General features: G+C 43.3%; 1 long non-coding RNA gene across 1 annotated transcript; it reads right to left on the reverse strand.

Annotated features, from left to right (window-relative positions):
- Nucleotides 1-20,530: 20,530 nt before the first annotated feature.
- On the reverse strand, nucleotides 20,531-23,022 carry LOC128533952 (uncharacterized). Its single transcript, XR_008361431.1, has 3 exons — nucleotides 21,702-23,022; nucleotides 21,347-21,435; nucleotides 20,531-20,845 (listed from the first exon to the last, which is right to left on the reverse strand). It is a non-coding gene; the product is annotated as an uncharacterized LOC128533952 (long non-coding RNA).
- Nucleotides 23,023-72,089: the final 49,067 nt, after the last annotated feature.

The following is a 72,089-nucleotide window of genomic DNA, read 5'->3' on the forward strand; positions in this document are numbered from 1 at the left end:
GATTTTTTGCTTAATAGAACAGTTCAGGTAAGGGTTGGATCATCATATTCTAGAATATACAAAATAGATAATGGTACTCCGCAAGGATGCGTATGCAGTCCTTTATTGTTTAACATAATGATAAATGATGTTTTTCAAAATGTCAAAATAGATATTGGAAGATCTCTTTATGCTGATGATGGGGCGATATGGAAAAGAGGACGTAATGTTTCACATGTAACCAAAATTATACAAACAGCGGTCAATGAAGTAGAAAAGTGGGCAAATAAGTGGAGTTTCCGATTGTCAGTTGCTAAAACTCAACTAGTCTGTTTTGCAAAGAGAAATAGTATCCCTGAAATTAAAGTGAAACTATATGGACAAGTACTGGAACAAGTAAAAGTTATAAAATATTTAGGAATATGGATGGATAGTAGGCTGACTTTTAGGACACATATAGAGAAAGTAATAGAAAAATGTAAAAGAAGTAATAATATATTAAGATGTTTAACAGGGATGGAATGGGGAGCTTGTCGAAAATCTTTACAAAGAATATACTGTGCTCTGATCAGATCAGTAATTGATTACGGATATATTATTTATGGATCTGCATCAGAATCCTGGATTAAGAAAGTTGAAACAGTACAGGCACAATCAATAAGAATTTGTTGTGGGGCTTTTAGATCCTCTCCCTTGTCGGCATTACAGGTGGAGGTAGGAGAATTGCCAATAGGTTTGCGTAAATTGAAATTAGCAATGAATTATTGGGTTAATATAAAAGGACATACTGAGACACATCCGGTTAAGGAAATACTAAAAGAATGTTGGGAATATGGAAATGATGACATCAGAAGTTTTGGATGGACAGCAAATAAGGATGCAATGAATCTGGGTATTACTGATATTCCAGTTAGTCCCTCTGTCGTAATGCCAAATGTTCGTCCTTGGTTGCTTCCTATGCCTCAAGTTGATTTTCATCTTCAATATAAGTTTAAGAACGAAAAAACTATACATAAGGAGGTCGTAGTACAGCAGTATTTGGACCAAGCATATTCCTCAATGCTTCATATATTCACTGATGGATCAAAGGATCCAGCTTCTGGGCATACGGCTGCAGCTGTATACATTCAAAGATATCAAGTCAAAATTCAGAAAAGGATAACTAATTATGCATCTGTTTTTACAACTGAGCTGATAGCAATTTTGTTGGCTATTCAATGGGTAGAGGAAGTTAAGCCAACAAGGGCAGTTATTTGCTCAGACTCTATATCATCTCTAAATAGTTTGTCAGGTGGGACATCAACAGTAAGGCAAGAATTGATTTATGAAATACTTATAAATCTGCTTAGAATACAAAATATGGGTTTAATACTGAAGTTCATATGGGTACCTGCTCACGTAGGAGTACAGGGGAATGAAACAGTTGATAAATTGGCTAAACAGGCATTGAAACATATGATTGTTGAAGTGCAAATTCCATTAAGTAAAGCAGAAATAAAAGGAATAATCAAAACTCAAATCAATAAAAAGTGGCAAGAAATGTGGGACAGGGAAATAAAGGGTAGGCACCTATATAGCATTCAAAAACAAGTTGGTAAAGGGAGACTGTGCCTCAACGACAGAAGAGAAGATATCATTATCACACGGCTGCGGATAGGACATTCTGGTTTAAATCAGACATTATACATAATAGGGAAACATCAAACTGGATTGTGTATACGCTGTAGTAAAGTAGAGACAATTGAACATGTACTGCTACATTGTACAGCATATAATAGAGAAAGAGGCGAGTTGACTAAGAAATTGAAGGAACTAAGTATAACTAATTTCAGTTTAACAAATCTATTGAGCTGTGCTTTAGAACAGTCAAGAGTGCAAAAAGAATTACTTTATTACCTCAAAGTGACAGGATTGGAAGGAAGAATTTAGTTTTTTTTTTTTTTTTTTTTGTAACCCCCGTCGAAGCTTCACACTCCAGTCCAGTTGGTGGCGGTAATACACCATAAGTTGGCATGTCAACCGCCAATAAACGATACAAGAAGAAGAAGAAGAAGAAACTGGGTCGAGCATTTTTGGTATCACCACTGTCACTTGTGTGGGCATTTAGTTTTAGTTTATTTCTGTTCTTTGTTTAGTTTATTTTGATTTTAGTTGTGTTGACTTGGGCTCTCTTATATTGGCAATGTTTTGTGTGTCTGTGTTAGTGGAGCTGATCTCGTCATGTCATCTGTGTATGTACTGTATGTACTGTGGTTGTTGTCCTCTTGTTTTCTTGTGTTTAGCTAGAGCAGATAAGTAGATAGGTGTGTGTTTGTTTGGCTAGGAGTGTGTGGAGCTAAAATCTATGTTGAGTTACTGTAACCAGCATGCTTCTAGCCATAGCCCCTATGTGTCTCTAGCTTTTCTGTGTTTCCTGCCTCCCTAGATCCCAGTGAGCCTAGCCTTTGAGTGTCCCCTAGCCTAGCCACTGGGTATCCCTCGTCTGTGTTTCTGTGCCCCCATTCCCTAGTGTGTGTTAAGCTATTAGGTAAGTGTAGCTTAGTGCATGTTGGGGCTAAAGACATGCTTAGCTAGGTGTATGTGTAGCTAACAGCCATGGTTAAGCTCAGCTTAACCATGTTTAGCTAAAAGCCATGCCTAGCTGATTGCCATGTCTTTTAGCCCTCGTCCCGTCTCTCGTCTCTACGTGTCTCCCTCTAGTCTCTCTACGTGTCTCCCTCTAGTGTCCAGTCTCAGCTTCACGCATAGTCTGTGTGTCCTGTTATGTTTGTCCTCCTCCTGCCTGTGTCTCGCCACAGGGCGTGTTATGTTTGTCCTCCCCCTGCCTGTGTCTCGCCACAGGGCGTGTTATGTTTGTCCTCACCCTGCCTGTGTCTCGCCACAGGGCGTGTTATGTTTGTCCTCCCCCTGCCTGTGTCTCGCCACAGGGCGTTATGTTTGTCTCCCCCTGCCTGTGTCTCGCCACAGGGCGTGTTATGTGTCTCCCTCTGCCTGTGTCTCGCCACAGGGCGTGTGTTTGTTCCCCAGTCTGTGTCTTGCCAGAGAGCCCCTGTTAGCACAGAGTTAAGTATTGTTTGAGTTTGTTTGTTCCTTTGTTTGTGTCTTTATTTATACTTTGTGTTTAACTATTATTAAAACTCTTTTTTGATTACACAACCTCTATGCCTGCTCCTTCCGCCCACGGCGTTCAACAGCTGCCACAACACCCCGTTCATGACACATATAAGGCACAACTTCTCGATGGGTCTTTTCAGTGTACTGGTTTTAGTTTTGACCAGCACACACCTCACAAGTCCTTTTTTATCAGGGAACACTTTCATGATTCATCCGACGACCCATGACTTTCTTGGAGAAGACCGTTGATTATTAAAACTACATCTCCAATTGAAAGATTTTTTTCTCACTTGAAACCATTTTTGACCCTCCTGAAGCAAGGGCAAATATTCACGCACCCATCACTTCCAGAATAAGTCAGCAAGGTATTAAATTTGCTTCCACTTGCGACGTGCATAAATGTCCTCTTTTTTTGAAAAATCCAGGAGGCAAGTTTGGCTGTTTTTTTTTTTTTATCAACAGCAGGTGGTTGGGTGTCAGGGGCTCCAGGTCTGTGGGATCATCCGTAGCAGTGGTAAGGGGTCGGTCATTCATTATTGCCTCCACTTCACACAGAAATGTATGCAAGCTCTCATCGTTTAGTTTGTTCTTTTAGTACAAATCTTAGAGTTTTTCTGACTGATCTTATCTGCCTTTCCCATATTCCACCGAAATGAGACCCAGAAGGAGGATTGAATTTCCACTGTATCCCCTTTTGCATGAGGACGCCTTCAATTTTTGACTGATTCCACTGATAGCTTTACGCAATTCAATCTCAGCACCTATAAAGTTTCTTCCATTGTCACTTCTCATGACTGACACTTGGCCTCTTCTGCACACAAAGCATCAAATAGCATTTAAGCAGGAGTCTGTATTTAGAGACTGTGCAACTTCAATGTGCACGGCTCTTGTTGATAGACAGGTAAACAATACGCCATATCTTTTAACATTACTTCTACCTCGTTGGACCTCGAAGGGTCCAAAATAGTCTACTCCTACATTAGTGAATGGTTGGTGATCTGGTGTTATTCTATAACGTGGCAGTTCTGGCATTTTTGTTTACTAGTCTTTGCTTTGATCTTTCTGCATGTCACACAACTGGACAGAAACTTTCTCACAAGGGAATTAGCAGTCGGAATCCAGTATTTCTGCCTCAATTTTAAAAGCATAAAATTCCTTCCACAATGTCCAACCTTTTCATGAATGTCGAAACGAACTTAATTTCGTTTTCTGCCTTTGTTAAGTCCTGAGTTGTCAGAAACTTGTGGTTTTCTGTTATTGAGTCATTTACATGTCCTTTAATCTTTTTGTTCTCTGTTTAAGCATGTCCTTAACATAAAGAATCCAGACAACGAATCTTTTCAACTTGTACCAGTCAGAGTGATAGTTATTCAGTCCGAGCTCCGCCAGACTGACCAATTTTTCGACTTTTTCGTCCCCTTACGAAGAGTAACATATAACAGACAAGTATTTCATACTACCTTATAATATATTCACTCAAAACGCGTGTTATATCGTTTTCGTATAAGTTTATATCGTATAAGTTTAAATTGTTTTGCAGCACACCGCTTCTAGCTGGCTTTCCATTAGCATCGCTAGCCCATTAGCCCGGCTATCACAAGTTTGTTTACACTCTTTCACACCGGTTATTTCTATTTTTAGACACCATGTCGGTTGTGTCTCTGCCTCTGTGTGCAGGTGAGGATACATTGGAGCTGCACTCGGTGGACTTGGAGATGGAGGCCGTGGAGAAGCTGATCCGCGACCTACAGGTGAAGCTGGCCCGGCTACAGCAGCGGAAAGCCACGCTTCTCCGCCACCACCCGTCTTCGAGATCTCGACCCGAAACCGCTTCGCTCCTCTCCGCGAGACGGTACACGACGCACTGGTCATCGGAGACTCCATCGTCCGGCACGTGCGTGCTACCACAACTAAAGGTAAGGCATACACGCGCTGTTTACCTGGTGCACGTGTTCTTGATGTTGCTGCACAGGTGCCTGCAGCCCTGAAGAAGAACATTCGAGTTGTGGTTCTTCATGCTGGCACGAACGACATCAGGCTGAGGCAGACGGAAATCCTAAAGAAGGACTTCAGGAGCCTGGTTGAGAAGGTCCGCAGCACATCACCCACGACAAAGATCGTCGTATCTGGACCGCTTCCGACATTTCAGCGAGGAATCGAGAGATTCAGTAGATTATTTGCCTTTAATAAATGGTTACAATCTTGGTGTCAACAACAGAGATTACCCTTTGTTGATAACTGGAATGTTTTCTGGGAGCGTCCTAGGCTCTACCACACAGATGGCCTGCACCCTAGCAGAGCTGGAGCAGCGGTCCTCTCTCACAACATCTCCAGGACATTACGAACCATCTGACTGGCGGTAAGTCATACCTTAGATTCTTTAGATATTAGCCACAATACAACCCACCATACTAATAGACGCACACACATAGCTTGTACTATAGAAACTGTGTCTGTTCCCCAAATAGTGAGAAAAATGAATAAATTCATTAAATCCAGCTGAAACAATCTGGTAACCATTAAACCAGAAAAAGGCCAAGTAATCGAAATCTACCTCCAAAGTTTGGACTTCTCAACATTAGATCCCTTGCGCCTAAAGCACTTTTTGTTAATGAAATGATATCAGATTATTGCCTTGACACACTCTGCCTCACCGAAACCTGGCTTAAACCAAATGAATATATTAGTCTGAATGAGTCTACTCCGTCAGGATATTTCTATAAGCACGAGCCCCGTCTAACCGGTCGCGGTGGTGGTGTCGCCACTATCTACAATGATGTACTCACCGTTACTCAGAAAATGAGGCCCAGGTTTAACTCATTTGAAGTGCTCGTCATTAATGTTGCACTTAATGAAATACATAATAAACCCGCGCTATATTTTACAATGGCCACCGTGTACAGACCCCCAGGGCCATATGCCGATTTTCTTAAAGAATTTGGACATCTGCTATCAGACCTAATTGTTAACTCTAACAAAGTGTTAATAGTAGGAGACTTTAACATTCATGTAGATGATGCTAACAACACTTTAGCCCTCGCATTTATGGACTTACTAAATTCTTTTGGGGTTAAACAAAATATAAATGGATCAACTAACCGCTGTAATCATACGCTAGATTTAATTATATCCCATGGTATAGATGTCTCTAATATAGAGATTTTACCTCAAAGTAATGATATAACAGATCATCACCTCCTGATATATACTCTACCCGTAGAACAGATTAGCTGTGTCTCCCCACGTTATCGATTTGTTAGAAATATGAAGCCGACTACTAAAGACAGATTCACAAGTAATCTGCCGGATCTGTCCCAAATTCTTATTAGACCCCTAAATGCAGACGATCTAGACGAAGTGACCAGCAGCATGGGTACTATTTTTACCAGAACATTAGACACTGTTGCTTCCATCAGATTAAAAAAAGTCAGAGATAAAACACTTGCTCCTTGGTACAATAGTTATACTCACGCCCTAAAGAGAGCAACCCGTAACCTTGAGCGAAAATGGAGAAAAACTAAATTAGAAGTTTTTCAAATTGCGTTTAAAGACAGTATGTGCAGCTATAGACAGGCTCTAAAAACTGCTAGGACCGAGCATCTTAGCCAACTGATAGCAAGAAACCAAAACAATCCCAAGTTTTTATTTAGTACAGTAGCCCACCTAACAAAACCTAAGATGCCTGCAAAGAGTACTCCACAACATTTTAGTAGTGAAGATTTTATGGACTTCTTTAATGAAAAAATCGATAGCATAAGGATGAAAATAACGGAAGTTTAACCTCTAATAGCATCTCATGATCTAGTTCAGCCTAAAGTTTCACATTTAGTTTTTCAGTGCTTTACAGGTGTAGGACAGGAAGAGCTGTATAAACTTATCACCTCAGCTAAATCAACAACGTGCCTGTTAGACCCAATCCCAACGAGATTTTTGAAAGAAGTGATGCATACGGTTGGAGAGCCACTTTTAAACATTATTAATTCTTCATTATATCTAGGTCACGTCCCTAAACCTTTCAAGTTGGCAGTTATTAAGCCGCTTCTTAAAAAATCTAATTTGGACGCAAATGAAATAACAAATTATAGACCGATTTCAAACCTCCCTTTTATATCAAAAATATTAGAAAAAGTAGTATCAGCTCAAATATGCACATTTTTGCAGGAAAACAACATCCTTGAAGAATTTCAATCAGGGTTCAGGCCCCATCATAGTACAGAAACTGCACTAGTTAAGATTGCAAATGACCTATTTTTAGCTTCGGACCAAGGCTGCGCCTCAATTCTAGTCTTGCTTAATCTTAGTGCTGCATTCGACACTATAGATCATAACATTCTCATAGATCGCTTACAAAATCACATAGGTATTTAGGGACAGGCATTAAAATGGTTTAGATCATACCTGTCTGATCGATACCGTTTTGTAGATCTAAATGGAGAACTGTCTGGTGTAATGCCAATGAAATATGGGGTCCCACAAGGGTCAGTTTTTTAGGATCTCTGCTGTTCTCAATATACATGCTTCCCTTGGGTAACGTCATTAGAAGACATGGGATTAGTTTCCATTGTTATGCTGATGATACCCAATTATATATCTCAACAAAACCAGACAAAATACCTAAATTGTCTAGATTAACCGAGTGTGTCCAGGGCATAAAAGATTGGATGACCAATAACTTTCTTTTACTAAACTCAGACAAGACAGAGATATTACTCATCGGCCCAAAAACCAGCACACAACAGCTTTCACAATTTAGCCTGAGTTTAGAAGGATGTACTGTTACTACTAGCTCAACAGTAAAAGACCTGGGCGTAATATTAGACAGTAGCTTGTCCTTTGAAAATCATATTTCGAATATCACAAAAACAGCCTTTTTCCGTCTTAGAAATATCGCCAAACTTAGGAGCATCTTATCCGTATCTGATGCAGAAAAGCTACAGTAGTTAATCAATTGGAATGGTTATTACCGTCGCACTCACCGCCGTGTAAAAACATCAGCGGCCAAAATAAATCAGTTGCATTTTAAAGTCATTCGTAAAATGGCCGCCAGGTGGCGCAAAGTGACATTTTCGCACGTTGCAGTAAATACAATAGTGGCTGTTATATAACGTATCTCTGTATCGGTTTATTGTTATTTAAGTTCTGGATTATTTCAGGTACTTTAAACACATTGTTGGGTTGCTCATGTTGGCTCATATGAGATGTGGTTTACAAATGAACACCTGGTTGGGTTATTTTGACCTAACAACTGGTTTATTCATTATTCTTTCCTTTCTCCAAATATCAGCCTGTAGAATGTTTGAAATATTACTGTTTATTGTGTCACAGGTGTAGTTTTAAGAGTTGTTTAGGCAGGAATGCGTGTGTATACAGCTCAAAACCTCCATCAGTTATTAAAGATAGCGTCTATTTAGAAAACATGCCCAGCGATTTCGGAGCTTCAGGAAATCTCCCGGCGCTCTGCGCATAACACCGGGCCAACTCATGTCGGAAAGAATTTATAAACGGTTTCTAAACATGGGCTATTGTTTTTTTACTTATAATATTTGTTAATTTAATTTAAATGAGGTTTGGGCTCAGGATTTCGATTCGGCATCGTGATTCTCCTCTTTAATTTACTCCATAGTTTTAATCAGTGCTCAGCCGCATGCATTAAGTTTTCCAGAGCGCACCGGCAGAAGTAGACTAATGATTATAAACGCGTCGGGAAAACAGCAAGCAGACTGACTCTGACCATTAAAAAAAACGTTTGCGTTCATTTTCTGATGCGCTCAAGTTCACCAAAAACAATACAGAACAGCGCAGCTTACAACACTTACAAAATCACAACACTTGCAAAATCACAACGTTTTTTCGTTATTGTGAGTGCGCTTAAATAAAAGTTAAGTCTTATAAAGGCATGTAGTCTTATATAGTTTTATTATATAGTTTTTGCACATTAATCTGACAACAGTTTTTTCAGCCTGTCACGGCGTGCGCCCAAATCAATATCGCTCCTTACTCACTAGTTAGGCGTCCTCCCCTTCAGACATGCGAAGCAGCGGGACTGCAGAATTACACATGACTGGTGAGCTATCGTTGCTATCGTTGCCCGGATTTTAATACGCGCTGTGTATGCAACGCGCGTGCAACAACGCGGAAGTGCGGCATGCAAGCAGGGCAAATGGAACGCGCCCCAGGGACTTCAAAGGAGCGAGAGGTGGGAGGGGGCGGTACGGCCATCCGCGGAGAGCAGAGTCAGCGCGAGCGGACGGATGGCCATTGCACTCACACCGCGTAGTAAAATCCACTGTAACCCAACAAACCCCAATCATCACCAGTCGTGCCTTATTCCATCATGTCATGTGGGCATTATAAGATTTGTATTGAAAACTTCTAACTAAAAAGTGGCAGCTGGCAGGCCAAAAAATACACGCAGGTTATTTGTTTTATAGTCTAAATAAAAACCCTCCGCTTTAATTTCCTAAAGTCTAATCAGCGCTCAACCGCACGCATAGTTTTTCCGAGCGCGAGGGATTTTTTGTGCTAAATAATGTTTATGCAGTATAATAATTCCTATTAATCCTGGGTTGTTCTTTTAGTGTCACTATAGTGCTTTACAATGCCAGACAACATTCAAATACAAATTATTCACCCTCCCCAGGTGTGAATCGGCTGTTCTCACCTATACATTCAAAAGGAACTGAAATGCACTTCTCCCCACTTTAAAAACCTCTTGAATCTGAGGCTCTTCTGGAGACTTTCAGTGATTTCAATTTGTGTAATTTTAATCTCCTGGATTCTAGATTCTAAAGTTGACATTGTTACCTTTTTTAATCCTTGGAATGGAAGAACTTGAGATTTTCCTTATGATAGCGTAAATTGCATTGTTTTTAATCAGTCTATACACAATAATATTCTTTGGTATTTTTTTTTTTTAAACGGGTATGGGGGCTATCTTGGTTTATTAATCTCCGTGCCTGGTTTAGGTTTAGTATTCAGTGCGCATCTGTTATATTACAACTATCATAACACTCAAATACCTTTTATCGGGGGTTAAGTGACTGATGTGCCTAACATTTTTCAGCTGAGCCTTTGTTTCATTGAAAACGACCGTGACACCCCTCTCTCTCTCACACACACACAGAGCCGACCAAATCATTAGCACGTCCCTTCCCCAAACAGCACAGACATTTACTTTCTATCCATTTACTTACACCTGAACTGAGTTGTTTGAGTAACATGGGTCGAACCCGTTACAGATCATAACAGTCTACTGCATTTAATTCTTATAATAACGCAAAAACACAAGCGGGGCTGAATGACGCAGTAGAACTTCCTAACACTGTTTTAATTTTATGGTAATTTATTTCAGTTAATAAATTTAAAGAACACAAGAAATATGATGACACAAATCCATACACGCTTTTTTTCTAATTACAAATGATAAAATATAAAGGCTCACTGTGTTAACATTTATTGTGCTTAAATTTGATCCTAATAAGATTTGATTTAATTTGAATTCTAGAACAGTGGCAGCTGGAACACCTAAAACAGATGCAGAAACTATTGTTATTTACTTGCAATATTTGTTCATTTAATTTAAATGGGGTTTGGTCTCCGGAATGTTGAGCATCATGATCCTCTTCTTTACTTTCCTACGTAGAATCAGCGCTTAATTGCACGCATAAAGTTTTGTAAATTCGTTTAATGTTTAATAGTAATTAATGACCCCCGTTGCGCTGTACCTTCGCTGGGAAAACCTTATGAAATACAAGTTTAGGACAATTATGATGATCTGCCACGGCGTGCGCGTGTGATGGGTGTACGCCCAAATCTATTATCACTACTCCCTTACTCCGTAGGCTCCCTGAATAGGCGGCAAAGGGACGGAGCCGCCTATTCGTGCCGGCTGGCGATAATTAACGTTAATATGATCTCGGGCTTGCTCCGCATTGTAAAAGCAAGGCGCGGAGTTTTGTCCGAGGTCTGGGAAGTATGTGATGTAATGGAGAATATGAAAGAAGCATGTCAGTGGGGCGATGTGACGCGCCCCAGGGACTTTAAACAAGGATACTATAATTCCGCCCTTTGAGCTGCGCGAGCTCCCACGGCATCTTCACTCCCGCACCGTGCCCGCCTTCACAGTTCTGCCACTCCGCGCACCAACACTTATCGTCAGCTGTGTGCCCGCATGCCAGTGTGGCACAGCCCCCGGAACTGCACATGCACAACCTTTATCCCTTTCTTTCCATTCTCCCTCCTTCAACACTTTCCTTCCCCATTTTACCTAAATAAATTAGCCTTTTCCCCGTAAGACCTTGCCTCGTGTCCGTGCTTTATGGTGCCGACTGTGCAACATGGGTCGAACCCGTTTACAGATCATAACAGTCTACTGCATTTCATTCTTATAATAACGCACAAACACAAGCGGGGCTGAATGACCAACATCAGCTGACGCAGTAGAACGTCCTGACAATGTTATAATTTTATGGTCATTTATTTTAGTTTAAAAATCTGCTATAAATTTAAAGAAAACAAGATTTAAGAAGACACAAAACCCTACACGCGTCTTTTCTAATCACACGTGATAAAATCTAAAGGCTCACTGTGTTAACATTTATTTTGTTTAAATTTGATCCTAATAAAATTTAATTTAATTTGAATTCTACATTTGTACTGTCATTTTGGTTCTGTGATTATGAATTTGTTTAACTACAATGTTTTACTTGATTTTATCCGCTACTACGTGCAGTTCTAAAACTCCGTGTCTCATTAATCCAGCAGAGAATGAACTAAGGCATGAGGCGTCAGTCTGTAGTTATATAGCGCCACTCAGCGGTAAAAGCCAGCAAACGCACAAAGCCAAACGGTACCGCCGAGCGCGGCGACGGTAGAACCTAAATTCCGATTGAGTAACCACTGTAGTTCATGCATTCATGACCTCCAGACTGGACTATTGTAATGCATTACTAGGTGGTTGTCCAGCATCCTCAATAAACAAGCTTCAGTTAGTCCAAAATGCAGCCGCCAGGGTTCTCACCAGATCCAGAAAATATGATTAAATAACCCCAATATTATCATCAATGCACTGGCTACCTGTTCAGTTTAGAATCAATTACAAAATAGTATTACTTACATACAAGGCTTTAAATGGTTTAGCTCCCACATACCTAACCAGTCTTCTGAAAGGCTATAATCCGCCACGCTCCTTAAGATCACAAAACTCTGGACTTCTTGTAATTCCCAGAACTACAAAATCTACAAAAGGGGGCAGGGCTTTTTCATATTTAACTCCAAAACTTTAGAATAGCCTTCCAGACAGTATTCGGGGCTCAGACACAGTTTAAAAGTAGACTTAAGACGCATCTCTTTAATCTGGCATACGCGTAACTCATCCCATAACTTCATACTTTAGTACATCTATCCTGAATGGCGACTACGCTAGTTCTCTCCATCTGTTCTGTACTTTTCTACCCATCCCGAGGCATCTGGAGATTGTACCAGCTTCAGTAGACAAAGGCCAACCCTGTGAGGATCCTAAGGCATCCAGAGAAGGACCAGCTCCAGCTGAATTCTGCCTTATTATGATTGGAGCTACACATCCTGCTCCTGTGCTCCCAGTGATCCAGACCCCATCTGCCCTCTGCACCTACTGACTCATCCCTATGTTGAACTGGACTTCATGTTAATTTAAAGAATTTCTGTTATATTGTACTTTCAGCTGCATAACACACATGGTGTTATATCATCTCTATCTGTTATCACCCAAATGAGGATGGGTTCCCTGTTGAGTCTGGTTCCTCTCAAGTTTTCTTCCTATTACCATCTCAGGGAGTTTTTCCTTGCCACTGTCGCCGTCACCCTTGGCTTGCTCATCAGAGAAATTTCATTCATTCATCTCGTTATTATCTAGACACATTTTTCTCACACATACACAATTTATTATTATTATTATTATTATTATTATTATTATTATTTATTTTATTATTATTTTATTATATATATATATATATATATATATATATATATATATATATATATAATATTTATAATTTTTTTTTTTTATGAATTTCTTTTAACTTTGTGAAGCTGCTTTGAGACCATGACCATTGTTAAAAGCGCTATATAAATAAAATTGAATTGAATTAATCAGTTTACTTTCGGCATCTGTGCTCTTTGTAGTCCTTACGAGATTCACTGAAACTGAATGTTTAATCTCAATGTCATGTCTCTTTTATTGACAGATCGTGGGTGTTCTCAGGTCATTTACACTCAGGTTCTTTGAGAAAGGAGGGACCATGGATCCAATTGGCGTTTTTCATGAATTTTTTCACAAGAAGCTCCCCTGGATGCAGAATCAGCTGGGTTTTTTGAGGTGTTGACATACCTCCACTGCTGTGGCTTGGTTGACTCTTTTACAATGGCAATTCTGTTGGCAACAAAGGATTTAAAGCGAATTTTTTCATTGTCAATGTATTTCAAGACAGTTGTATTGTCGGCCCAAAACATTCGGCTGGTTTAAATAGTGACGCACAAGGAAGAGACACAGTTGAAACTAATTTGACATTCCTGGGAAACATACCAACGCAGACACACTAGGGGGAGACAAAGCGGTGGCTCAGTAATCCGGAGAACTTGACCTTAGTCCCCGGGGCCGTAGTGGCACAGGTGTGACACCTATAATCAAGTTATTTATTTTTTTATTTTATATTGTATTAATATATATATATATATATATATATTTAAAAAAATCATGGTAGCCATAGCCTATCCACCTTATTCCTATCTTACAAAAGAACCGACAGCTGCAAAAAAGTCAAGGACAGACAGCACTCTATCAAGCTAGGCAAAGAGTAGCCTAAGACAATATAGGTTCTTCAAGGAGGATTTAAAAACCCAGTCAGCATAACTCTGATTGGCTGAAACAAGCACATCATCATAAACGCCACTATGATTGGCTGAGGCAACACGGGGCATTTGGTGGCTTGGCGCGAGTCAGAGTAGTGTTCTGGACGGCACAGCTTTTCAGATCGCTAATGAACCCGTTTCCTCAAGTTTTAAGGTAAGTTCGGTCAGCATTTATTTTAATGTTCATGTGTAGGTATAGTCTTTGGCGTTATTGTCTTACAATAAAGCTGCAAATAGTCAAGGGTCACAGCACACATTTTTTTCATTTTACATTAGCTTGCTGCTTATGGTTCATGTTCAGTTTCGATGTTATTTTAGCTGTACACAAGATAACATGTCTATTTGAACAATTTGGGACACTAAACTGCCTGTATACGTTACCGATAGCAGCATGGAGTTCTGACTGACATAGCTTTTTGCTACCGTAACTAATGGCGTCTTTATAGCTGCTAGCTACGGGGTTTACAGATGATGCAAGGTTGGTTGATGTTAACGTCTCTTAGTCACTTTATTCGTTCATGAAATTAATATTATACATTTTATTGTAAACCATTAAAGGTGTTTTGTCTCTGATACCACAGAAACGAACTATATGTTAATGTTACACGTTGTTATCTGGCTGCTAGTTAGCTGCTACCTTAAAATCAAGCTAACTCGTTTTGGCTTTTTTAGGGGCTTTTTCCATAACATTCACATTTCTAATGTTGTCAGATTATGAAAAAAAAAATGTTTTACCACGGAACAGGGTCATACAAACTCCTAATGTTGTATAACGTTATGTTATAACTTACTACCTTATAATTCACTCACCCCCATGTCAACCAAGATGTCCATGTACAGTGGCTTGCAAAAGTATTCGTCCCCCTTGAACTTTTCCACATTTTGTCACATTACAGCCACAAATATGAATCAATTTCATTGGAATTCCACGTGAAAGACAAATACATAGTGGTGTACATTTGAGAAGTGAAAGGAAAATCATACATGATTCCAAACATTTTCTTTTTTTACAAATAAATAACTGCAAAGTGGGTGTGCGTAATTATTCAGCCCCCTTTGGTCTGAGTGCAGTCAGTTGCCCATAGACATTGCCTGATGGGTGCTAATGACTAAATAGAGTGCACCTGTGTGTAATCTAATGTCAGTACTAATACAGCTGCTCTGTGACGGCCTCAGAGGTTGTCTAAGAGAATATTGGGAGCAACAACACCATGAAGTCCAAAGAACACCCCAGACAGGTCAGGGATAAAGTTATTGAGAAATTTAAATCAGGCTTAGGCTACAAAAAGATTTCCAAAGCCTTAAACATCCCACGGAGCACCGTTCAAGCGATCATTCAGAAATGGAAGGAGTATGGCACAACTGTAAACCTACCAAAACTAACACTGCACATCACTCTGAACACACCATCCCCACTGTCAAATATGGTGGTGGCAGCATCATGCTCTGGGGGAGCTTCTCTTCAGCAGGGACAGGGAAGCTGGTTAGAGTTCACCTTCCAACAGGACAACAACCCTAAACATAAAGCCAGGGCAACAATGGAATGGTTTAAAACAAAACACATCCATGTGTTAGAATGGCCCAGTCAAAGTCCAGATCTAAATCCAATCGAAAAACTGTGGCAAGATCTGAAAACTGCTGTTCACAAACGCTGTCCATCTAATCTGACTGAGCTGGAGCTGTTTTGCAAAGAAGAATGGGCAAGGATTTCAGTCTATAGATGTGCAAGACTGGTAGAGACATACCCCAAGACTGGCAGCTGTAATTGCAGCAAAAGGTGGTTCTACAAAGTATTGACTCAGGGGGCTGAATAATTACGCACACCCCACTTTTTAGTTATTTATTTGTAAAAATGTTTGGAATCATGAGTTTCGTTCCATTTCTCAAGTGTACACCACTTTGTATTGGTCTTTCATGTGGAATTCTAATAAAATTGATTCATGTTTGTGGCTGTAATGTGACAAAATGTGGAAAAGTTCAAGGGGGCCGAATACTTTTGCAAGCCACTGTATGTCTTTCTTCAGTCTAAAAAGAAATGAAGGTTTTTCAGGAAAACTTTCTAGATTTTTTATTCATTTAATGGACTTCAATGACAACCAACTATTAAAATGTTCAATAAAGGTTCAAACGTCTGTTTCAATGTAGCTCTCTACAAAGTCTCTACATGATCCCAGTCGAGAAATAATGGTCCTATCTAGCTAAACAATTTGCCATTTTCTAAAAAAAAAATAATATATTTATACTTATTAAGCACAGATGCCTGTCTTTTACCATCTCAGAGATGTGTCACGCATTACATCATGTTTAAAAGGTTATGAAAAAAATAATAATAATATATTAAAACAACGATGGTAAATAATTTTGAAGTTGGAGAAAAAAATGAGTTGGCATATTTCACAGACAAATAACTTAGATGATGTAACGCCTGACCTTTCCAACGTGATGACGCAATGCATGGCGCATCTCTGAGATGTACAAGACAGGCATTGGTGGTTAAAAAGTGTTTTTTGTGTGAAAATGACGCTGAATAAGACCTTTATTTCTCGACTGGGATCGTGTAGAGACTTTGAAGCTGTATTTGAACCTTCATTGAACATTTCAATAGTTGGTTGTCATTGAAGTCCATTAAATGGATAAAAATTCTGGAACGTTTTCCTAAAAAACCTTTATTTCTTTTTTGACTGAAGAAAGACATACATGGACATACCTGCCAAATTTCGTACCTTTTTTGTTTCATTTCGATAATTGTACATCTTTTAATATTCTTTGTTTTCTTCGCTCTCAATATGCAAGCACAGCACTTCGAAGCAGAGACCTGTCAATACCCAGTAAATATTCATTGCATCACACTTTAAACAGTCACTTTTGTATTTTGTCAGGCCTTGTAGAATATTCTGTATTTTTCAGGATCTCGCCATGCGAGGGATGGCTATCACTCCAGGTAAAGAAGCAGGACAGGGCACAGTGTCAGTAGTGGCTGGCTTCTACTGGTTGGCCTCTAGCCTTTATTTATTGTCAACCAGTAGGGGTTTGTCTGTATCAGTGTTAAAACATGGCATGTTATTGTCAGTTATAAATGTATGGCCAAGTGATGAAATGTTAATGTTACTAGGTCCAGCAGTGGATCCACCATAAGGTCCTGGCACAGTTTTTTTGAGAGGCCGAACTTCAGGTCCAGAGATTATGGGTCCAGGCACAGTGATGGTGCGAGTCACACAGTCTTCATATCTTGTACAGTCAGGTCCCGACATGATGGGTCACGGCAGAGGTCAAGACATGATCGATCCGGTAGTGATGCCCCCAGTCCCCCAGCCAGGTCCAGACATGATAAAAGAGCACAGCAATGTGATGACCGATCCCATAGCAATGCCCCCAGTCCTTTGGCCAGGTCCAGACATGATAAAAGAGCACAGCATTTTGATAAGTCCTGTAGTGATGCCCCCAGTCTCCCGGCCTGGTCCACACTTGATGAAAGAGCACAGCGCAGTGATCTCCGCCCCCCCCCCCCTATAACAGGCTAGGTTAGTTGTCAGCTGTGTTTATACTGCACACAGTTATGATTATTTTGCTTTTCAGGTGGTGATCCTATCACCCTGGCTGCCTGTTACAGTGCACACATTGCTTTGATTTTTTTTTTCTTACAATTAAGGAAGCAGTTTTCATCTAAGTACTTTGCAGTTCAGTTTTATAAATGTTTCTCTAATCATTATAATATTGCAGATTTGTTATTTCTAATTTAAATTCCATTATTTGATAAATTCTAAATAAATGCGCCACAGAGAATAGGAGGTAGAGGATTTTCAATGCCCGATGAGCCTACGCCATGGTGAGAATTAAAATAGGTTAAAGTAGTCCAATAAATTGTCTTTATGTTTGATGCCATTCAGGGCATATTGTTTTTTTTTTTGTTTTTTTTTAATAAAGTTTGAAAAAGCAACTATTGAATTGTGATTTATTTGAATGTGTATAACTATACTGTTGTATGTATGTAGTCCCATGTTTCCCAGAGGGTGAAGGACATGTTTTCTGTGCCAGTTAATTTTCCTGTAGCTTAGTTTGACTCAGCAGCTAGTTTAAACTGGAAATGCATTACACCTTTGTATGTATCTCAAGTTATCACCTGCTGCTGCGACAATCAAAGGGAGTTTTTGGAAATGATCTTGAACAGTATGCCACCTTCTGAAATCATTTGACTAGATCATTTCCCAAAAACTCCATTTGATTGTCTTAGCAGCAGGTGATAAGCATACAAAGGTGAAATGCATTATCAAAGCTACAGGAAAATGAATACATAATACAGAAAACATGTCATCCACCCTCTTGAAACATAGGACTACATAGAAGTTGTATAAAAATGAAGTGTTAAGTCAATTTTATCTTAAAAAGATGTAACAATATAACTTTCACTCAGTTTGTGTGAAAGCCAAAATGCAAAAAAAAAAAAATAATAATGAAAACATTTGTTGCATTCCTGTTCTTTCATTTCACTTGGCCAGCGATTCGAAAATCTTGGTTGGGCAATGTAGCAGCTACCATGAATGTACTTATGTGTTCACTGAACTTTTGGAGACTGCTGAAGGCAAAAAAAAAAAAAAAAAAAATTTGTCCATTACTGCCATTGCAATTTTTAAAGAAGTCAAGAACTACTATACTGGTTGCATTCTGATGCCCCACTTCTGGTTGGAGTTCTCATTCAATGCAGGCCTCTGACTGCTGCTGAGGATGGCCCTGTGTGGCAGTTTCTTGAAGTCATCTATCTATCTATCTATCTATCTATCTATCTATCTATCTATCTATCTATCTATCTATCTATCTATCTGCAGATGATGCCATCTCTCACCTCCTCCACACATCACTTACCTGGACAATAGAAGGGGGAATTATGTTAAAGTGCTCTTTAATGAGTCGCTGCTAGGCTATAGTCGCATGTAGTTGCATAAAGTCAAGTGAACCATTGTAATTAAACGAATTCATAGTTACAGTATTAACATTACAGTACAAATTTATAATTACAATTATTTTTAAAATATTTTTGGGATTGAATTTAAGCAACGTAAACGTTAACACACTGAGCCTTTAGATTTTATGTGTCAATAGAAAAGCTACACGTGTAGGGTCTTGCGCCATCATTTATTTTGTGTTCTTTAAATTTGTAGTAGATTTATTAACTGAAATAAATGAAAATAAACACCCATAAAATTAAAACACTGTCAGATTAATGTGCAAAAACTATATAGTAAAACTATATAAGCTACACAGCCTTTATAAGACTGTAATTTTATTTAGGTGCGCTCACATAGACGAAAAAACTATGATTTTGTTAAATAAAGAAAGTAAACAGGGTGCGCTATTCTGTATTGTTTTCAGTGAACTTAAGCGCGTCAGAAAATGAGCCGAAACTCTGTGTATACTCGCCTCACAGACGTGAAAAATATATACTTATAGAAACCGAAATGTCTGCTTTTATATAAACTAATGAAAAACTAATTATTAGATTATGTAATTCGTATGTAAAGTTAATTGTAGGCGCGTCCACTTGTGCGCAGATGACGAGATGATATTATCACCATCAGCACAGCCAAAACCAAAGAAATCACTAATTTATTAATTAATTATTAAAATGATCAGAGTGAGTTTCATTGCTGTTTTTCCAGAAGCATTCATAATCATTGCTCTACTTCTGCCGGTGTGTTCTGGAAAACTTTATGCTCGCTGATGCAGGATTACATACACATACATACACACACATACATACACATACAGGTACGTCTGTATGAATAAATTGTTTATGTATCTCATTGCTGTGCTGTTTGGGGAGGGACGTGCGTGAGAGTGAGTGTGTGTTTGTGTGTGTCAACTTATCAATGAATTATTAAAATGGCCAGTCAGTTTCCTTGCTGTTTTCCCCGACGCATTCATAATCATTAGTCTACTTCTGCCGGTGCGGTGTTTTCTTATCCCCGCCCCGTTAAAACGTCGTATTCAGACGCTCGCCACACTGAAAAAAATATAACACTGGTTCAATTTAAAAAAATTGAAGTAATCTGTCACATCTAATTTTTTAGCATTGATGTAATGTAAATAAACCATTTACATGTAACTTAAAAATTTTAAGTTCATGTAAACAGATTTCTGAAGGTATATCAAATTAAAAAATTTTAATTGTTCTAAATTAAAATAAATTAGTTGGCTATATTACTTAATCTAAATATTCTGCTAAATCTAACCTGAAATTATAAACTTGATATAAACCACTTTTTGAATGTTTGAGAAAATTAACTATTTTAAGTTGCATCAAATAAAGATTTAAGGCATTCATTATTTAAATATATAAAAAAAGATACTTTGGATCAACTTAAAAAAATTGCAGTTGTAGAGAAGTTACATTTATAAATGAAGACAATAAACAAAAACATTTATTACCATCCTTGAAACCATACCATGTTGTACTATTAAATTATTTCTCCAATAAAAGACAGAAAACGAAAATAAAATCAATAAAACAATGCATTTTTAATAACTTAAGCTTAAAAACTGTATAATCCTATTTGCTAACCATGTGAAAATCTGACAATTGTTTGACAAATAGTGTGACCAAAATTTAATATTTTAATGTCAATATAGAATACGTTCCCTAAATATTTTCTGCCGGGCCACAAATGTGTGTTTGAGCTCACCAGGATAGCTCAAGTTTAACGCATAGATAAGGCCAAACATGGAACATTCATGTGCGACTGATGGAAACTCAATAAGTCACAATCCTGATTTCCTGTGGTGGCTGAAGACAGTCCTCTTCCTCCCTGAGGGCAAACAGGGCCATCGTGCACCTCTCAAGTTCAGCCTGAGCTTCACCTTTCTGAACAACCTAATAAAAGAAAGCACATTTGTTAGACAAGTTGCTCTATTGGGCAAAAGTGTCTGATGTATGAATGTAAAAATCACTTAATGCTCCCTATGAGTGCAAAAAAACACCTAGGATTATGGTGCATCAAGTTAAATTTAATTATGTCAATGAATAGGCCAAAACAACAAACATACATATATACACACACACATTATATATTACATTATATTGCCAAAAGTATTGGCTCGCCTGCCTTCACATGCATATGAACTTGAGTAACATCCACTTCTTAATCCATAGGATATGATATGATGTTGGACATTTGCAGCTATAACAGCTTCAGCTTTTCTGTAAAGTCTTTTTACAAGTTCAAGGAGCATGTATGTAACTAATGTAAATACATACTATGATTGAAAAAAAAATAATGGCCCTGTGTGAAGGTTGTGCTGCAGCTGATAATGCCACTGACCTCGTAACATTTTTCAGTCCTAAGGTTGAAATGCTTCATGAACAAATGCTTACCAGTGTTTAAACAGTTGGTCCACATCTTCCACTAAATACACCATAAGACATTTCAGGAGATACTCTCTTCATACATTCACCTCCAGGCTCTAGGCATGTAAAAACAAACATAGTATTATGTTAGGCTTTTAAAGCGTAATAAAATGAACATGGCAAACATTGAAACCTGTATTCAGACAGCATTCACTAACCTGTGAACAAGTTAAACTAAAATGTTTTATTCTGCTAGTTTTGTTTTAATTTAGTGCGTCACAGCCAACTTGATTTGAATGCCTTGCTCAGCTCCTGTGGCTTCCATTCACAATATTACATTTGACACCAAGCTAATTTCTGCTTTTTTTGAGGGAGTACATACCAGATCAAGAACTTGAAGATGAAGATTATATCTCTGGTCTTCTCTCAATGAGTTTGTAGTGTTGCTTGTCCAAGGAAACCAGCAATCTTGCTTGAAGTGGAGCAGTTGTAATTCTCAGAAACTCATAATTGATCTTAAAAAAAAAAAAAGTAAAAACAAAAATTGGACTGGCTCAAGTTCTTAGCAAATCTTAATTACAGTATGTATAGAAAGAATCACCACCCCACACACACCTTTAAAATAACTGCATTCTGTTGCTTTGTAAGTGCTCACTACTGATAATACAATAAACCAATAAACATAATTCAGTTTTGCAGGATAACTAAAATTATTCTCTGATATTATCAGATAATTCAACTACTAATTTTTAGTGCTGTCATTTCGAGAGAGTTTATTTTAGGATATTTAGATTACACTGACATTTAATAAATTCACGGCAATTCTATTGTATCATTTCCATTTCAAAATTAATCCACATAGGGTTTTTATTTGTGGATTCTGGGACTTATCAATGTCTGCAGTATGGGTAAAATAATGCCCTTTCAGAAAAGCTAACAGAACTTTAAACACAAAAGTGAATAAAGAGTTCATGTTTGCTTTTAAACTTCATAGTAATGGCTAACCTCAGCTTGTTGGTCTAAGTGACCACTAGCTCAAAGTGGGACAGTGCTCCGCCCATTTATCCAATGGCGGTGGAGCAGGACAGAGTGGCATGCGAGCGGGGCAATGTGACGCGGTCCAGGGACTTCAAACAGGACACTGAAATTCAGCCCTTTGATCCTCGCACTCTCGCGGCGCCTTCACTCCGTGCAGGCGGGCTGCCTCCGCGTGCTCCGTTCTGCCACTCTGCCCACTGCCACCAAATTAAATTAACAAATATTGTAAGTAAACAACAATAGCCCACGTTTAGAAATTCTTTACAAGGCTGCGTTGGACTGGTGTTATGCGCAGAGCGCCGGGGAATGTAGCATACTGAAGCTCAAATTTCCGAAAACTACACCTGTGACACAATAACAGTAATATTTCGATTATTTTGCAGGCTGACGTTTGGAGAAACCAGAAAATAAAGAATAAACCAGTGGTTGGGTCAAAATAACCCAACCAGGTGTTCATTTGTAAATGACTCACTACATCTCATATGACCCAACATGAGCAACACAACAATGTGTTTAAAGTACCCGAAATAACCCAGAATTTTGACCCAGCATAAACCACCCAACGATGTGTTTACAGAAACAACACAGCATTTTTAGTGCGTCTTTTTTGAGTTATTGTAATGTTTTATTCTGAAAGTCTATTTTACCAGTTATTTCTATACTGTATTTAAAGTTTGATGTATTTTTGAATATATTTTTTAACATAACAATAAACAGATACAAACAGAGATATAACAGTTCATTCTTTGTACAAATAAAATTATCAGCTAGTGAACTTGATCGTCTGTCAAAACAACATTTAACCAATTTTTTGACTCGTTATTATACAATAAATATCAATATATCTGGTTCAGATTTTTCATTTTTGTTGTATAAAGTTCTCAGATGTGGAAATTACAATCACTGTAGTATTTCTTCTATACAACATATTGTTAAGACTTTTTTATTGACTTAATTATATTTTAAACTGCGTAGAGTAAAAAATGTCACTTTGCGCCACCTGGCGATCTTCACGAATGACTTTAAAATGCAACTGATTTATTTTGGCTGCTGCCGTTTTCCCACGGCGGTGAGCGCGACGGTAATAGGCATTCTGGTTGTCCACCTACTGTACCACATCACCCTCCGAATCAACCCTGTCACCTATCAGCTCCAAATGCCTGCGGCGCTCCGGATCCACCTGGTGTCCCACAGCTCACAACTGAAACCCTTCACTACCATGGTTACACCCACCCCCCAGCTCCTCGTCCCCAGATTATAAACGGTGGTCCTGCCTACACCGTACGACAGATCGTCGTGGAGCGGTCTTGGATTCCAGCCCGGTTTATCCTCGATCGTGAGCTCATCCGGGACTACCGTCATCGGATATCCTCCACCCCAGGACCTGGAAAGGTAGGTTCTGTCATGCACACTTGCTCCGCGACCGGCACTAGGACCCGAAAGTAGAACAGTCTGAATTCTGCAAATTGAATTCTGTAGCCTCTCTCTACAGTCCTCTGAACCCATGGAGATATATTTGGCAGTAACTTCCACGCTGCCAGTTTCTCTGAAAGAGGCACAAGTTTGGACTCTTCAGCTAGATGGGGAGATGTTAGGTGTTTGACGCCCTGAAACGTGGTTGAAGGCGACTGAACACTTAACATTTTGCTGGAGAACACTGCTCCTCGAAACACCAGTGGTGGCGGAGATTGGATCACAGCCTCCTGAGGGTGCCAGGAAGGAGTTCTTATTCTCTGTTGGAATTTTGCGTGTCCCTCTCCGGTCCTGGGCGCACCAGCCTTAGGACTTCTTTTTAGAGGAAATGATGCTCCTCAGGTCCAGTCTCCTTGAGGCAGACTGTGAAGTGCAGCGAGCCGCACCCCAGTCCCTATGAGGGGGTGCTTGACTCACCAAACTCTCTTGTTGTGCTTCACGCCTCAAAGGAACTGGACCTGGTCGGGACTGGGTGGCCGACAGAAGAAACCTCAAAAACGCTTCTTTGTAGCGCTTCGCACCCCAAAACCTGCTGGCGATGGTGTTGATGGCGTCGCCAAATAGGCCGGAAGGCAAGATGGGGGCATCAAGGAGGTTGAGCCACAGATGTCTCGCCGTAGCTCTGAAAACGCCCCTTCGTCAATGGACCCACCAGTGCTCAAGTCCTTCAGCAGGTGCAGAACCGTCATGGTGTGCATGGCAGCACCAGCCTGTTTGGGAAGCCTTCCTCACTAGCAAAGATGTTAGTCTGCACGGTTTAGTGGGGAAAGAAAAAGTGGGCTTTTTTAATGATTATGAACTCCCAGGAGAGAGATAGCCAGCAAGTGTCTTTTCAATCTGGGACATCATCATATTACCCCGTGCCCTTGCATCAACGATGGTCTATGAAATTGACGTTGATGGCATAAAGATTTAAAAATATAACGAAAACAAGCCCGAACAAAAGATACATTTTAAGCTTTACTTTGCAGCAAAATATTATCTACCAGGGTATTAAATGGAACTAGATAAAATACGGTGTAATGTAAAATACATAGCCTGCATTTGGTATTCCGTACAGTACCTACAACGATCAGTATAGATTTTTACAAATTACAAATGTTACCGTGTCTTTAGGGATTATTAGGGATGTCTTGAAAAATATTTCAATAACTAGTTTTATTAATTCATTAATTAATTTTAAATAGCATACGCATCATGAGTTGTGTATTGAATGATTAAAAAAATCAGTTTTATTAATCTTTTCTTTTTTTTTTTTTACCATGTCATCTATTTATAAAACTATGTTGATAATACAAGAACTGCCTGTGTATTGAACATTCTGTATAAGGCTGCCTGGACACTGCAGTTAACAATGATCCACCTGGCGGGATTATACAGCATTGCAATCTTCTTATTAGGAAGCGCATGGGGGCGTTTTGGGGGCGGGACATAATTAACTGCATCATCGCGGGGGGCGGGGGGGGTAATTCTCTTCTGGGGAAGAGAAATCTCTTATATTATGAGAAATTTCTCATACTGGCGCATGCGTTCATCTACATATCACAAATATATACTTTATAATGTAAGCTGAATAAACGCTGCACAATGTGTGCTTTATTTCAGTCATTTCACTTTTCGCTGAAAAAAGGCACAAGTTTCGACTCTTCAGCTAGATTGGGAGATGTTAGGTGTTTGATGTCCTGAAACATGGTAGGAGGTGACTGAACACTTAACATTTTGCTGGAGAACACTGCTCCCCAAAACACTAGTGGTGGAGATTAGATCACAGCCTCCTGAGAGTCCCAGGAAGGAGTTCCTATTCTTTGTTGGAATTTTGCGTGTCCCTCCCCGGTCCTGGGCGCACCAGCCTTAGGACTTCTTTTTAGAGGAGATGATGCTCCTCAGGTCCGGTCTCCTTGAGGCAGACTGTGAAGTGCGGTGAGCCAGACCACAGTCCCTATGAGGGGGTGCTCGACTCACCAAACTCTCTTTTTGTGCTTCACGCCTCAAAGGAATTTGACCTGGTCGGGACAGGGTGGCCGACAGCCCCGACTCTTGACCACGGCGGGGAAGAAACTTTAAAAACGCTTCCTAGTAGCGCTTCGCACCCCAAAACCTTCTGGCGACGGTGTTGATGGCGTCGCCAAATAGGCCGGAAGGCAAGATGGGGGCATCAAGGAGGTTGAGCCACAGATGTCTTGCCGTAGCTCTAAAAATGCCCCTTCGTCAATGGACCCGCCAGTGCTCAAGTCCTTCAGAAGGTGCAGAACCGTCATGGTGTGCAGGGCAGCACCAGCCTGCTTGGAAAGCCTTCCTCACTAGCAAAGATGTTAGTCTGCACGGTTTAGTGGGGAGAGTGGGCTTTTTCAATGATTATGAGCTTCCAGGAGAGAGATAGCCTGCAAGTGTCTTTTCAATCTGGGACATCATCATATTACCCTGTGCCCTTGCATCATTGATAGTCAATGAAATTGACGTTAATGGAATAACGACTTTAAAAGTATAATGAAAACAAGCCCAAGCAAAAAGAAAAAAAAATTTGAGCTTTACTTTGCAGCAAAATATTATCTACCAGTGTATGAAATGGAACTAGATAAAATACGGTGTAATGTGAAATACATAGCCTGCATTTGGTATTCCGTACAGTACCTACAACGATCAGTATAGATTTTTACAAATTACAAATGTTACCGTGTCTTTAAGGATTATTAAGGATGTCTTGAAAAATATTTCAATAACTAGTTTTATTAATTCATTAATTAATTTTAAATAGCATACACATCATGAGTTGTGTATTGAGTGATTTAAAAAATCTGTTTCATTAATCTTTTTTTTTTTTTTTTTTACCACGTCATCTATTTATAAAACTATCTTGATAATACAAGAACTGCCTGTGTATTGAACATACGGTATAAGGCTGCCTGGACACTGCAGTTAACTGAAGCAGTCAATGCTTCACCTGGCGGGATTATACAGCATTGCAATCTTTTTATTAGGAAGCGCATGGGGGCGTTTTGGGGGTGGGAAATAATTAACATAATCATCGCGGGGGGAATCACATCCCCCCTTATGGGGAAGAAAAATCTCTTATAAATCTTCCATACTGGCGCACGCGTTCATCTACATATCACAAATAAATACTTTATTATGTAAGCTGAATAAACGCTGCATTTTTTTAAAGTGAAAAAGCACACAATGTGAGCAGCTTTATTTCAGTCATTCCACCCATTCCTGATCATATAATTATTCAATGCTGGAAACAAACACAAAAAAAGCATGATGATTATTATTATTATGGTTATTATTATAATGCTTTTTTGCTGTTTGTGTTCAGGGTTGAATGATTATTTGATACTGAAGCACTTCGTGTGGATCCATGCCACGAGTCATTTTATCATACAAAAATTATTATGTTGTGCTTGGTCCACTGAGCTTCTGCGCATTCCAAAATTGACATATCATAAAAAATTATCATAACTGTTTTTTAACCACTGGAATGGAAGAGATGAAAAGTCTCCTTATCATAACATGCCTTGTACTGTTTTTAATCACTCGATCTACAACTCATGCTTTTTTTAATGCTATTTTACAAATTAAAAATACAAATGGAATAATTTTATTTGGTTAATTAATTAATTTATTAATTTATTATAAAAATCTAAAATTAAAACATTCTATAAAAATAACAAAGAAAATTATTGTGTGTAAAGTGATTAAAAAAAACAATACAACAAATGTTATGATAAGGAAAATCTCAATTTCTTTCATTCCAGGGATTGAAAATGTTAATAATGTCAATATTAGTATCTAAAATCCAGATAAAATTTACACAAATTTAAGAAAAGGCCTAAAGCACTGCAGCTCTTCAGAAAGACCTCAGATCCTGGGTCTAAAAGTGGGGAGGGGTTAGAACAGCTGATTTACACCTAGGGGAGCGTGAATTATTTGCATTTGAATGTTGTCTGACATTGTAAAGCACACACAGTAACACTAAAACAACTTATAAATAGGAATACGAGGCCCTGATTATATTGCATAAATATTATTTAATACAACAAAATTCCTCCGCGCTCTTGAAAACTTTGTGTGCAGTTGGGCACTAATAATGCTACAGATGGAGCCACGCCAAATAGCCGCGGAAGTGTGAATTGCGTACGAATGGCGTACGGCTGCCCTATGCACGCCGTAATCCCCCCTCCTTTTTCTTCGAGAAAGGCGTGTCAAGATTTCACAGTAAACAGGCCCATTCAAGCCCTATTTATGCATTTACCTGGTTCCACCACTAGATGGCGCTTTGTTCTCAAGGACACGTTAACACAAGCCAGCAATTTAGCTGCGCTGAGTTGCAATCACGTGATTTTAACAACCCGCTCCCACCCCCGCCGAACTGACGCTGCCAAACTGCACTAGAGATGAAGATGGCGGCTTAATGGACTATTCGCGGTAAGTGGTGTTTTAATTTATAAAATTTGTTTGGGATTAGTTTTTAGTAATTTTCCAGTTTAGTTTTCTTATCGGCCATTTTGAAAATCACTGGCAGCACCAGCAGCGGTCAGATGTAACTTTAGATAACTTAATGATCTGTTTACCAAGTCTGGAGTTAACATTACAGCTTACTGTCAGTGTCACAAACTCACAATGTCACTCCTCTTCAACTAAAAAGACACTATAGCTTCGAAAATACTCTTAATGTCCCTATTACAAAAGCTGCACTACCGGATGAAGAGTGTTTGTGCTTTTTAAAAATGCCTTTAGAGTCTGACCGCGTGTTGTCTGGATAAATTCAGCATTTATTTATTCTTTGGGTAAGAGTTAATCTGCAGGTTATATCTGTGAATATAATGTGATTCAGTTCATGAAGGACACAAGCTGAGGATAGATGTACAGGAGCTCGCGAGCTAAACGCTCATAACCCGGTTTATATTTTTCTCAGTTTGGCCGTGACTTTGCGCGGTAGCGCGAGCGCTTAGTTACCGAGATGGATAAAAACTCTGAAGTGTTTATCAGTTAAGGAGTGTGAGGAGGGGGAGGTGGTGGGGGGGAGGTGTGTGAGGAGGTGTGGGGGGCTTCAGTACTCGGGAAGTTATAGTTTGGCTTCAGAGATGAACTAATATATACGAGTGTTATATCGCCTAACTTATTTGTATGAAAAGCGCATTTTAATTTAATGCAGACGATAATACAGACAAACCGGGGTTAAAACTAACAAAGTTCAATGGTTAAAGTTATCCCAGTTTATTTACATTCCAGAATTCCCCAAAACAGTATTTTACACACTCTGTGGTGTAGGTTTACTAATATCTTTTATATTTATTACAACTAGATATTCTGTAAAGTTTATTTATCTTTGTCTTCAGTAAATTCTCCTGTTGTCTTTAAGCAGAGCTCCGCCCTGGAGGATTGGGGGGTCAGACGGATGACGGTTGGCCTTTTGGAGCTACTGGAGGAGCCTGAACAAGCTGTTGAGAGAGCTGTAGGAGGGATGACGTCACAGTGCAACAGCTTTAGAATGATGTTTGGTCAGGTCTACTGTATGTTCTGAACATAGAATTGCAAAACGTCTGATACTTTAGGGGGAAAACAAAGAATTAAACAGTTCCATCTTTAATATATATTAAAAAATATATATTTTAATATAAAAGAACCAGATTGAGACTGATAAGCAGCTGGTGTTATCCGGGTATTTTAATGACCTTTAAGCAAAAATTTAACATGTTTTTACCTGTTTTATACAAATTATTGTTTTACCTTTGACTAGTTTTGGAAGAATAAATTTTATTTTTAAAGTCATGTGTGCGTGTTTTAATTGTTGGGGGATTGTTTGTGTATTTAAAAATACATTTACTTAAACCAACAACTTCAATGTGCAAAAATGGGACCCGACGTTGTTTTAAATAGTCAAAGAGTTAGGCTAATAATAGCACGGCTAAAAAGATAATAAAAATTACACCAAAGTGCTGCAGGTTTGGTGTCCGTGAGCTTTTCCTAATCAGAGTTACACGGGGGGCATTTTGTGGCTGCTCCACTTACACTCTACTTAGATATTACACAGAGGGGAGTTCACTTCTGTTTTCTTCATCCTAGCTTAATTTCATCTCATGAAATAATATTACGTTTTGGAGTTTTGGTATGAGTTCATCTCCCCAGCCAGTGTATGGACAGGGTAGCATCGTGGCAGGATTGGTGTAACTTTTCTTATCTTTTTAGCCGTGCTGCGTAAGAGAAGAGTAGTGACAAATTCATTACTTTCGTTACTAGACATGGTCTATTTTGTCTGCAAGTGAAATACATCGATACGTTAATAATTTACACCACGATAACATTACTGCAGAAGGATCTAGAGACGTGACTTTGAGACATTCACAGTATATTCGAACCGTAGACAGTGTTTATTTTGCAGAACATTACAAAACAGCCATGTCCAATAAAACAGTGCATCTTTAATAAGCCACATTGGTTTCGAGTCAGTAGTAAAATTAACGAAAGACTGAGAAGCCCCGTAAACTTGACCCTGACAATAATAGTCGATCTTATATTTATATATATATATATATATATATATATATATATATATATATATTTTTTTTAATGTTCGAATTAACGTTTCAGGGTAGCCTATATAATTTGTCTTGTCATCTGTTTACAGCGTTGGCTAATTTTGTGATTGAGACCCATGGGTTACATTGAAATATTTATATTAGTAGTAGTAAGCCAGGCTTTAGTAACCCTGAATAAATCACAATATAAGCCCTCTCTCGCGCACGCGCTTTCTCTCTCACACACACAGACACACAGACACACATACACACACGAACAAGTAAAACATGAAATCGCATAAAACCAAATGAAACTATGGCAAAAATATATAAGCAGTAAAAATTACAGTAGTATCCTGTAGGTGATCCCTGTCCTGATAACAGGCGCTGACCCTCTGGAACTGTTTAGTTCTGTTAGTATTGTGTTCAAGTGTGAATGTTTATGGGGATTTAGTCTGTCTCTGCTGCCGCATCTATTCACCGTAGTAATAAGTGATTAATGTACCTTCAGATCTTTAATGGGGGATAGTAACCAGCTGCTTGGACACTGCAGTTAACTGAAGCAGTCAATGCTCCATCTGGCGGAATTATACAGCATTGCAACCATCTTTTTAGAAAGCGCATGGGGGCGTTTATGGGGCGGGGCATCGTTAACTACGTCATCGCGGGGGTTCACATTCCGTGCACGGATCGATCATGGTCCTGTCACGGTCCTGTCATGGACCTATCATGCTCCAAGCGGCTGTTTGACGTGGCTCCCACTGTACATAAGAAATTTAAAGAGGAGAATTACAATGCCGGCTTAACATCCCGAGCCCAAACCTCATTTAAATTAACAAATACTCAAAGTAAACAACAATAGCCCACATTTAGAAAAGCTTTTTTATTTAGACTATAAAAATAATCCCGCATTTATCTTTTTCTCACGCCTCTTTTAGGCGTCAGCTGTCACGTTTTATTTAGAAGTTGTTAATACAAATCTAATAATGCCCACATGACATCAAACATTTCCCATATTAATATTTTAACTATTTATTTTACTATATTAACTATTATTATTTGAATTACTTCAAAATAAATTTAAGAACAAGAACCATTAAACTATTTTTTAATATTATTGATAAAATGTGGACAAAAAACTGTTGTCCTCAAAAAATTAACAGATTGTCATGGAAACACCAGGCTCCACCCTAAACCTTCGTTTCCGATCACCTGAGTTCTGAGCACACACCTGACGCTCATTAGCAAAACACTTTAAATACACCTCACTTCCCCTCACTCAGCGTCTGACTTCACATGAGGCTACAGACTCCGTCACGCACCTGTTCAACCTCCCGTGCCATGTCGTCCATTTCGTCTCGTCTCCTGGTTCCCATTACTGCCTCCCTGTGCGTGCTCCGTGGATACTCTTCACTTCACCAGTTCATCTACTCACGTCCACCAGCCCCAGTCTCTATACAGCTAAGACTTTCAGGTGTATTCATCCTCTGTGTTTTCTATACTTCACCCACTTTTAATAAAAACGCCCGTTTGGGTTCACTACTAAGATCAGTGTCTGTTGAGTCTGTATTCCCGATACAGAAAGTCAGACCGCAACAATGAACCCAACGGCCCCGGACACGTTACGCGAGCTGGTGGAGCTACTCCGTCAAGCTGTCGTTTTCCACTGCACAACTTCCGGCAACAACCGCTTCTTCGCCGACACCAACCGCGCACACCAGTCCCATGGCAGCACCAGCGCCCTTCGGTGGTGAGGCGGAGAAATGCAATGGATTTCCTCTCCAATGCTCCCTCACGTTTGAAATGCAGCCTCACAGGTTCCCATCAGATAAAGCAAAAATTGCGTATATAAACTCTCTGCTTACCAATAAAGCTCTTCAGTGGGCTGAGGCTATTTGGCAGCAGGATAGCATTGTAGTGCATGCTTATGATGAATTCACAACATATTTCCGTGAAGTGTTCACTCAATCAGCAGACTCATCCACCACTGGCGAAAAGCTGTTCCAACTCCAACAAGGTAACAGTTCCATAAATGACTATGTTTTAACTTTCAGAACATTAGCTGCCGGCAGTGGGTGGAATGAAGCTGCTCTCCTAACAAAGTTCCGGCAAGGGCTGGACCCTCACCTGAGGCTGCAACTCGCTGCACAAGACAACTCGATGGGATTGGAGAAGTTTATCGACCACCATCCAAGTGGCAAACAGGCTCCAGGAATGCACCACCGAAGCCACCACGCATTGCGAACTTGCTGCAGTTCTCCGCCCAACAGGAGTGCAATCTGTTCTAGAACCAATGCAAGTGGATCCGCAATCAATCTCCAGGCTCACACCCGCCGAGAGACAGCGTCGGCTGACCCAAGTTCTCTACCTTTACTGTGCAGAAAAGGGACATGTCCGCCTGACGTTGTTTATGTTGTTTACGTTTTGTGTGTAACGCGTTTTTTTTACTCTCTGTATGGATACCGTCGCGACTGGTGTCTGTACATACAATAGCCAGACACATTTGTTCCTAAATAACCCGGGTAACGACATCCACGATGAGCTGCGGGAAAAGCTATGCGACCTTGGCTTGCTGCGTGAACCAGGCCTCAAAGCCTCGGCGTTGCCTGATGCCGGCGGCCAGAGAAGGGGACATCGGAAGCGGTGCGCGAGAAAGGGGAAGCGCGGCAAACGGGCAGGAGTCTGTGCTAGGCTAAAAACAAACCCTAGCCGGCCGGCTCTCCCGTCCACCATCCTATCTAACATGTGCTCCCTGGACAACAAACTGGACTACATCGGACTACAGCAGGCTACACAGCGTGAGGTTAGAGACTGTCTTTGTTTTCACGGAGACATGGCTCAGCGACAGAGTACCGGATGCCGCTATTTAGCTAGACGGGCTAGCCTCATTTTGCGCCGACAAAAATGCAGTTCTGTGCGGACTCGCGGTGGCGGCTTGTGTGTTTACGTGAACACGAAATGGTGCAAGAAATCTGTGCTAGTTTCTAGTTATTGCTCATCGCTGGTGGAGTTTGTGACTGTTAGATGCAGACCATTTTATTTACCTCGAGAATTCACCACTGTTTTTATTATCGGAGTGTACATTCCACCTAGCGCTAATGCTAAGGAAGCGCTATGGGAACTGTATACAAAGATCAGTGAACTGCAAAATACACACCCGGATGGACTGTTTATTGTTGCTGGAGATTTCAACCATGCAAATCTCAAGTCAGTGCTTCCTAGATTCCATCAGTATGTGGACTTTGCAACGAGAGGGGAACTAACTAAGGAAGACTATCTACAGGTTTTACAGACAACAGACAACATAAAGTGCACATGCAAATGTGCAACGAGCAACAACAAAGTGACAGTGCGACAACGACATATCAGAACATAAAATATGGTGTTGAGGTAGTAAACATAGCAGCAAGAATTGAGGAATTAGTGCAAAAAGTAATAAACATTGTGCAAGAAAGAGATAAACAGTGAAGCATTTACAGATTTGTGTGTACGATAGTTTGGTGGTGTAGATCAGTGTGTCTGTGCTTGTGTTGATTTGTCATTCCAGTCTCAAAGTTTTGATGTATTGATGTTTTGATGTAGATGAGTTAAGCTGAGTGATAATGTTTGTGTGTGTGTACAGTATGTATGTGTGTGTGTGTGTGTGTTTATCAGTTCAGTCCCTTTTTGTTGAGAAGACGGATGGCTTGTGGAAAAAAGCTGTTGCACAGTCTGGATGTGTGTGCCCGAATGCTTCGGTACCTTTTTCCAGATGGCAGGAGTGTGAAGTGTGTGTGAGAGGGGTGTGGCCGATCAGCCACAATGCTGGTGGCTTTGCGGATGCAGCGTGTGGTGTAGATGTCTTTAATGGAGGGAAGAGAGACCCCGATGATCTTCTCCGTTGTCCTCACTATCCGCTGTAGGGTTTTGCGGTCCGATATGGCACAATTCCCAAACCAGACAGTGATGCAGCCGCTCAGGATGCTCTTGATAGTCCCTCTATAGAAGGTGGACAGGATCGGTGGTGGTAGCTGGGCATTCCTCAGTCTTCTCAGAAAGAAGAGACGCTGTTGGGCTTTCTTGTGCAGGGAGCTGGTGTTGAGGTACTACTTGAGGTCTTTCTCCAGGTGGACACCCAGGAATTTGGTGTTTTCGACAATCTCCACAGAGGAGCCGTTGATGCTCAGCAGAGAATGGTCGCCTCGTGTCCTCCTGAAGTCAACAACCATCTCCTTTGTCTTGTCAACATTCCGAGACAGGTTGTTGTTGTTACACCAGTCCACTAGCCTCTGCACTTCCTCTCTGTACGCTGACTTGTCGTTCTTGCTAATGAGACCCACCACGGTCATGTCATCAGCGAACTTAATGATGTGATTCGATCTGTGTGTTGCTACACAGTCGTGAGTCAGCAGTGTGAACAGCAGGGGACTGAGCACACAGCCTTGTGTGGTGGTGCTGGAGGTGCAGTAAGGGGGGCAGCAGGGTCTTGATGTGTCTCATGACGAGCTGCTTGAAGCACTTCATGATGGTGGGTGTAAGTGCAATTGGACGGTAGTCATTGAGACAGGACACAGTAGACTTCTTGGGCACGGGGACGATGGTGGTGGCTTTGAAGCACATGGGAACGACAACGCTGCTCAGAGAGATGTTGAAGATGTCGGTGAAAACATCTGCCAGCTATTCAGCACATTCTCTGAGCACTTTGCCTGGGATGTTGTCTGGTTCAGCAGCTTTACGTGAGATGATGTTCTTGGAGACAGTGACGTCATCGGTGCACTTGTTGATGTAGCTGGTCACTGATGACGTGTACTCCTCCAAGTCAGTGAAGTCACCGTAAGTTGCAGCCTCCCTAAACATGTTTCAGTCAGTGCTCTCGAAACAGTCCTGAAGAGCAGAGATGGCTCCTGCTGGCCAGGTTTTCACCTGCTTCAGAACCGGTTTTCAACGCCTGACGAGTGGTCTGTATGCTGGTATTAGCATAACAGAGATGTGATCTGAGTAGCCGAGGTGGGGGCGGGGCTCTGCCCAATATGCGCCGGGGATGTTTGTGTAAACAAGATCCAGCGTGTTTTCCCCTCTTGTTGCAAAGTCCACATACTGATGAAATCTAGCAAGCACTGACTTGAGATTTGCATGGTTGAAATCTACAGCAACAATAAACAGTCCATCCGGGTGTGTATTTTGCAGTTTACTGATCTTTGTATAAAGTTCCCTTAGCGCTTCCTTAGCATTAACGCTAGGTGGAATCTACACTCCAATTATTAAACAGTGGTGAATTCGCGTGGTAAATAAAATGTTCTGCATCTAACAGTCACAAACTAGAAACTAGCACAGAGTTCTTGCACCATTTTGTGTTCACGTAAACACACAAGCCGCCACCGCGAGTCTTACCACACAGAGCTGCATTTCTGTCGGCGCAAAATGAGGATAGCCCGTCTAGAGGAATAGCAGAGTCCGGTACTCTGTCGCTGAGCCATCTCTCCGTGAAAACAAAGACATAGCAGTCTCTAACCTCATGCTGTGTAGCCGGCTGGAGTTGGATGTAGTCCAGTTTATTGTCCAGGGAGCAGACGTTGGATAAGATGATGGACAGGCTAGGGTTTGTTTTTAGCCTAGCACAGACTCCCACCCGCTTGCCGCGCTTTCGCTTCCTCAAGCACCGCTTCCGATGACCCCTTCTCCGGCCTCCGGCAGCAGGCAAGGCCAAGGCTTTGAGGCCTGGTTCACGCAGCAAGCAGAGGTCACGTACTGTATCCATACACAGAGTAAAATAAACGCGCTACACACAAAACATAAACAACGTAGCACCATTTTGGCTCCGGAGCGGCCATTATTCTGTTATGTTATGTCGTGTTTGTCGCACTGACTTTTTGTTGTTGCTTTTGTTTGCACATTTGCACGTGCACTTTATGTTGTCTATAAAACCTGTAGATAGTCTTCCTTAGCTTGTTACGTTTTGTTAATTTATGTTGTAATTTATGTTAGGTCAACCTGTCCTGTCTTGTCTCTGCTAGCCAGCTAACTAGGCCTCTTAGTTAGCTAGTTTATTTTTTTCTGGTAATTTATGTTGTAAATTTATGTTGCATGTAGCACCTTGCTCCTGGAGGAATGTTGTTTTGTTTTACTGGATTTTTATCCGAGTTGATGTATCGCCACTGTTGAGGAGTTGTGGTGCAATGAATTCTCTGAACTCTATTTGCTACAAACGTATGGAAGTGGCAAGCTTCATTGTTTATGTAGGCTAACACCACTTGAGAGTCCGTCCAGAAATATGCCTCTGCAACCAAGATGGCACCGGTGAGGTTGGCTGCCGTCACGACTGCTCCGACCACCTTTTCTTTGTTTTTGTTCTTTAAGTTAGTTTTTACCGTTTTAAAACCAGTCAAATTACCACCATGGAGTACATTAGTTATGATGGAGACACTCTTGTTTCTATTGGTATACAATGTACTCACAATTCGACGTTTTTAACTCCGGATCCGAGCTGGCCGAGTGAGATCCTGAGGGAAAACAAAGGACGCGACGCGAAGCGGCGGCCTCGAGGGAAACGAGCCGGCGTCAGGAACAGGCTGAGAGCCCGTGCACACCGCACACCTCTGCCTAGCATCCTGCTCGCCAACGTCCAGTCACTGGAAAACAAGCTCGATGACCTCAGGGCCAGGGTAAAGTTCCAGAGAGACATTCGGGACTGCAATCTCCTCTGCTTCACCGAGACATGGCTGAACCCAGCGGTGCCGGACCACGCCATCCAGCCGGCCGGGTTCTTCTCGGTTCACCGCATGGACAGGACACGGGACTCGGGGAAGTCAAGGGGAGGCGGCGTGTGTTTAATGGTGAACAGCAGCTGGTGCAACAGCGCGAGCGTTGTTCCTCCCACACGCTCCTGCGCACCAAATCTGGAACTACTGCCCATCATGTGTCGTCCTTTTTATCTACCTCGGGAGTTTACATCGGTCATAATCAGTGCCGTTTATATTCCACCACAAGCGGACACGGACACTGCCTTATGCGAGCTGCATGAGGCACTCACACAGCACCAGACACAGCACCGGGACGCTGCGCTTATTGTGGCGGGGGACTTTAACAGTGCCAACCTCAAACGCGCAGCGCCAAACTTTTATCAGCACATCACCTGCTCCACCAGGGGCGAAAGGACACTGGACCACTGCTATACAACGGTCAAGGACGGCTACAAGGCACAATCTCGTCCACCGTTTGGTAAATCCGACCACGCCGCCATCTTCCTCATGCGAAAAAATACAAACAAAGGCTGAAACAGGAAGTTCCGGTTCAGAGGGAGGTCGCGTGCTGGACGGACCAATCGGTGGCCGCGTTACAGGACGCACTCGATGACGCAGACTGGGACATGTTCAGAAACAGCTCCGATGACGTCAGCGTGTTTATGGAAGCGGTTGTGGGATTCATCGGGAAACTAGCGGATGATACCGTGGAAAAAAAGGCTATTAAAACGTTTCCCAACCAAAAGCCGTGGGGGGATAAAACCATCCGCGACGCTCTGAAATCTCGCACCGCTGCCTACAACACGGGACTCGCGTTGGGGGACATGGAACCATACAAGGCTGCGTCATACAGCGTCCGGAAGGTGGTGAAAGAGGCGAAGCAGCGCTACGGGAGGAAACTAGAGTCACAACTCCAACAGAGTGACTCTAGGAGCCTGTGGCAGGGATTAAGGACAATTACTGATTATAAAGCAACAACATCCGGTATGACGAACGCAGACGTGACTCTGGCAGATGAGCTGAACAATTTCTATGCTCGCTTCGAGGCTGCAGCTAAAGACGCTAGCGATGCTAATGCTAGCGGCGCTAACGGCTGCAGACAGGAAGTCACTGCCAGCACCGGAAGCGCGTTCATCATCACCGAGCATGACGTGAGGAGAGCCTTTAAGAGAGTGAACACCAGGAAAGCAGCAGGACCAGACGGCATCTCAGGCCGTATTCTCAGAGCCTGCGCTGACCAGCTAGCACCTGTGTTCACTGAGGTATTCAACATCTCTTTATCTCAGTCGGTGATCCCCACATGCTTCAAAGAGTCCATTATTGTTTCTGTCCCAAAGAAACCACATCCTGCTTCTCTCAACGACTATCGCCCTGTAGCCCTCACTTCAGTAGTGATGAAGTGCTTTGAACGCCTGGTCAGAGACTTCATCATTTCTTCACTACCAGACACACTGGACCCACTACAGTTTGCATACCGTCCAAACCGTTCCATACATCTCTCACTCACCTGGACACTCGGAGGGGGAATTATGTGAAAATGCTCTTCATCGACTACAGCTCTGCATTTAATACCATAATTCCCTCCACACTCACCACCAAGCTGGAGCACCTGGGACTCAGCTCATCCATGTGTCAGTGGATCTCCAATTTTCTGACTGGCAGACCACAGGCAGTAAGGATGGGCGGACATGTCTCAGCCTCCATCACTCTCAGTACTGGAGCCCCCCAGGGTTGTGTTCTGAGCCCCCTGCTGTACTCTCTGTACACCTCTGACTGCGTGGCCACTACCAACTCCACCACCGTCATCAAGTTTGCTGACGACGCTGTCGTGGTGGGCCTGATCACCAACAACGATGAGACGGCCTACCTGGAGAAGGTTGAGTCTGGTTCCTCTCAAGGTTTCTTCCTATTACCATCTCAGGGAGTTTTTCCTTGCCACTGTCGCTGTCGTCCTAGGCTTGCTCATCAGGGACAATCATATAATTTTGATTCATACACATTCACATTTCATACAAACTTAATTCTTTTGATTGTGTAAAGCTGCTTTGTGATGATGTAAATCGTTAAAAGCGCTATACAAATAAAATTGAATTAAATTGAATTGAATGAAAAGGCCATGTGTTAAGTGGGGCTGATGTGTATGCTAGACTGACATGGTTCAGCTTGTGTTGTGTAAAATAACATGAAAGAGTTAAACTTCTAATTGAATCATATAAATTAAAATCCATAATTGGTTAATTAGAAAATCTGTAGATTTTTTTTACTCATATTGATAATTGATCTTTATTTTATATATAATAACATATATAATAATTAAAATTTATATATAATTCAATATAAAAATTTATATATATATATAGATGATGAATGCATTTTGGCTTTGTTGTTACATACATGATTTTCAGTCAGACATTGTACACTAGATGATTTTGGATAGATCAAGGGTAGGCAAGTTCCGTCCTGGAGAGCCACAATCGAGTTGTGCAGTGTTCAGCTCCAACTCTAATCAAACACATCTGAACAAGCTAATCAATGTCTCCAGGATTACTTAGGCTATAGGCAGGTGAGGGTTTTTTTTTTAGGGTTGGAGGTGAAATCTGCAGGACTGCAGTTTTATAGGACCAAACTTGTCTACCCATGGAATAGATCCTTACACTGGGGTACTAGGTTACTAAGTACAATTAGGCACACACTGTTAGGAAGGGATTTTTTATTTTTTTATTTTTATTTTATTTTATTTTATTTTATTTTAATTTTTTGGAGCGTTAATTAACCCAAATATCTAAGAATCAGATAGGTCTTTAGTCATGTCTTAAAGATCTCCAGAGACTCAACTTTATGGACATCTAGAGGAAGTTCATTCCACCTCCTAGGTGCCAGTCAAGATGCATGTTTTCTTTGATCTCTGAGAGATGGTGGGACCAGCCAAGCAGTGCTGAAGGATCGGAGGAAATATGGTGGAGTACAGGCTAAATGCAGACAGCTACAGGAAGACAGTGCAGGCTGCAGAGATGTAAAATAACATGAAAGAGTTAAACTGGGTGGTGACATCTAAACTAAAAAACTGGAAATCGAACCCGGACCTTGTGCATAGCAGCCGAAACAGCTACAGATCTGGCCATTAAGAACGCACGTTTCGAGAAAACGGATCCCACGACTTGCCGCTGCTGCGCGCGGCAAGCTGTGAAAATGCCCTTCATTACCTGTAGGGGGCAGTCTTGTTTCAAACTGAAGTATTGTGTGTCTACTGAAGCCGAAAATGTTGTCCATACTTATGTGCCCATTGACAGCAAGCGACAGCTCATAAACGTGTCGAGCTCAAACTAAATACTGATACTGTATTTATTATTCTCTCCTTCAATGATGATACTTCTGTGACTGCGCTTTCTCCATTCAGTATTACTATTATTGGTGGTAATAGTAGTAGTAGTAGTAGTGCTCCTAATGTATTATTATTGTTATTATACTTATTATTATTGTAACGCACCCGTGCGTGTATGCAAAAAGACACAAAGAAGTACAACAAAGAATACAAAAATGTATGACATGTTTGTCATGCACACTCGCTCCGCGACTGGCACTAGGACCCGGAAGGAGTATGGTCGCGACAAAGGAAGCATAAAAGGAGACAAAATGGCGCATCCTATCGCTCAGTCATTGAGTGCGCCCATGCTGGTTCCGACGCAGCGCTTCCTAATCGTGAGTACTTACCTTTTGGGGTTTTCTTTTCCTGACGAGTGTGTGTTGTTAGAACGGCAGTTTAATTGTGTAAACTTTTGCTCTCGTACTGAGAGAGTTCTAATAATAATATGCGTGGTTATCCTGCCGACTCACGCTACTTCCGCATTTGGGTTTACAATCCACGCTACACGGGCTAACTGCTAAGTCTTCTGCTTCACCTCCGGTTAGTTTGTGACGAAATTACTGAGCTATCAGCAGCAGTAAACCCAGCGGATTATGTTTACCTCTGCAATGTGGTGAACAGGCATGCCAAGCTGATCGAGCAGCTGACTGGTGAGGTCGCGGCTCTCCCCAGATATGGCTATAAAAAGACTTGCAAACACTGGTATTTTGCCACCCCCTATTCATCTTGAAAACAGATTTAAAGTGTTAATTAATGTGGGTGAGGAAAATGTGACTGAGTATGGATTGGATCAGCCAGCAACTAATGTCGCTACCAACAGGCGCTCAAAGTCGAGCAGACAGCGGCATTCAGCTCAGAGCGACAGACTCTGATAATCGGGGACTCAACTATCAGAAACATTAGCAGGAGGACAACAACATCATGCTGCTTTCCTCAAGCAACCGTCTCTGATGTGAACAGGGAACTTCGGAACATTCTGGCGGAGCACAAAACTGCAAACAGAATCATTATCCACGTGGGGAAAAATTATATTCGGTAAGAGCAGTCGGAACTCCTAAAGAAGGATTTTAGTGAACTCTTTGAAACACTTCAAAGACTTAAAGTTCAGTCATTCATCAGTGGACCACTCCCAGCAAGGGGAACTAACATTTTCTCATGGTTACTTGGGCTGAACACATGGCTACAAAGAACCTGCAATTCAAAAGGAGTTAACTTCATCGACAACTTTAATCTTTTCTGGGGCCATAGACAACTGTTCAAACTGGATGGTCTCCACCCAAACAAACTCGGTGCAAAGGTGCTAAAGGAAAATATATATTTCTCCCTCCATCATCCTTCAGCAGAGTGTGCAAACCCTCTCAAACTGAAAGGCACATTCACGCCTGGACAAAGTATGAGTGACCACAGACAGTTATCGAGTCATCATGTGGTTAAAGAATCCCAAAACAGCCAAAACAACCACTGCTCCTGGACATCCCGGCTTAGTTCTGCCCACAGAGCTTATCACGGACAGACTGTGACATAATACAACAGCTTCAAGATAACCTTCTGGAAAACAGCCAGGAAATTCAGGACAATATACTACAGCCACGGAAATCACCAGAACCAGAGCCCATCTCACTAGACACAGTATCACTTTGTCCAGCTTCTCCACTTCTAAGCTTCTCACAGAAAATGGAGGAACTGGTGTATACAGGGACCAAACTCTCCCACTCTTTTGCTGCAAGCTCCCAGATGCCAACTAAAAAAACAGTGGGCTCCACAACCACCAAGGCCTATGGCCCCAGCTCGTCCTCCTCCTCCTGTGAGAGCTCTTCGACCGCTGCCACAGCGCCAAGGCTCGAACCCCCTCCTCCATCTGGTCTAGGTGAAATAAAACAAACAGATAGCAGCTCTCAGTGATGTGTGTCGGGTCCACGCTACGATAGCAGTAACATTACAAATGTTTACAGAACAAGCGGGAACCCAGTGTGCCTGTAGCTTTCTCTATCTCTGTTTTATCACGTGATAGAAAGCCCAAGGCCTTCTTAAACCGTACAGCTGACCCATTTAATTTCTGACCTGTTATGCATCAAACCAAGATTACTGTGGGGACAAAAAGTAATGCCATCAAGTTAGCATTTTTAAATATTCGCTCGCTAAAAATAAATTATTTCTAATCAATGATTTGATCACCACAAACAAATTTGATTTTATTTTTTTTAATGAAACTTGGTTAGATGATAGCTGCAGTGCAACAGTCCTAAATGAAACAGCGCCTCCTAACTTCACTTTCATGAGTGTCTGCAGAACTGTTAGGAGAGGCGGAGGTGTAGCTGCTCTATTTAAAGATGTCTATTAATGCAAGCAAGTGTCATTTGGTCAGTATTTGTCTTTTGAATATCTAGGTATATTGCTGAAAGGTGCCCCACGCATTCTGTTTATCATTATTTACAGACCTCCAAAATATTCTCCAGACTTTATTGAAGAGTTAACAGAACTGCTATCAATGATTTCCTCAGAGTTTGACTGTTTTGCCATAGCAGCGGACTTTAATATTTACATTGATAATGTAGAAATCAATATTACAAAAGAAATGATAAGTGTTTTAAACACTTTTGACCTGATTCAGCATGTGCACGGGCCCACACATAATCAAGGACACACTCTAGACTTACTCATCAGTAAAGGTCTAAATATCTCATCCATTATTATAAAGGACGTAGCACTATCTGATCATTTCTGTATTTTCTTTGATATATTGATCTCTGTTACCACTCCTTGATTCCTTTAACTCAAAAGTTAAGAATGTTATTGACGATATTGCTCCAGAAAAGGTCCGAAAGGCGGGCAGACAGAAATCACCATGGAGAAAATCAACAGCAGTTCAGAATATGAAAAGACAATGTCGAAAAGCTAAGCGGATGTGGCGGAAGACGAAACTTGAAATCCACTATAGCATCTATAAAGACAGCCTTCGTGCTTTCAGTGTGGAACTAGCCAAAGCTAGACAGACCTTCTTCTCGAACATTATAAACAGCAATATAAACAACACACGCACTCTTTTTGCTACTGTTGAGAGACTGACAAACCCACCAAGTCAGATTCCTATTGATATGCTCTCTGACAGCAAATGCAATGAGTTTGCTTTCTTTTTCTCTGAGAAAATCAGTAATACATCAAGTTGTGCAGAGATCAGAAAAACTCAAACACAACCTCACAAAACAGTTACTATGTCTGTCTTTCAAGCAATTGATAGCAAAATCTTGAAAGAACCAGTGCAGCACTTTAAATCGTCAACCTGCGACCTTGACAAACTACCTACATCTTTTCTCAAAAGTGTGTTAAACTGTTTGGAAACAGATTTATTAGAAGTGGTGAACACCTCACTTCTTTCTGGGACTTTTCCAAACTCTCTGAAAACTGCAGTTGTTAAGCCACTTCTAAAAAAAAATAATCTTGATAACTCCGTATTAAATAACTACAGACCAATATCAAATCTTCCTTTTACAGGTAAGATTATTGAAAAGGTTGTCTTTCATCAGGTGAACAACCATTTAAACTCAAATGAATACCTAGACAGTTTTCAACCTGGTTTCCGAGCGCATCACAGTACAGAGACAGCGCTCCTAAAGATAATAAATGATATTCGTTTAAATTCTGACTCCGGCAAAATATCAGTGTTGGTACTGCTAGATCTTAGCGCTGCGTTTGACACTGTCGATCATAACATACTAATAGAAAGACTGGAAAACTGGGTCGGGCTTTCTGGGATGGTACTCAAATGATTCAGGTCATACTAAGAAGGGAGATGTTATTATGTGAGTATAGGAGAGCACAAGTCCAAGTGGACGTCCATGACATGGAGTCCCACAAGGCTCAATTCTTGCACCGCTCATGTTTAGCTTGTATATGCTTCCTCTAAGTCAAATAATGAGAAAGAACCAAATTGCCTATCACAGCTATGCTGATGATACCCGCTTTACCTAGCCTTATCTCCAAATGATTTTAGCCCCATAGACTCTCTCTGCAAATGCATTGATAAAATTAACAGTTGGATGTGCCAGAATTTCCTTCAATTAAAAAAGGAGAAAACTGAAGTCATTGCATTTGGAAACAAAGATGAAGCTCTGAAGGTGAATGCATACCTTCACTCTAGGGGTCAGATAACTAAAAATCAAGTCAAGAATCTTGGGGTGATTCTGGAGACAGACCTTAGTTTCAGTAGTCATGTCAAAGCAGTAACTAAATCAGCATACTATCATCTCAAAAACATTGCAAGAATTAGATGTTTTGTCTCAAATGAAGACTTGGAGAAACTAGTCCATGCCTTTATCACCAGCAGGGTGGATTACTGTAATGGTCTCCTTACCGGCCTTCCCAAGAAGACCATTAGACAGCTGCAGCTCATCCAGAACGCTGCTGCCAGGATTCTGACTAGAACCAAAAAATCTGAGCACATCACACCAGTCCTCAGGTCCTTACACTGGCTTCCTGTAACATTTAAGATAGATTTTAAAGTACTTTTACTTGTTTATAAATCACTCAATGGCCTAGGACCTAAATACATTACAGATATGCTCACTGAATATGACCCTAACAGACCACTCAGATCGTTAGGATCGAGTCAGTTAGAAATACCAAGGGTTCACACAAAACAAGGGGAGTCCGCCTTTAGCCATTATGCTGCCCGCAGGTGAAACCAGCTTCCAGAAGAGATCAGATGTGCTAAAACATTAGTCACATTTAAATCTAGACTCAAAACTCATCTGTTAAGCTGTGCATTTATTCAATGAGCACTGTGCTACGTCCGAACTGACTGTACTATTTTATGTTTATTTAATTTCTTAAACTGTTTTATTTTTATTTTAAATTATGTTTTTATTAATTTTAATTAGTCTTTTATTTTTATTTTAAATAAAATTTAAAAGTTTTTGTTAAAATGTCATTGATATTATCTTTTATTTCATTTCATGTTTATTTTATTTTCTTCTATGTAAAGCACTTTGAATTACCACTGTGTATGAAATATGCTATACAAATAAACTTGCCTTGCCTTGCTACCAATTTTCCATGTTCACCAACGTTCTTTGAATAAAGCCAGCTTTAGATTGACATTAAACATTACATATTTCACCCACTCATTCCTCCCTTGCTGATTACACCTTTAAAGTTATGAAGAATAATCAAACATACACACAGGAATATAACCTAAAAAAAAAAAATATATATATATATATATATATATATATATATATATATACACACATATATACATACAGTGGAACGTCTCGGGTTACTTTGCTGTAACCCTGTTCCCTGAAAAGGCGGGAACGAGATGCTGCGTGAAAACGCTATGGGAAACATCTTGTCATGTTGCCGGTTGTGAAGCATGTGTGTATCAAACACGCCAAATTTTGGCTTATATAACCTCGGTCGGGTGACGTCATCTGATGAGACGCACCTGCAGGTTATAAATAGGAGTGAACCGGAAACATTCCTCAGATTGATTTGTCTGAACAGACGTCCGGTCACGTAGGCAGTGCGGCATTGGGACGCAGCATCTCGTTCCCGCCTTTTCAGGGAACAGGGTTACAGCAAAGTAACCCGAGACGTTCCCTTTCAAAGGCTACACTCGATGCTGCGTGAAAACGCTATGGGAACGAGAATACCAACGCCGCCGCACTGCAAGTGTCTGGACCCCAAGGTTGTGTGGCGTGTGCGCACAAGGCCGAAAAGGTCTCAGAACTATATCTGGGAAGCTAACTCGAGGACCTGTGAGCCCGGAGTGGCATGATCATCCAGATTATAAAATCTAACAAATGTGTGCGGAAAGGACAACCCTCCGTGTCACACACTTGCTGCAGGGGAATACTTCTTGCTAGTGCAATAGATGAGGCGATCCCCCTGGTTGAATGAACCCTGATTCCTAGAGGCGAAGTGAGCCCACGCGCCTCATAGGAGAGGGCAATAGCCCAATGTAGTGGGGGCCACCCCCTGTTGCGGCCCCAGACCATGTAAAAGCTGCTTTGACTTACGCCACTAGCTGATGCAGTGGACGTAAATCTAAAGAGCACGTACTGGACAAAGTAGGTGAAGTCTTTCCTGCTCCGAAGCTGTAAACGCGGAGGACAGAAGGCTTCATAAACAATAGGATGCATACTGGAAAATGTGTGCGGAGAGGACCAACCCTCCGCGTCCCAGACTTGCTGCAAGGGAATACCTCTTGCTAGTGCAATTGATGAGGCGATTCCCCTGGTTGAATGAACCCTGATTCCTAGAGGCGAAGTGAGCCCACGCGCCTCATAGGAGAGGGCAATAGCATCTCTCACGCCGCTTGCGGCTTCAAAACATGTAAAAGCTGCTCTGACTTACGCCACTGGCTAATGCGGTGGACATAAATCTGAAGAGCACGTACTGGACACAGTAAGTGAAGTCTCTCCTGCTCCGAAGCTGTAAAGGCGGAGGACAGAAGGCTTCAAAACAATAGGATGCATATTGGCAAATGTGTGCGGAGAGGAGCAACCCTCCACATTACAGACTTGCTGCAAAGGAATACCTCTTGCTAGTGCAATTAATGAGGCGATTCCCCTGGTTGAATGAACCCTGATTCCTAGAGGCGAAGTGAACCCACGTGCCTCATAGGAGAGGGCAATAGCATCTCTCACGTAGCTTGTGGCTTCAAAACATGTAAAAACTGCCCTGACTTACGCCACTGGCTAATGCGGTGGACGTAAATCTGAAGAGCACGTACTGGACACAGTAAGTGAAGTCTCTCCTGCTCCGAAGCTGTAAAGGCGGAGGACAGAAGGCTTCAAAACAATAGGATGCATATTGGCAAATGTGTGCGGAGAGGACCAACTCTCCGCATCACAGACTTGCTGCAAAGGAATACCTCTTGCTAGTGCAATTGATGAGGCGATTCCCCTGGTTGAATGAACCCTGATTCCTAGAGGCGAAGTGAACCCACGCGCCTCATAGGAGAGGGCAATAGCATCTCTCACGGAGCTTGCGGCTTCAAAACATGTAAAAGCTGCTCTGACTTACGCCACTGGCTAATGCGGTGGATGTAAATCTGAAGAGCACGTACTGGACACAGTAAGTGATGTCTCTCCTGCTCCGAAACTGTAAAGGCGGAGGACAGAAGGCTTCAAAACAATAGGATGCATGTTGGCAAATGTGTGCGGAGAGGACCAACCCTCCGTGTCACATACTTGCTGCAAGGGAATACCTCTTGCTAATGCAATTGATGAGGCGATTCCCCTGGTTGAATGAGCCCTGATTCCTAGAGGCGAAGTGAGCCCACGCGCCTCATAGGAGAGGGCAATAGCTGTCCGCTCCTCTTAGAGAGGTAACACCATTTAGAAAAACCATCTTAAGGGTCAGAAACCTGAGGCGCTGACTCTAGTGGTTTAACAAGGGGCACAAGCCAGAGGACAAATTTTTTTTTTTTTTTTTTTTTTTCTGCAGAAACTCCCGCACTGAAACAATTCGGCAGTGGACTGGGTCTACCTGCTTCGTCATACACCAACTTTTCAAATACATTCTATTTGAGGGGAGGCAGTCCTAGTACTTAGAATAGTCTTAATTACGCTGGCTAGAAGACCAGCTTGACTTAGAGTCGGAGAGTAGTAAAGGGGACATTTGCTGATCTTGCGAGTCAAAGAGGTCCACCTATGCTACATGAAATTTTCCCAGAATGTAAATCGCCCTGAGGGACAGGAATCTGGTGCGCTAGCTATTTAGCGGCGCGAGCACAGTCAGCCCTGGCGATTAATATATGAGACTGCCATAGTGTTGTCCACCCGCACTAGGACATGGTAGTCTCAACTGCTGGAGGAAGTGCTTTAGGGCCTGAAATAGAGCCATGATTTTGAGGCAATTGATGTGCCGCGCAAAAAGATGGCCTCTCCAGCTCCCTTGGGCTGGACGGTCATTTAAGACCGCACCCCAGCCCACGAGGGAAGCGTCTGTCGTTAGCATCTGTGACGACAAGACGAACTTAGAGTGGGACCCAGAGTCAGAAACCGGGGTCTGAACCACATAGGAAGGGTACGAAGCACCTGGCGCGTAGCCCTTATTGGGGATTGGCCCTAGAGTAAAATCCCCTGGTTCTTAGCCACAACTGAAATGCTCTCATGTGCAGAAGGTCCAAAGGTGTCACCGTGGATACAGCTGCCATGAGAGCTAAGATCTCTGAAAGTGATGGTCACTTTCTGGTCTAGCTTGATTTCCTTGACGGTGTTGAGAATGGATTCGACACGAGCGGGAGACAGCTGTGCCCGCTTACGCCCAAATTCCATGTGACACCCAAAAATGTTGTCCTCTAAACAGGAAAGAGCATGCTTTCATGGCATTGGATCTCAATCCTAGGAAACAAAGATTAGCTAGAACGACATGCTGATGTCGAAGCGCTAGCTTCTGAGACTGGGCCAGCCAGTCATGTAATTCAATACGGATGCTCTGGAGTCGTAAGAGCCAGAACTACATCCATGTATTTTGTGTATGTGCGGGTGAAAAAGCTAGACCAAATGGAAGGACCCGATACTGGTAAGCTTCGCCCCCGAAAGCGAACCTCAGGAACCTCCTGTGTTGTGGCAATATTTCCATTGATTTATTTTTAGATAGCGGTAAGGCCCGCAAAATCTAAAAAATTGGACTCAGCCCCCCGTTCCTCTTGCACTTTCCGGTTTCGTGGAGGTGGAGACCCCGCCATTGAAACGCGGAGGGTGATGTGAGAACTGAATCCTGTAGTTTCTCTGTACAGTGCTTAGTGCCCAAGGAGATATACTTGGCAGTAGCTTCCACGCTGCCAGTTTCTCAGAAAGGGGCAAAGCTCAGCGGCTTGGTTAAACGGGGGGGATGTTAGATGTTCGGCATCCTGAAACACGGCAGGAAAAACCCGAAGAACTAACAATTTTATTGGAGACTGGAGTTGCCCGAAACACCAGCGGTGGCGGAGCAAGAACACCAACCTCCTGGGGGTGCCAGGGAGAACACTTCATTCTTTAAAGGAATTCTGCGTGCCTCTCCCCATTGGGGGGGGGGGGGGGGGCCCCCCCCACGATCCTGTTGAACCTCAGGGCTTCTTTGTGAAGACAATATGCCAGTCTGACCTCTTTTGAGGCGGATCTCTTCTTGTGTGTTTCATGCCTCGCAACAGTCAGACCCGGTCGAGACTGGGTGGCCAACAGTCCCGACTCTTGAGCAAGGCGGGGAAGGAATTTCCCGAAGGCTTGTTATATAACTCCGCCTCATGAACCTAGTGGCGATCGAGTTAACGACATCGCCAAGTAGGCCGGGAGGCGAGATGGGGCATCGAGGAGGAATACACGATCCTTTTCCTTAATGCCCCTGAGATTCAACCACAAGTGCCTCTCCGCGGAGACCATAGCAGCCATAAAACGGCCGATAGCACGAGCCGTCTGCTTTGTTGCACGAAGAGACAAGTCTGTGGCCCGGCGTAAATCCAGTACGCCTTACCTTGCAGAGCCCCGCCAGTACTCAAGTCTTTCAGCAGGTCAGCCTGGTAGGCGTGCAAAACCGCCCTGGTGTGCAATGGAGCACCAACCTGACCTGCTGCCTGAAAAGCTTTTCCCTCCAGGGAAGATAAAAGTCTACACAGCTTGAAAGGAAGTAATAGCTTTTCAGGAAGGATGATGTCCCAGAAGAGAGATAGCCTGGAAGCGTCTCTTCTATCTGGGTGTCATCATATAACTCCGCGTTTCTACCTCAATTATATTTAAATAAATAAATAAGTTGATGGCAGGAAAACACGGGATGAATACAGCTTACTCCATGAAAGGGTTAACTTATATGGAGATTGCTAAGAAAAAGGGGGGAGAGCGTCGTTGAGGCTCCGCCCCCAGCCACCCGACAGAACCTGCCGTCTATTTTTATTTTTATTTTTTTTTTTTAAGTGCTTAGAGCTATTATCATCTCCGCAAAAGCAAGAGAGGATGTCTATCCTTGCCCATTCACAAGAAGCGCGGTGCGCGCTTGCGAGCGGACAGAGGGATTTCCCGATCCGATGAGAACGCGAAAGAAAGGAGTTTTAAATCCGTTTCTCACTGCTCTGCCGGATGCACGTGTTTAAGCCCCAGGAGCACTCGCGCGTAGCACTTAATTGAAGCAGTAAAGTGTAGAGATCGCCCTCCGATCTGGATTATACACACGGAGGGACATCTCGTTTAAAACTCTACCATATCGGTGAGTTAAACACTTTCTTATTTTGCTGGTTTAAACACACACGCAAACACAACAAGGTCAGTGAAGACAAAAGATCTGAGGAATGTTTCCGTTTCACTCCTATTTATGACCTGCAGGTGCGTCTCATCAGATGACGTCACCCGACCGAGGTTATATAAGCCAAAATTTGGCGTGTTTGATACACACATGCTTCACAACCGGCAACGACAAGATGTTTCCCATAGCGTTTTCACGCAGCATCGAGTGTAGCCTTTGAAAGGGAACCTCGGATTCCGAGCTTAATTTGTTCTGAAATCGGGCTTGTAATCCAAAACACTCGTTAACCAAATTTAATTTTCCATAGGAAATAAGGGAAACTTAAAATATGCGTTCTACAGCCCAAAAAAATGAATACATAAATATAATTAATACACAATATAAAGTAAATAATAATCCCGACAGATAAGTGTTTTTGTTTGTGCACGCAGGGTGGGTGTGTGTAAAATGTGCGTACACACACACACACACACACACATTAACAGATAAACCATTTTTAAAACTCGCTCGCGTTTACAGCCCCCTTCTCTCAGGTTGCCAAACAAACACACAAACTCTTTGCCTTACACAGACACAAACACACACACGCACACTCAAAAACACTGCAAGCACTAAGACCCAGCAGGGGGGGGGTGATAGGTCTCGGCTTGACAGCTCCCCTCCTCTCAGGTTGCCAAACAAACACACTAACTTTTCTCTGTCGCGACTGTTTTCAAAGGTGAGGAGCTGTTTAATTTGTTTTTTTTTTATATCGTTGTTGTTGTTGTTGTTTTACTTTACAGTAGTGATCCCGTTAGTATGCGCTCACGCGAGTAGCGATGTTCCTTGCTAATTTTTAAACGGTTTTAAAAACGGTCTCAGCATGTGTGTGTGTGTGTGTGTGTGTGTGTGTATTCACCCATCAGGAGAGACGATTACCTACAATTCCGCTGCAGAAGAGAGAAAAACCGTTGGCTCACTTGTGATGACGTGACGCTCGGTGTTAAAACAAGAAGCGTATGCGTGAAACATGATACTCGGTGCTTGTAAACTAATACAATGCGTTTCTCAAGTAAAAAATTATTAAAAATTGTTGCTTGTCATGCGGAACACTCGTATACCGCGTTACTCGTAATCCGAGGTTCCACTATATATATATAAATATATATATATATATATATATATATATATATATATATATATATGCTTTTTGCCCTACTGGCACACTTTAAAGATGTTTAAAATAGTGTTGATGCTGTATGCCTTCATTGAAAGGGATGTGCTCCCGAGGTCAGGAGTGTGTCCAGGTGTGATTTGTGTGTCCAGGTGTGACCAGGTGTGTCCAGGTGTGACTTCTCCCCGCAGCCCGGGGTGAAGCTGTAAAACCGTCTGCTTTGTTTACCGGATCGCTGATCTACCCCCTTGGTTTTGGGGTCTACTTCAAAGCATCCCTTTAGATCGTGAACCAGATATGGTTATCGGGATGGCGGCTTGCATGTTGGGAGAGAGTGTCTGGACTGTGATCCCTTGATTGCTCTCTCTGTGGGAGCACTGTTATTCGCTACATATTTGTCTTTGATACATTTCTGGCCGAGAATATCTGCATTTTTATCAATAAATCGCGCACGATTAGCAGCCTTTAGATCAAAATGCTGCCTTTTGTAAAGTGAAAGTACGAGCCGCGGGTTTTCGCACGGCAATGAACAGCTTTATTTTAGTCGTAAATTTACAATCACATTCCAGCTCTTATTCCCAGCTGTGGTCAAATAATGGATGAAATAATTATTTAATTCTGGACACAAACAGCTAAAAACAAAAGCCCAAAGCACTTCGTGTTCATAAAATGATATTTACTTAATATGATTATATATTATATTATATATATATAGTTCATTCATGTCTTCTGATGATGGCGACACATTTTTACTTTTTAAATAAGATATGTTGGCATATTCACGAATCAGGACATTCGCATAGTTAACACTATCAGATAGCCTACTATCAGGAAATTAAATTAATTTCAATACCATTTAAACCGAGGCATTGCCATGTCTTTCATTGTTTTGTACCTGTTAAGACATTACAAAAACTATATAAGAAACTTACTATGAATTTCAAAGCACGGATTTGGGCATCTAATTTCATCATTATCTATTGTAAAACAAAATAAAATTCATGTTTGCTTCAGCATTGGAAATAATATTGTTTTAGGCTAACTAATTATACACAATTCTCCGTTGTACTTGGTCCGGTTTTTAGATAAAGTCCTTTCATGCGCCATCTGGCGGATATTCAGTGAAACACAACACATTTATTTAAATTCCCAAATGCTGCTTGCGGCAAGTTGCGGCACGCCGCGCGCCAAATTGCGGCATCTTGCGGTTTTCTTTTTTACTTCTCTGATGCTTTTGACATCATCCAACCTGCACTTCTGAGGAATAAGCTGGAGTACATGGGAGTGGACCATCATCCGTTTAGCTGGATTCTGAATTACCTCATGAACTGACCACAGTATGTAAGAATTTGTGACTGTGATTCTGAAATGATTGTTTGCAACACTGGAGCCCCTCAATGACTTGTCCTGGCTCCGATTCTCTTTGCCGTCTACACTGCAGACCTCATGTCCAGCTCAGAAACCTGTCATTTGCAGAAATTCTTTGATGACTCAGTCATCGTCTACCTGATCATGGAGGATAATGAAAGGAAGTACAGCGGACTGGTACAGAAATTTGTGGACTGGTGCCAATGGAACTGTCTCCAGATGAATGTGAGGAAGACATGAGAACTGGTGGTGGATTTCTGCACGCACAAAAATACTTCACTATTACCAGTGAACATTCAGGGAAAGAACATTGAGAGTGGACTTTTGTAAATACCTGGGTGTTCACCTAAACAGCAAACTGTACTGTATGAAGTGATATCCCGGGCAATATTCAAAAGGAATTGCAAATTACATTTGTTAATCTTGTCCAAGATGGCGCCGGTGAGGTCGGCTGCCGTCACGACTGCTCCGACCACCTTTTCTTGGTTTTTGTTCTTTAAGTTAGTTTTTAGCGTTTTAGTCAAATTACCACCATGGAGTACATTAGTTAGGATAGAGACACTCGTGTTTCTATTGGTATACAATGTACTCACAATTTGACGTTTTTAACTCTGGATCCGAGCTGGCCGAGTGAGATCCTGAGGGAGAACAAAGGACGCGACGCGAAGTGGCGGCCCCGAGGGAAACGAGCCGGCATCAGGAACAGGCTGAGAGCCCGTGCACACCGCACACCTCTGCCTAGCATCCTGCTCACCAACGTCCAGTCACTGGAGAACAAGCTCGATGACCTCAGGGCCAGGATAAAGTTCCAGAGAGACATTCAGGACTGCAATCTCCTCTGCTTTACCGAGACATGGCTAAACCCAGCGGTGCCGGACCACGCCATCCAGCCAGCCGAGTTCTTCACGGTTCACCGCATGGACAGGACACAGGACTCGGGGAAGTCAAGGGGAGGTGGCGTGTGTTAACAGCAGCTGGTGCAACAGCGCGAACATCATGTGTCGTCCTTTTTATTTACCTCGGAAGTTTACATCGGTCATAATCAATGCCGTTTATATTCCACCACAAGCGGACACGGACACTGCCTTATGCGAGCTGCATGAGGCACTCACACTGCACCAGACACAACACCGGGACGCTGCGCCTATTGTGGCGGGGGACTGCCAACCTCAAACGCGCAGTGCCGAACTTTTATCAGCATATCACCTGCCCCACCAGGGGTGAAAGGACACTGGACCACTGTTACACAACAGTCAAGGACGGCTACAAGCCACAATCTCGCCCTCCATTTGGTAAATCCGATTACGCCGCCATCTTCCTCATGCCAAAATACAAACAAAGGCTGAAACAGGAAGTTCCGGTTCAGAGGGAGGTCGCGCGCTGGACGGACCAATCGGTAGCCGCGTTACAGGACACACTCGATGACGCAGACTGGGACGTGTTTAGGAACAGCTCCGATGACGTCAGCGTGTTTACGGAAGCGGTTGTGGGATTCATCGGTAAACTAGCGGATGATACAGTGGAGAAAAAGACTATTAGAACGTTTTCCAACCAGAAGCCGTGGGTGGATAAAACCATCCGCGACGCTCTGAGATCTCGCACCGCTGCCTACAACACGGGACTTGCGTCGGGGGACATGGAATTGTACAAGGCTGCGTCATACAGCGTCCGGAAGGCGGTGAAAGAGGCGAAGCAGGGCTACGGGAGGAAACTAGAGTCACAACTCCAACAGAGTGATTTTAGAAGCCTGTGGCAGGGACTAAGGACAATTACGGATTATAAAGCAACAACATCCAGTATGACAAACGCGGACGCGACTCTGGCAGACGAGCTGAACACTTTCTATGCTCGCTTCGAGGCTGCCGCTAAAAACGCTAGCGATGCTAATGCTAGCGGCGCTAACAGCTGCAGACAGGATGACACTGCCAGCACCGGAAACGCGGTCATGGTCACCGAGCACGACGTGAGGAGAGCCTTCAAGAGAGTGAACACCAGGAAAGCAGCAGGACCAGACGGCATCTCAGGCCGTATTCTTGGAGCCTGTGCAGAACAGCTAGCACCTGTGTTCACAGAGATATTCAACATCTCTTTATCTCAGTCGGTGATCCCCACATGCTTCAAAGAGTCCATCATTGTTCCTGTCCCAAAGAAACCTCATCCTGCTTCCCTCAATGATTATCGCCCTGTTGCCCTCACCTCAGTAGTGATGAAGTGCTTTGAACGCCTGGTCAGAGACTTCATCATTTCTTCACTACCAGACCCACTGGACCCACTACAATTTGCATACCGTCCAAACCGTTCCACGGATGATGCAATCTCACATATCCTCCATACATCTCTCACTCACCTGGACACTCGGAGGGGGAATTATGTGAAAATGCTCTTCATCGACTACAGCTCTGCATTTAATACCATAATTCCCTCCACACTTACCACCAAGCTGGAGCACCTGGCACTCAGCTCATCAATGTGTCAGTGGATCTCCAATTTTCTGACTGGCCGACCACAGGCAGTAAGGATGGGCGGACATGTCTCAGCCTCCCTCACTCTCAGCACTGGAGCCCCCCAGGGTTGTGTTCTGAGCCCCCTGCTGTACTCTCTGTACACCTATGGCCACTACCAACTCCACCGCCGTCATCAAGTTTGCTGACGACACTGTCGTGGTGGGCCTGATCACGAACAACGATGAGACGGCCTACCTGGAGGAGGTTGGAAATCTGGAGAACTGGTGCCAGAGAAACAATCTCCTCCTGAACGTCAGCAAGACAAAGGAGCTGATAGTGGACTTCAGTACAAAGCAGGTGAGGAACTACCAGACCCCCATCATCAACAGGAGCCCAGTGGAGAGAGTGGACAGCTTCAGATACCTCGGTGTTCACATCACGCGGGACCTGGCATGGTCCTGTCACATCAACACCGTGGTAAAAAAGGCCCGGCAGCGCCTGTACCACCTCAGACGCTTGAGAGACTTTAGACTGCCGTCCAAGGTGCTCAGGAATTTCTACTCCTACTCCTAGAGCATCCTGACGGGAAACATCACGACCTGGTTCGGGAACAGCACCATGCAGGACAGACGAGCTCTACAGAGGGTGGTGCGATCAGCTGAGCGCATCATCCGCACTGAGCTCCCTGACCTGCACTCAATCTACAGCAGGCGGTGCTGGACCAAGGCCAGGAAGGTCGTGAAGGACCTCAGCCACCCCAACAATGGACTGTTCACTCTGTTGCAGTCTGGAAGGCGATTCCGCTCCCTTAGGGCCAACTCAGAGAGACTGAGGAGGAGCTTCTTTTTTTTTATTTTATTTTTTTATTTATTTGATCAGGGACAATGCACAAACAACATTAGTCTAAAATAAGAAGAGATGTCATGTGCCAGGTTATAGCAAAAATGCTAATTTCCACCCGCAGTCCCTGGACAGGTTGTTGTTACACTTACAAAAGCTTATTAAATGTATACAAAAAAATACATAGAAACTCATAAAAGCACTTTCTATCATCATTCAATTCACTCACTCACAATTTACAGCATTCATATCACAATCATTTAGTGCATACAAATTTGATTTGATAATAACCACTGTTTGGTCAGGTGTGTAAAAGTACAATAATTTGTGCATGAAATAATTTCATTTGGAAGAGTGTTCCAAAGGCTCACTGCTTTATAGGAGAAAGATTGTTGACCATATGCAGTTTTGCATCTTGTAACGCTGCACTCTCCTCTAACTGTCGACCGTGTAATTCTAGAAATTCTCTCCGAATTTAGTGTGAAAAATTTTTTCAAAGGGGGAGCAGCAATGTTATGGATTATTTTAAACAAAGCAGAAATTTGATTATATTTAATAAGATTTTCGAAGCTTAAAAAATTATATTTACTTTGTACTTTACAATGATGATATAATCGAGATTTTTTATCATGAATTTTTATGGCCCTTTTATATAATGATTCAAGTGGTTTTAACGATGTTTTACACGCCTGAGACCAACTAGACATGCAATACAAAAAATGTGGAACAATCATAGTGTTAAGATAGGTATTTGACGCCTCTGTACTTAATGAATTTCTAATATGTTTATAATTCATCAAATTAAATTTCACTTTATTACCAAGGTTTTTTATATGACTTTTAAAACCAAGGTTCGAATCAAGTATTAGACCTAAATATTTTATTTCGTTTACATTTTTAATTTTTTGTCCATTTACTTGAATTTCTAGAGTTTGTTGTAATTTATGTTTATTTGAAAATAACATTGAAACTGTTTTATCAACATTTAAAGTAAGACATGACATCTGCAACCATTCTGCAACTTTTTCCATCTCTTTTGATAATTTATCAGCAACCTCCAGCTCGTTTTCCCCAAAAGTAAAGATAACCGTATCATCGGCGTACATAATCACGTCAACGTCAGAGCACACTGTAGGGAGGTCATTTATATAGATGCTAAAAAGCAAGGGTCCCAAAATAGACCCTTGCGGCACTCCCATTGAGGTGGCTCTGAACGCAGATTGAATGTTATTTACTCGTACACACTGTTTTCGGTCACTCAGATAAGATCTTATCCATTTTTGGGTGTGCTCAGAGAGACTATATTGATTTAATTTACTGTAGAGTATTTGATAATTGACTGTGTCAAAAGCTTTACACAGATCAAGGAAGCAGGCGATAAGGTCTCTCAACCACACCACTATGCAAAACTAACACAATATTTTCACAATTTTCACAATCAATCAATCAATCTTAATACAACCATGGACACTATGGACAACTCCATGCACATCACATTTACACTACATGTTTACGTTTACATTCTGGACCATTGCACAAAGACACTTTAATAACCATTGCACAAAGTCACTTTTTCTATGCATATTTGCACACCATTATAGTTCTACTTGTACAGTATATTTCTATTTTCAGTTTCTATTTTTAGTTCTATTTTTTCTAGTAAAATTTTATTTTATTTTTTTATTTAAATTTTCATATTTCTTTTATTGATATTTATTACTTATTATAAGCTTTAATTCTCTTTTTAAGGTCACTGGCGGTCGTGTAAGCATTTCACTACATTTCGTACTGTGTATGACTGTTTATGTGACAAATAAAATTTGAATTTTGAATTTGAATTTGAATTTAAATTTGAACTAGAGAGGAGAATTTAATTATAAATAGATTATTATGATAAAAGTCATAGAAGAATAAGAATATATAAAATATACGGAAAAAGATTTTGAGTCTGTGAAAGAGAAGTGTGTGTGTGTGTGTGTGTGAGAGAGAGAGAGAGAGAGAGAGAATGGGAAACAACTGTGTGTGTGCGAGTCAGCTAAAAGATACAGTAAAATGAGTTGTTGTAACTGTAATCTGTCGAAGCTATAGAACACAGCAAACGACTTGTCATGACTACAGTGGATTTATGCAAGAAGCTGTAACAACCATTGTACTTTGATGTTGAAAATAAAACAAGAGACAAAGAAATCAACGGACGTCTGGAGTCGTGAGTGACACTGTGTAACAAAAGAGCCACGCGTCAGAACTTGTGAATAACATGCACGAACAGTGTGTTAGAGAAAACCTACAAGTGTGTGTGTGTGTGTGTGTGTGTGTGTGTCTCTCTCTCTCTCAGACAGTGTGAGGTTGGTGAATGGTGGAAGTCGCTGTGCTGGAAGAGTGGAGGTTCTTCAGGAGGAACAGTGGGGAACAGTGTGTCATGTTGACTGGGATATAGACGATGCTGCAGTGGTGTGTAGAGAGCTGCAATGTGGGGAGGCTTTAGATTCACCTAAGGCCGCTCACTTTGGACCAGGATCAGGACCAATCTGGATGGTTAATATGAACTGTAGAGGATCAGAGTTGACACTAAAGAGCTGTGGGTCAGCTGGTAGAGGGCGACGTTACTGTCATCATGGTTATGATGCTGGAGTCACCTGCTCAGGTAAACTACTGAATTTATGGAATAAAAACAATGAGTTAGATTATCAGCATGATTTAACTGTAATTCTATCCAGACATTATTTGAATTCCATTTTGTCTTTATTTAAATGTAAAGCCTGGTGCGACTCTACCAAAGAGCTGACTGAGCCTGAGTAAGGGTCCATTTGCAGGAGGTTCATTATGACAGGCAGTGGCAGAGCCAGACTTTTTTCATAGGGGTGGCCAGGCTGGGCCCAGCACTCACTTTGGGGTGGCACAGAGACTGAGGCCTAGGTTCAGGTTTTTATCTGTATGGTAAAGTGGAGGAGGACAAATACTCACTAATTTGGGTCTAAATTATCATTTGCATATGCAGGTAACTGTGACTGTTAAATATGTTTACAAATATACAGTGAGGACTCGTTTATAATAAACATTTTATATTTAATAGAACCTTTATAAAACCTCTGATATGTTTTAATTCATATTTTATAAGTGATACGGATTTTTTTTAAAGAAAAAAGTGACTACAAGTAAAAAAAAAATTCACTCAAAACTGCACTTGAATTGCACCACAGTTAGGAAATGAAATGATTGGCACTAAATTAATCTGCAGTCATTTTTACTGAATGAAATGATTGGCACTAAATTAATCTTTAGTCATTATTGTTTAGGATACATTTAAAACACAAATCTGACAAATGTAACAACAATTGTTCATTTTTCTTTTTTATATTACATTAAATTATGTTAGTTTGACATTTGATTAAATCGTAATATAAATTATTTATTTGCTTCCTAAACTTCACTAATAACTAGTGAGAAAACCACAGACAAAAACACATGGGGCCCCATGCAGGAACATTTTCTTGTTCTTGTATTAAATTTCTCTGACTTTTCTCTGTGAATGGTGTTTATATGAGTGTTTCACATCAGATTCATTAAACCACACACACTTGTGGTAAATCCCTGGTTTCAGACTGATTAGTGCCACCTGTTTATGAAGAGCAGCACGTACATGAGATTTGATCTTTCACATAATCAACACCCCTAAAATCCTCATCTAAGGCTCCTGGTCCACTCTGTTTGTGGGAAAGTTTCATTCCCAAAAACGCCAGGCAAGTAAAAAGAGTCATTACACACTGCGGAGCTTCAAGTCTGTGGCCAGGAATCAGCAAAACCCTAAACAAAGCAGATTTAGCCAAGTCAGCTGCAGTGAGACGAGGGAGAAAATGTTCCCATTTTACTAAACTACAGAAATGTAGAAGCTGCTATGATGAAATCTGACAATAAAATCTTTAAAATCTAAAATACCTCAGGCAATTAGCAAGTCATGATGATGGTGATGTAGTGAACAGAGGAACGGGTTTAAATTTATTTTATTAGGCAGCAGTCCCCCCCCTAACAAAAACATTAAACATGATGTTCACCTCCTCACTGAACCACCAGATGAAGGGCAGAAAATCTGACTCCTCCCTTTCATAAGATAGATAACATTACTCTAAACTAAGTACAGGTCCTTCTCAAAAAATTAGCATATTGTGATAAAGTTCATTATTTTCTGTAATGTACTGATAAACATTAGACTTTCATATTGTGGCGTGGGCGGGGTTTCGGGTAATAACCATCATGCTCTGCGGGAGGGACTGTTTATGTGTTCACCGTGTTGGGGAAAGGTGTTTGGTTTAGTGGCTTCAGCCAGGGTATGTGTGATAGGGTGTTCTTCTTTTAAGCCGTCTCATGTGTTCGTGTTGTGAGATTGTGTGCTTAAATAAAATACTCCCAGCCATTTGCATTGGGCAGCAATATAAGCTCGCTCGTCTCTCCACCATCCTTTCAGGCGATAAAAACGCCACATTGGTGTCAGAAGTGGGATTATGGAGAGTCGCGAGTTAGAGCGCACCCCGGAGGAAATCCGGAGGATTCAAATAGGCCGCCGAGTAGCGGAGCAGCTGAGGAGGAAGAAGACCCTCCCTGATGGGGCTAGTGCGGGCAAAGAGCGGCGACCGGAGCGGCGCGTTCCAGGTTCCGGTATTGGACCTCGGGGAGGAGTCCTCCAGTGACGCGGCGCCGACACCGGAGCAAGCTACAGCTCCGTGCCCCGTCCACCAGCGAAGCGACCTACAGCTGCGCCTGCCGGCCTACAACGGCGCCGGCGATCCCCACGCGTTCATCGCCCAGGTAGAGCTAGCCGACAAATTCGCGGGCTGGTCCCCGGCAGAAACAGCCGTCCGGGTGGCCCTCTCGTTGGAGGGTGACGCGCTGCGGGCGTTGCAAGATCTCCGGGCTGATGAGCGGGACGACTGGGTAAAGCTGCAGCAGTCGCTCTGTTTCCGTTTCGGCGCAGGAGACCGTAACGAGGCCGCGGGCGAGGAGCTGGCAACCCGCGTGCGGAGCGCCTCTGAGCCACTCTCGCGCGCCAGGGCTACCCGGATTTCGGACACGGCCAGCAGGAAGAGCTAGCTCGTCGCGCGTTTCTTCGGGGAATCCGGCCGTACCGGCTTCGCGAGCACCTCCGGTTAGCGGCACCGGCGTCGCTGTCCGAGGCGCTGCGCGAGGCTGAGCGCGCCGAGCCCATCTTGAGTGAACACCGCGGCGAGAGAGCCGAGCGATCTTCGGTGGCTCGCGGCCGCTGGGTAGGTGAACCTAGCCGGGGACAGGGCTACCCGTCGCGGCTAGGCCTCGACCCGGCCGGCGAATTTCCGCGACAACGCCGAGGCCAGGGATACCGCTGCAACGTTCTCCGGCCGGAGGACAGCGTACCCCAGCAGCCGTTAAACTAGCTTCGGGGGGCGCCGAGGGGAAACCGCCTCCCACAGCTCGCTCGTCTCTCCACCATCCTTTCAGGCGATAAAAACGCCACATTGGTGTCAGAAGTGGGATTATGGAGAGTCGCGAGTTAGAGCGCACCCCGGAGGAAATCCGGAGGATTCAAATAGGCCGCCGAGTAGCGGAGCAGCTGAGGAGGAAGAAGACCCTCCCTGATGGGGCAAAGAGCGGCGACCGGAGCGGCGCGTTCCAGGTTCCGGTATTGGACCTCGGGGAGGAGTCCTCCAGTGACGCGGCGCCGACACCGGAGCAAGCTACAGCTCCGTGCCCCGTCCACCAGCGAAGCGACCTACAGCTGCGCCTGCCGGCCTACAACGGCGCCGGCGATCCCCACGCGTTCATCGCCCAGGTAGAGCTAGCCGACAAATTCGCGGGCTGGTCCCCGGCAGAAACAGCCGTCCGGGTGGCCCTCTCGTTGGAGGGTGACGCGCTGCGGGCGTTGCAAGATCTCCGGGCTGATGAGCGGGACGACTGGGTAAAGCTGCAGCAGTCGCTCTGTTTCCGTTTCGGCGCAGGAGACCGTAACGAGGCCGCGGGCGAGGAGCTGGCAACCCGCGTGCGGAGCGCCTCTGAGCCACTCTCGCGCGCCAGGGCTACCCGGATTTCGGACACGGCCAGCAGGAAGAGCTAGCTCGTCGCGCGTTTCTTCGGGGAATCCGGCCGTACCGGCTTCGCGAGCACCTCCGGTTAGCGGCACCGGCGTCGCTGTCCGAGGCGCTGCGCGAGGCTGAGCGCGCCGAGCCCATCTTGAGTGAACACCGCGGCGAGAGAGCCGAGCGATCTTCGGTGGCTCGCGGCCGCTGGGTAGGTGAACCTAGCCGGGGACAGGGCTACCCGTCGCGGCTAGGCCTCGACCCGGCCGGCGAATTTCCGCGACAACGCCGAGGCCAGGGATACCGCTGCAACGTTCTCCGGCCGGAGGACAGCGTACCCCAGCAGCCGTTAAACTAGCTTCGGGGGGCGCCGAGGGGAAACCGCCTCCCACAGCCATCTTTGTTCCCCCAACTGCCGGATTTAACTTCCGGTCGGGACGTGTCGGAAATCGCGCGGGGGTCTACGTGGACTGCGGCCTGGACAACGTTTCGCTGCGGGCGCTCGTGGACACCGGCTCTACAGTTTCGCTGCTGCGCGGGGGATTGGGAAGTTAATAAATAAAGTCCTCAAATAAAATCGGGTTATTTGAGGATACGGGCCTGTCGCACAGTGCGAATACAAGTAGGTGCAATCATTCTTTTTCACCCATTCTTTGTGGCGGATATCGAGGATGATTGTATCTTGGGATTAGACATTTTGGAAAGGTGGGGTGCGGTACTGAATCTCGCAGACGGGACTCTGCGTGGTAGTTTCGGTTTAGCTAGGTTGCTAGTGCCCAAAGCGCAGCCGGACGAGTTAGTAGCACGCACCAGCGGGGCGGAACTTCCGGTGGACGCGCCATGTAAACATCCGGTAGCTGTCCGAGCGAGAATAATGGCCGAGCTGATGCGGCGTAGCAGTGTAGGGCTAAATCAGACGCAGACCGACGCCGTGAAGTCCCTTTTGCACGAGTTCGCAGATATTTTCGCAGTGGATGAGCGCGAGTGCACGCATACCGATTTGGTGCAGCACCATATCGATACGGGTAACGCCGCTCCTGTTCGGTTACATCCGAGACGCCTCCCGTTAGCTAAACGAGCTATAGCCGAGCAGCAGCTGCGTGAGATGGCCGACTCGGGCGTTATAGAGCCAGCATCCGGACCGTGGTCTTCACCCGTTGTACTGGTGCGTAAAAAGGACGAATCGTGGCGGTTTTGTGTGGACTACCGGCGGTTAAACGAGGTGACGCGCAAAGATTCTTATCCGTTACCGCGAATAGATGATGCGCTGGAACACGTTGCGGGCTCGACGTGGTTTAGCTCGTTGGATCTGCGTAGCGGGTATTGGCAAGTAGAGCTCGCCCCGGAAGCACGACCCAAAACCGCGTTTTCGATCGGACAAGGTCTATGGCAATTTCGGCGCATGCCGTTCGGCCTCTGCAACGCTCCCGCTACGTTCGAACGGTTGATGGAGAGAGTATTGGCAGAGATCCCTTGCAACCGTTGTGTCGTCTACTTAGACGATTTATTGGTGCACGGCAAGGATTTTGCGGTCGCGCTAGCTAACCTATGGGAGGTGTTTCTAGCTATCCGGCGGGCGAATTTGCGGCTCAATCCCAAAAAGTGCCAGTTGTTGCGGCAAGAAACTGTCTTTCTGGGACACGTCATTAGCGCTCAAGGGATTGCCACCGATCCAGCCAAAATTGCCGCGGTACAGAATTGGCCTGAGCCGTCAAATGTGTCGCAGCTGCGCACCTTTCTCGGGTTAGCGTCGTACTATCGCCGGTTCGTGAGGGATTATGCTACGATCGCCAGCCTGCTGCACGCGCTCACGAGAAAGAACCAGCCGTTTCGCTGGGACAGGGAGCATGCGTTCACTCGGTTACGGGAAGCTCTGGTTACGTCGCCCGTTCTCGAATATCCTGATATAGCTCGTACGTTTATTCTCGACACGGACGCGAGCGATGTAGGGCTGGGGGCCCTCCTGTCTCAGGTTGCCGGGGGCAAAGAGCGTGTTGTCGCGTACTTCAGCCGCGCGTTGTCTGGGCCGGAAAAGAATTACTGCGTCACGCGGCGCGAGCTGCTTGCGGTCGTCGCGGCCCTTAACCATTTTAGGCCGTATTTATACGGGCAATCCTTTTTGCTGCGGACCGACCACGCTTCGCTGGTGTGGCTGCTCAGTTTTAAAGAGCCCGAGGGGCAGTTAGCGCGTTGGCTCGAACGGTTGCAGGACTATCATTTTACTGTTCAGCACCGAGCGGGAAAATTGCACGCTAACGCCGATGCATTATCCCGCCGGCCGTGCAGCAAGGAGCGTTGTCGACACTGCGAGCGGGTTGAAGAGCGTGTGGGTGGTCACGACATCGAACACACCCCGACCCCCGTGAATCAGAACATTCTCCCTGCGCAGTCTTCCGAAGCCCCCGTCGGTAATCGGCCGTCCGAGCCGGCGTGCAGCCGAGTCACTGCGGCACCTACACCATCGCCGGTGGTCATTTCGCCTGTGCCACAGATGGACTGCGATCAGCTAATGGTCGAGCAGGAGAAGGACCCGGCATTGCAGCGGGTATTAAGTTGGGTTAACGCGGGCCAGAGACCGGATTATGCCGCCATTGCCCACCTGGGACCCGAAGAAAAAGCTCTCCACTCGCAGTTTCACCGACTAGCGTTGCGGGGGGGTTTACTCTACCGCCAGTGGGAACGACCGTGTGGCGCTGGCGAATCTTTTCAGCTGCTGGTGCCGCGGACTTTGCGGGCATGTGTGCTGGGGATGGTTCATGGGCACGCGGGTTCGGGACACTTTGGGGTAACTAAGACACTGCGGCGGTTGCGTGCTCGGTTCTACTGGCCGGGTTGTCATACTGACAGCGAACTTTTTGTTCACAGATGCGATGTCTGCACGGCAAAGAAGGGCCCTACCCAGCGCTCGCGAGCACCCTTGCAAGACTTTCGGGTGGGGGCGCCCATGGAACGTATGGGCGTGGACATTCTGGGGCCGTTTCCCATCTCTGATCGCGGGAATCGTTATGTGCTGGTGGCCATGGATTACTTCACCAAGTGGCCGGAGGCGTTCGCTGTTCCGGATCAGAGCGCTTCCACCACGGCTCGAGTGCTGGTGGATGAGGTGTTCAGCCGATTCGGCGCCCCGGAGCAGTTGCACAGTGATCAGGGGCGTAACTTTGAGGCGGAGGTGTTTGCGGCGGTGTGCGAGCGCCTCAGGGTGAAAAAGACCCGCACCACGCCCCTGCATCCACAAAGTGACGGCCTCGTGGAGCGGTTCAACCGAACACTCACCACCCAACTCGCCGTGCTTACCAGCAACCGGCAAAAAGATTGGGACGAGCATTTGCCTCTCGTGCTTTGGGCGTATCGCACAGCGGTGCAGGAGTCCTCGCAACTGACGCCAGCTGCGTTAATGTTCGGTCGCGAGTTGCGCACGCCTGTGGATCTGGTGTTCGGGCCCCCGCCTCAAGTGGATTTACCCACGAAACCAGGTTTGGACTATTTTTGTTCATTGAAAGACAAACTGTTTCGTGTCCACGAATTGGCGCGTAGACACTTGGCGGACGCCGGGGTTAAGCAGCGCCGCGTGTACGATACTCACAGCCGGGGGCGCGACTTTGCTACTGGGGAGCAGGTTTGGGTGTATTCCCTCGGAAGGAAAAGGGGGCTCTCACCTAAGCTTATGTCGCACTGGGTGGGCCCCTGCACGGTCGTCGCACAGCTCTCTGATGTGGTCTACCGGGTGCGGTTGACGGGGCGGTCGCGATTGGTCCTGCTCCACCGGGACCGGCTCGCTCCCTACCAGCCCCACGTCAGCAAAACATCGAGCTCTGTGGAGGCCGGTCCGCCTCAGGAAGAGGGCTGTGCTCCGCCTTCCCCCGCAAAAAGACTACGGCGTTCACAACGCCAGCGCCGACCACCGTCACGCCTGCTAGACTGAGTTCACCATGGTGACCGGGGACGGTCACAGCTCGGGTGGGGGCAATGTGGCGTGGGCGGGGTTTCGGGTAATAACCATCATGCTCTGCGGGAGGGACTGTTTATGTGTTCACCGTGTTGGGGAAAGGTGTTTGGTTTAGTGGCTTCAGCCAGGGTATGTGTGATAGGGTGTTCTTCTTTTAAGCCGTCTCATGTGTTCGTGTTGTGAGATTGTGTGCTTAAATAAAATACTCCCAGCCATTTGCATTGGGCAGCAATATAAGCTCGCTCGTCTCTCCACCATCCTTTCAGGCGATAAAAACGCCACAATATATTTCAGATTCATTACACATAACTGAAGTAGTTCAAGCCTTTTAATTGTTTTAATATTGATGATTTTGGCATACAGCTCATGAAAACCCAAAATTGCTATCTCAAAAAATTAGCATATTTCATCCGACCAATAAAAGAAAAGTGTTTTTAATACAAAAAAGTCAACCTTCAAATAATTATGTTCAGTTATGCACTCAATACTTGGTCGGAAATCCTTTTGCAGAAATGACTGCTTCAATGTGGTGTGGCATGGAGGCAATCAGCCTGTGGCACTGCTGAGGTGTTATGGAGGCCCAGGATGCTTCGATAGCGGCTTTAAGCTCATCCAGAGTGTTGGGTCTTGCGTCTCTCAACTTTCTCTTCACAATATCCCACAGATTCTCTATGGGGTTCAGGTCAGGAGAGTTGGGAGGCCAATTGAGCACAGTAATACCATGGTCAGTAAACCATTTACCAGTGGTTTTGGCACTGTGAGCAGGTGCCAGGTTGTGCTGAAAAATGAAATCTTCATCTCCATAAAGCTTTTCAGCAGATGAAAGCATGAAGTGCTCCAAAATCTCCTGATCGCTAGCTGCATTGACCCTGCCGTTGATAAAACACAGTGGACCAACACCAGCAGCTGACATGGCACCCCAGACCTTCACTGACTGTGGGTACTTGACACTGGACTTCATGCATTTTGAAATTCCCTCTCCCCAGTCTTCCTCCAGACGAATGACATGCAAAATTTGCTTTCATCCGAAAAAAGTCCTTTGAACCACTGAGCAACAGTCCAGTGCTGCTTCTCTGTAGCCCAGGTCAGGCGCTTCTGCCGCTGTTTCTGGTTCAAAAGTGGCTTGACCAGGGGGATGCAGCACCTGTAGCCCATTTCCTGCACACGCCTGTACACAGTGGCTCTGGATGTTTCTACTCCAGACTTAGTCCACTGCTTCCGCAGGTCCCCCAAGGTCTGGAATCGGTCCTTCTCCACAATCTTCCTCAGGGTCCGGTCACCTCTTCTCGTTGTGCAGCGTTTTCTGCCACACTTTTTCCTTCCCACAGACTTCCCACTGAGGTGCCTTGATACAGCACTCTGGGAACAGCCTATTCGTTCAGAAATTTCTTTGTGTGTCTTATCCTCTTGCTTGAGGGTGTCAATGATGGCCTTCTGGACAGCAGTCAGGTCGGCAGTCTTACCCATGATTGCGGTTTTGAGTAATGAACCAGGCTGGGAGTTTTTAAAAGCCTCAGGAATCTTTTGCAGGTGTTTAGAGTTAATTAGTTGATTCAGGTGATTAAGTTAATAGCTCGTTTAGAGAACCTTTTCAAGATGACCTGTTGCGGTCTGGGAAGCGATTCCGCTCCCTGAGGGCCAACACGGAGAGACTGAGGAGGAGCTTCTTCCCGCAGGCGATAAGGTCTCTCAACCACAACACAATACAGCACTAATATCATCTCTTTTACATCCAACAGTGGGCATTCATGGACAGTATGGACACATTCATGCACAATTTTTGCACTATATACTTATACTTTCATTATGGACCACTGCACAAATCACTTTAATAATAAGACACTTTAGGAAGTCAGTCACTTTATGCATATTTGCACACCTCAGCCATTTTTTTTAAATACTTATGGAAAAATTTCTATTTTTTTCTTTCATATCTCTATATTATATATATTTTGTTCTTATTTGTACAGTATATTTTTATTCTTATTTTATTTAAGGTAGCACAGTATATTTTTACTTTTAGTAGTTAATTTCATTTTTCTGCAATATTTCTTTTAGTGAAATATGTCTTTATTTTTACTTGTTCAGTATATTTTACCAGTTAACTTTATTTTCTACTGTATTACCTTTTATTTATATTTATTCTTATGTTTAAGTTTTTATTTTAAGGTCACTGGTAGTCGAAAAAGCATTTCACTGCATATCGTACTGTGTATGACTGTGTACGTGACAAATAAAATTTGAATTTGGCCTCGGCATCGTCACGGAATCTCGGGGGCTGGGTCGAGGCCTAGCCGCGACGGGTAGCCCGGTCTCGGCTAGCTTCACCTACCGCGCGGCCCCGAGCCACGGGAGATCGCTCGGCTTTTTCGCCGTGGTGTTCTGCAATGATGGGCTCAGTACGCTCTGCCTCGCGCAGCGCCTCAGACAGGGAAGCCGGTGCCGCTAACCGGATGTGCTCACGAAGCCGCGACTGTTGGATTCCACGAAGGAACGTACGACGAGCTAGCTCTTCCTGCTGGACGTACTCGAATTCCGGGTAGTCCCGGTGCGTGGGAGATCTTAGGTCCATGGTGAACGCAGTAGCTCTTCACACGCGGCCTACTTACGGTCACCCGTGCAGAACTGGAACTGGAGCGACTCCCGCAATTTCGCCCAGCTGTAGCTTGCTCAGGTGCCTGCGCTGCATCACCGTAGGAATTTCCCCCAAATTCCAGTGCCGGAATCTCAAACGTGCCGCTCCGGTCGCCGCTCTTTGCTCACTCGCTGGCCTTGTCAGGAAGGGGTTTTCCTCCTCCTTAATTGTTCTGCTACTCGGCGGCCTACTTGAATTTTCCAGATGTCCTCCGGGGTGAACCTGGCTAATCGTAACTCTCCATCCCACTTCTGACACCAAATGTAGCGTTTTTCACCACTAAGATGGAACTTGAAGAGACGAGTGAGCTACCTTGCTGCCCAATGCAAATGGCTGGGAGTAATTTATATAGCAACGGCACAAAATAGCATAAACAGCACATTCACAGTTAATAAAACACACACATCTAACACACACACACACAACCTGGCCAAAGCCACTAACCCAAACACCTTTCCCCAACAGGGTGAACACATAACAAGCCCTCCCGCAAAGCATGATGGTTGCTAATCGAAACCCCGCCTACGCCATTCCTCTTGGGAACCAAGAAATACTGACTGTAGTAGCCTGATTCTCTGGTAGGGGAACATGTTCTATGGCCCCTTTTCCCAGCAACTTCAGCTGCCATTTTTTTCCTGAAAGGGGCAAAAGTCTCAGTGGCTTCGTTAACCGGGGGGATGTTAGATGTTTGGCATCCTGAAACATGGCACGAAAAAACAAAGAGCTAACACTTTATTGGAGACTGGTGTTGCTAGAAACACCAGTGGTGGCGGAGCATGAACACAGACGATGCACAATCCTTATCCTTAATGCCCGTGGGATTTAGCCACAAGTGCCTCTCTGCGGAAACCATCGCAGCCATAAAACCGCGACCGAGACAATTCTGTGGCCCCACCAGTGCTCAAGTCTCTCAGCAGGTCAGCCTGGTAGGCTTGCAAAGCCGTCATGATGTGCAGTGGAGCACCAACCTGCCCTGCTGGCTGAAAAGCTTTTCCATCCAGGGAAAATGAAAGTCTACAGAGCTTGAAAGGAAGTGTTAGCTTTTCAGGGAGGATCATGTCCCAGGAGAGAGATAGCCTGGAAGAGATAGCCTCTCTTCTATTTGGGGGGTCATCATATAACACCGCTTGATTCCACATCAACTGTATTTAAATTAATAAATAAGTCGATGGCACGAAAACACGGGATGAATAAAGCTTACTTCATGAAAAGGTTAACTCGGAGGTTGCTAAGGAAAGGGAGAGAGCACCACTGAGGCTCCACCCCTCGGCCACCCAACAGAAACCTGTCGTCAAATTTTTTCGAGCGCTTGAAGGCTATTTCTATCTCCGCGGATTCGAGAGATAATGTCTATCCTTCCCATTTCACCAAGATGCACCAGGACTATATGCCAAAATTTGCCATGTTTGATACACACATGCTTCACAACCAGCAACACAGAAAGATGTTCCCATAGATCTAAATGGAGAACTGTCTGGTGTAATGCCAGTGAAATAATATACATGCTCCCCTTGGGTAACATAATTAGAAGACATGGGATTAGTTTTCATTGTTATGCTAATGATAACCAATTATATATTTCAAGAAAACCAGACGAAATACCTAAGTTCTCTAAATTAACCGAGTGTGTCCAGGACATAAAGGTTGGATGATCAATAACTTTCTTTTACTAAACTCAGACACGACAGAGATATTACTCATCGGCTGAAAAACCAGCACACAACAGCTTTCACAATTCAGCCTGCGTTTAGAAGGATGTACTGTTACTACTAGCTCAACAGTAAAAGACCTGGGCATAATATTAGACAGTAACTTGTCCTTTGAAAATCATATTTCCAATATCACAAAAACAGCCTTTTTCCATCTTAGAAATATTGTCAAACTTAGGAGCATCTTATCCGTATCTGATGCAGAAAAGCTAGTTCATGCATTCATGACCTCCAGACTGGACTATTGTAATGCATTACTAGGTGGTTGTCCTGCATCCTCAATAAACAAGCTTCAGTTAGTCCAAAATGCAGCCGCCAGGGTTCTTACTAGATCCAGAAAATATTATCATATAACCCCAATATTATCCCTGCACTGGCTACCTGTTCAGTTTAGAATTAATTACAAAATAGTATTACTTACATACAAGGCTTTAAATGGTTTAGCTCCCACATACCTAACCAGTCTTCTGATACGCTACAATCCACCACGCTCCTTAAGATCACAAAACTCTGGACTTCTTGTAATTCCCAGAATTTCAAAATCTACAAAAGGGGGTAGGGCTTTTTCATATTTAGCTCCAAAGCTTTGAAATAGCCTTCCAGACAGTGTTCGGGGCTCAGACACAGTTTCCCGGTAGACTCAAGACGCATCTCTTTAATCTGGCATACTCGTAACTCATCCCATAACTTCATACTTCAGTACATCTATCCTGAATGGCAACTACGCTAATTCTCTCCATTTGTTCTGTACTTTTCTACCCATCCCGAGGCATCTGGAAATTGTACCAGCTTCAGTAGACAAAGACATCCAGAGAAGGACCAGCTCCAGCTGGATTCTGCTTTATTATGGTTGGAGCTACACATCCTGCTCCTGTGCTCCCAGTGATCCAGAGTCTGCCCTCTGCACCTACTGACTCATGCCTATGCTGAACTGGACTTCATGTTAATTTAAAGAATTTCTGTTATATTGTACTTTCAGCTGCATTACACACATGATGTTATATTATCTCCCTATCTGTTATCACCCAAATGAGGATGGGTTCCCTGTTGAGTCTGGTTACTCTCAAGGTTTCTTACTATTGCCATCTCAGGGAGTTTTTCCTTGCCACTGTTACCCTTGGCTTGCTGATCAGAGACATTTCATTCATTCATCTCATTTTTATCTAGACACATTTTTCTCACACATACACAATTTACTATTATTATTATTATTATTTTTTATTTATTTATTTATTTTTTAATTAATTTCTTTCATTTTTGTGAAGCTGCTTTGAGACAATGACCATTGTTAAAAG

The sequence above is a fragment of the Clarias gariepinus genome, chromosome 12 (genome assembly GCF_024256425.1).
Source record: "Clarias gariepinus isolate MV-2021 ecotype Netherlands chromosome 12, CGAR_prim_01v2, whole genome shotgun sequence".
NCBI classification, from domain to species: domain Eukaryota; kingdom Metazoa; phylum Chordata; class Actinopteri; order Siluriformes; family Clariidae; genus Clarias; species Clarias gariepinus.